At 28.0% G+C, this 63,620-nt stretch overlaps 1 protein-coding gene across 1 annotated transcript; it reads left to right on the forward strand.

The window, feature by feature from the left end:
• Positions 1 to 25,363: 25,363 nt before the first annotated feature.
• On the forward strand, positions 25,364 to 41,835 carry LOC113363027. The gene is made up of 11 exons (XM_026605518.1): positions 25,364 to 25,413; positions 35,224 to 35,274; positions 37,814 to 38,055; positions 38,332 to 38,577; positions 38,694 to 38,846; positions 38,911 to 39,087; positions 39,201 to 39,459; positions 39,579 to 40,157; positions 40,216 to 40,554; positions 40,832 to 41,073; positions 41,730 to 41,835. The coding sequence occupies exons 1-11, from the start codon at positions 25,390 to 25,392 to the stop codon at positions 41,833 to 41,835; spliced, it is 2,418 nt and encodes an 805-aa protein (XP_026461303.1). The 5' UTR covers positions 25,364 to 25,389.
• The last annotated feature ends 21,785 nt before the right edge of the window (positions 41,836 to 63,620 follow it).

Consider the following 63,620-nt stretch of genomic DNA (forward strand, 5'->3'; position numbering starts at 1 on the left):
GTGCATTATTCATTTTTTTTCAATTTGATGAAATTTTCTATAGAACTATATATTTAGAAAATCAAAAATTAAATAAAGTCATTTTTTTTAGTTTTTTGAATATAAATGTTGCATTTCTTAGTTTCTTTATTTTATCTTAGCGCTAGATTTGAAATCTTTAAACTAGATTTTGCTTCAGGTAACTATAACGTAAATAGATAATTTTTTTTTATAAAGCTTTTTTTTAATAAATTTTGCAAATGATGATCGGTTTGTCATTGTAATTAGCATTTAGAAATGAACCTTCATTAGAGAAATGAAGTAATTGCTGATTAATAAATTCTATAATATTTGTTCACACAGTGGATTGTGTTAAACAACGCCTAAACAAATATTGTTTTGCCAACTTCACTCATCATGTAATTGTGTTTGAAGAACTTCATGTAATTAAAATTAACATACATTCATTGACTACTTGTATTTTTTTTACTTTTTCGCTGGCGATATATCTCATTCTTTGAGCAGCTATAAAATCTGCCTTGCCTAAAATATTCTCCATTTTAATAACTTACTAATGATTGAACTAAAGAAATAATTACTAATCAATAAGCTTGCGTTTAGTACACGGCACAAATGTTTAATTTGTTTTATTATTTTCAAGGAACAGGGTAAAATATTCTTCTGATCAGGCATTTTTCATTAAATCAAGATTTGTACTACGATCTACGAAAATGTTTATTCATCTATGCCGATTTACTTGTTGATATCGGTATGCATACAACGTTGATGCCGGTACGCATACAACGACAGATCTCTATTCACATACGCGACGACTAATCACGATCGACCCGTATAGAAATGATATCATGGAAAGCGATGACGTACAGTTCCGGCGTAACGCATTTCCGTTGCATTTGTACGGATTCGCACCCCAGTCGCGCATAAAGAAGTTTTACTTAAAAAAAAAAAAATAAAATTATCTATAAATCTGGAGGTTTAAAATTATTGCGAAATTTTTTAAATGCTCAAACTAGGAATCAAATTAGGTGCAGTTTTTTTTAGTTTCTTATTCCAGCTGAAGATATTTTTACAATAGACAATCTTATCTGTCGTATATTTATCTACCCCATTAAGACAATCATGCTTATACGATTTCCCGTATGATACACTACTTTAAGCCGTTCTCGGAACTTTGAAACATCAACCCTATCCTGCAATAATACGCTTTCTTGCTTTGGATGCGTTTTTGGACCGGTCTTTGGGAAATCGTCTTAACGGGGTTTTACAGCGAGTATATATATATATATATAGATATATATTATATATATTATATTTACCATCGCATGTTAAATGAAAATCTTTCAATTACTAAATAAAAAACATAACAGTGAAAATACAAAAACAACATCACGCGATCGAATTTGTTGTTAACATTTGTATATTTATATGTATATTTATTTATATGTATATGTGTGTATATATATATAATTTTTTATAAACAAATTGCTAAAGCATTGTTAACAGGAAAGAAAAGTATTAGAGCATTTGAGAAAATGTATGGATTTCGCTTTCACGCCATTCAGAACACGACATAGAGAAAAAACACGGACGGGAATTTATATTATCTATACATATAGATAAATAGATAGATAAACTAGTGGGGTGCATGGCATCGTGCCTTAAGGCAAATTGCTGGAACTTCCCGTACTGTAATTAAAAAACTTGGTACGGAACCCAAACAAATTTAACAAAAATGTGTACACATTAATTAAATCTCTATAAAATATCTGATAACTTGATGTACATATGTCCCAATAAACATTTTTGACCGCAAAATGACATTTTTTTTAACTATATTTATTGAGAGCCCATAACCGCTGGACCTGCCTTCCCAAAAATTTAATCAGTTTTTCATCTTGTCAATACAAGTAAAATGTTTTTTAAATTATTCAAATCGGACGCTCCGTTCTCTTAAAAACTGAGCTACCGTTTTTGGCACTTTTTGCCCCGTATCTTTGAAACGGCTAGACCTGCCTTCGCCAAAAACTAATCAGCACGCATCCTTATCAATACGAATTGAATGTTTTTTGAATTATTCAAATCGGTTGATCGGTGTTCCCGAAATTGTCGACGAAATTTGTATCCGCACACACACATACACACACACATACATCAATTTTTATTAAGGGATGCCAAAATGTTTAAAACCTTTGAAACGTAAAGATATATTAAAATTTTCATTTACGATTTTTTGCGATTACTATAACTTACCCTACGGGAAGTTAACTAGGTGCGAGTGGCATTTTGCCTTAAGGTATATTGCTTGATATGCCCGATTTCGGAATAAAATTTTTACACACACACAACGTGCTTTTCCAAATTTGGTCAAAAGACTCAGAATGACTTACACGCACACATACACACACACGCACACATACACACAAACACATATACATCCATTTTTTCTAAGGTATGCCAAAATGTTCAGAAGGCTTTGAAACGTAAAGATATATAAAAATTTTCATTTTCAATTTTTTTGCGATTACTATAACATGCCCTACAGGAAGTTAATTAACTAGTGGTGCATGGCATCGTGTCTTAAGGCAAATTGCTGGAACTTCCAGTACTGAAAATTAAAATTAAGAAAAAACTTTGAAAAAATTGACTTTTTGAAAAATTCGATTTTTTTTATTTGATATTTGATATTCTGAACTTTTTTTTTTAGAGCAATTGCGCTGCGTAAATGTTTTAGAGAAATATCAAAGCGCGATAGCGCCGTTTCGCAGTCTATTGGTACGGAACGCATAGAAATATAAACAAAACTTGTACTTATTTTCAAAATCTTTATAAAATACCTCATAATTTGATGTGCATATGTCTAACGATCATTTTCAGCTTCTTTTTTACTTTTTTATTGGATCTCCGAAACTGCTGGACCTGCCTTTATACAAATTTAATCAGTTTTTCGTTTTGACAACACAAATAAAATGTTTTATGTATCATTCCAATCGTACGATCGGTTCTCTCAAAAACTGAATTACCATTTTTGGACCCTTTGTCCCGTCTCCTCATTAATAGGAATCGAATTGACAATAAAATAAACATTTGGATTATTCAAATTGATTGATCCATATATGGTTTTTACTGATGACAACCCAAATGGTTACCCCATCTCTATGTGATTAATTTATTGTACACACACATATGTATATATATGTATATTTATATATATATATATGTATATATATATATATATATATATATATATATATATATATATATATATGTATATAAATGTTATTGTCTAAAATGTAACTTTGTGGTTTCCAAGACAAAGTTCTTGGTCACTTCCTTATTTCCCACAAAACTTCCGCAAACATAAAAATACAGACTTTTACCATTTTACTTAAAACAATGTTCAGGAAAACAGGTTGTCAGGTAGACAGGTGGATAGGGCAAAAAATAGGAAGATAGACAGGTTAAGACAGATTGACAGGTAGGATGGTAGAAAAGTAGACATGTAGTTCAGACAGTTCGTCTGCGTATGTATGGATACTATTTGTTCCCCACGTTTTTGGGCGCACGGATGTTTAAAAAAACATTCGATTTCTATTGATAGGGAAATGTGCTGATTAGTTTTCGGCAAAGGCAGGTCCAGCCGTTACGGAGAAAAAGAAAAAAGAGTGCAGAAAATAGAAATCAAGTTTTTGAGAGTACGGAGTATCCGATTTGAATGATCCAAAAAACGTTCAATTCGTAATGACGGGGAGAAGTGGTGATTTGATTTTGGGAAAGACAGGTCCAGCCGTTTCGCACATACAGAGCTAAATGTAAAAAAAATGCGGTTTTTGAGAGAAATGATTCAGTTTATACAATTCTTATAAATATTAGACAATGTTACAGTATTTATAATCTCTTCGAAAACATTTAATATTCTTCGAATATTTCGTTTCGGTACGGGAAGTTCCAGCAATTTGCCTTAAGGCACGATGCCATGCACTACTAGTTTTAGTTCAAATTATTATGAACAATAGAATTTAAATTTATTCTTATGATATAAAATGTGTATAATTATAATCAAGTGCAAAAAAAATTATGCAAAATCGTGTTTTGTGTCGCTTCCTCGAGATGCTCGCACCATCTCCTATTAAACAATATATACATACATGAATATATACATATTTATAAACAAATTTATACAAATATAAACATTTATAGATATGTATATATATATATATATATATATATATATATATATGTTTATATGTTGCGGTCGAACGCTTTTACCAGATCAGAGATGCTCAACCGAAGGTCTTAAAACAATTTAGTAGGATTGTACGGTTCAACTTGGTACTTTGTTCAGATAATGATGTATCTTTTGTTTTGTAAGGAGAGCGTGTAAATAATTTTTTTCTACTAAACTAGACGTAATAGAAAGCAACATATCATATTAAGTAAGGTTCACACTCGATTGAAGTAAAACTTATTTGCTACTGTACAAAGTAACAAAAATACATAAAAGTAAAATGAATAATGTTTATTAGTAATATGGTAACACTCGTGATGCACACATTTATTAGTGTCAACCATTATACACATTTATACAATGATAAATTATAAATCATATATTTATAATAACATTAAAAATATGTATAATAGCTAAAAACAATAATGTAATTAAAGTCATACTTCAAATATGACATGATCGGTTTGTCATTGTAATTAGCATTTAGAAATGAACCTTCATTAGAGAAATGAAGTAATTGCTGATTAATAAATTTTATAATATTCGTTCACACAGTGGATTATGTTAAACAACGCCTGAACAAATATTGTTTTCGCAACTTTACTCATCATGGAATTGCGTTTGAAGAACTTCATGTAATTAAAATTAACATACATTCATTGACTGATGGTATTTTTTTAACTTTTTCGCTGGCGATATAAACTCATTCTTTGAACAGCTGTCATATATGTCTTGCCTAAAAATATTTTCCATTTTAATAATTTCAAAGATTTATAGAAACTACAAATAATATAGAAATAATTTCTAATCAATAAACTTACGTTTAGTACACGGCACAAATTTTTAATTTGTTTTATTATTTTCAAGAAACAGCTTAGAATATTCTTCTGATTCAGGCATTTTTCATTAATTCAGATTTGTACTCGATGTAACTTTAAAATGTTTATTTATCTATGCCGATTTCCTTGTTGATATCGATATGCATACAACGTTGATGCCGATACGCAACAACGACAGATCTCTTTTCACATACACGACGACTAATCACAATCGACTCGTGTAGAAATGATCTCTTCGAGAGCGACTAGCGAACAGTTCGGGCGTAACGCTATTTCCGTTGCATTTGTACGGATTCACACCTCAGTTGCGCCTCAAGAAGTTTTACTTAAAAAAAAAACAAAAAAGATCTTATCAAAGTACATACGGTGTTGATAATAATTCTATCTATATGATATATTAGTTTGTTTTTGAAAAATTCTAGAAGTCATTTTTTGAGATCCAGGGCTGTATTTTGGATATATTGCACTCTTATTTGTCTAGTTTAGCAAAAAAATACCAATTTTACTTGCTCTTCGTGTAACAAGAGATATTTACACTTATTTAAACAAAGTGCCAATATATTCTATATTTATTTTTGACGAGCTCTTCAGGATCCACTGTTCGCAGTACACATATGAAATTTGAATAGAAAAATTCTTAAATATATACAATAAAATAACAAATACTAAAATTGTTGTAATTTTATCTACAACTAAAGATATTAACAATTATCTGGACAAAGTGCATGACAAATTATAATAAATATAGACAAAAAGTTTTGGCGCATGGTTGTGCTTCATTGCTTTATATATATACATACATATATATATATATATATAAGTGTATATATATATATATATAAGTGTATATATATATTGTTTATATATTTATTTATTTATATCCCCCTACATGTATATAAACAATAAATTTGCAACAATTCAGCACAGTTCAAGTTGAATAGTGGTTCAGTGAACGTCCTTTACTATTTGTTTATAAACATTTGCAATTTTTTACAAGTTTGATTATTTAAACAATTTAATAATGGATCTTAAATTAGTGGTAAGATATTCTTAAAAAAAATTATTTATATTTATATAAGTCCATTTTGCATTTTTATATATAAAAAATTTAACTTAAGTTTACAAAATTTTAAGCAGGATATTTTTGATATTTTTCAATTTTTAGTAATTTTTAATAATTATAAGTATTTTTATAAAATTATAAATAAAACAGATTTTAAACTAAAAATATATTACACACATATAAAATTAATAATTTAAATAAAATTGTAAATATTTATTTGTTAATATTTAATATAAAAAAATCTATATACATTAAGACGATCATTCTTAATACGATTTTCCGCATAAAACGCCAATTTTTGACACAGGATGCACTTTGAAATATGTTGTCGTTATTCCGCATAATACGCTGTTCTTTTAATTTTTTTAGTTTTCATAATAATTGCAAAAACGTGAAATATTAAATTTTTCATAAAAAATATATATAGTTCATTTTTACTGTGATTTTACTTAACTGTAATTCCAAAAATAATAATTTTACTTGAATAAGTAAATAATACAACAACTACAACTATAACTTTTTCATACATCATTTTTACAAAAACGATTAGTTTTCAAAATTTTTGAAAGAAATTTAAAAATGTAGAGTAAAGTTTCATGAATTTTGTCTCCATTTTTACTGCAATGGAATAAGTATTACAGAAATTGTGTAAAATTTAATTAGAAACACATTTTCTATATGCACTATTTTTGTAAAATTTTAGTTTATATATTATATGCAAAAATTATACATTTATTTTCGTAAATCTCTCTAAATTTCGAAGATAATTATTTTACTCCATCTGTCCTATACATTTTTCGAAAATTTACGTAATAGTACTTAAAATAATCAAACAAATATATTTCCGTCCAATCCATTCATATTTCGGGCGGTAAAATAAGATTATTTAAGACATTCCATCTCTTTTATTCCAACTTTTGCAATAATTTATAATAAAAACTTTAAAATTTTACTTTCAAGAAAATCCATTACGAGTAAATTTATTTGCCATCGAATCGGACACACTTTTACTCGAACGAATTCAAGTGTGAACGATTAATGGTTTTTCTTAAAAAGAAGAGAAAGAGATTTTTCTTTATGGAAATTGAAAGTAAAAATTTAAATTACGAGCGAGAAATTTTCTATTTGTATGGAAACATATAATTATTATTATTAGTATGTAAATTATAAACTTTTACATCTTTTTTACAATATGGATTTAGTAATAGTAATAAAATTAGTTTCAGTTTTGTGAAATTTACTAGAAAATGAAGGATGAACCTTAAACCATAGACTATAGTCCATAAATTTTTCACGAGATTGAAGTGAGTGAAAAATCATGGACATCCACATCCAGATTTTTCACAGAATTTAAAGAACATATAAATTACTTTATGCAAACAAGCGTTTCCAATCAAATTCTACACAAAATTTTATTAAATAGTTTTTACTGTAAAGTTAATGCTTACACCCGCTTATGAACACTAAACCACACTTATGAACACTTTTATATCATATGATTTTTGATATTACCTTATTTTTTTGTTATTCACTTATGAATTATTATTATTATTATCATTCATAGCTAGGTAAAAGCTGAATATCCAAAAAATTTCAAGGTATTTTTACTAGTAGCTTTTTGTAAAATGGGTGTATGAAAAACTCATAAAATTCTACATAGAATGTTTTTAAATTTCACTATAAAATTAAAAATTTTCAAACTTACAAAAATCATACCACGTGCAAAGTAAAACATTTTAATTTTTTTAAGCACACTGCTTCAGTTTTTCTTAATTATGACACAAACTATTAATTTTGCATAAAAATATTATATAGAAAACTTATAGATAAAGAAATTTTGTACGATTTTTATTATATACTTCTACTAAAAAATTTGTCGTTTTGAATATACACATCAGTAAAAAAATGGTTTTATATAAATGCCCAAAACTAATTTTTTATACTGTACTGTACCCTAAACTTTACTGACTTTACTAGAAAGGTAAAAATTGAGTATGGTTTACTTATTTCTAATATAAATAACAAATACTAAAATTTATTAGGTTTATATGAATTATGATCCGGCGGCATAATTCATATAAACCTAGGAATTCGCGAGTGGAAAGGGTTAATACCTTGCATTATCTTGTGAGTTCAAGCCCCCATTCTATATAACCTGATATAGATAATATATAGATAAAAAGTCTGTTTCCAATTGAAAATAGCCCATTTCTGGCAATGCGGCGTGAAATGACAAAGGGAAATCTCTTATACTATTCTTCCCTGAATCGAGTTTAAGTTTAACTCAGCTTATGGACCTGCCCTAGGGCAGTACTACATATTATTTATTATTATTATGAATATGTATATATATATTTATTTATATTAATATTTTTATTTTTTCCATTTCAGTTTCTGACAATGGTTTTAACAATATGTTTATATGTGTCATACTGTGAAGCTGGGTAAGAATTTATTTACTTAACTTCTTTATTTTCTGATTAATAAATTAGTTAATTTATTAATTAATTAATTTATTTAAGACTCTTATGAAACAATAACATCTTGAAAATTTCTTTTCTCATTTTTCAGCATATCTTTTTTTAGATTTTGGAAGTTATTTTAAAAACTATAAAACAATAAAAAAATTTATACTTGAGAGTTGAAGCTTATAAAATTTTCTACTAAACTGCCTTATACATTTTCTACCTTAAATTGCATATTTTGGAGAGCAGTAAAAACTGAAATATCCTCTTAAATTTAATGGATTTTATTTTCTTCATATAAATTGGTACTAAAGACAGGAGTTGCCATAACAACGCTATGTTACGGTCTATCATACGTAGAATTAGCTTCTAAATTTTACTCAAAATAATTAAAGTTTCACTAATATTTTTTTCTATTTTCCAGCCACAAAAAAGTGGTTATCCACGTGCCATTGAAAATAAAAAAATTGAAACATACACATACAATTTACAAGACGATACATCACTACCATACAATCCATGGAGGAAAACACGAAAAGGTAAAAATCATTATAAACAAAAAAAAATCCATTCACACGTACACACTTGTACACACGTAAACACACTCTCATCTGCTTATAAATAATTATACACACTTCTTCACGCTTATACACCTACACCTTACACCGACACTTGACATACACACATTTAACAGAACACTTAAATCCGCTTATAAACACTTACATCCAGTCACGAACACTTACCTCCGGTCATGAACACTTACATCCGTTTATGAACACCTACATCCGTTTATGAACATTTACATCCGCTTATGAACACTTACATCCGTTTATGAACACTTACATCCGCTCATGAACACTTACATCCGTTTATGAACACTTACATCCGTTTATGAACACTAAAACACACTTATGAACACTTATGTTCACTTTTATATTATATGATTTTTATTATTATTATTATTATTATTTATAGAACGATGCTGATGATGGCGGCAGCCAATACGAGAACCAGGAAGAGGAAGAGGGCGAGATGGCGCCATCTGGAGAAGGCGGTGATGAAAGAGAAGAACACATTCATCATCATCACCATCACAACGAAACGCCCATGAAGCACAACAGGGGAATGATGCATCATCAGGGATACAAGACGGAACCGAGGTTGCCGGGTAAAAAATAAAATATGTCGAGTAAAAAAGTAAAATTATATGTTTGCCTGATGAGAAGTTGCTGTGTATTATTATTATATTAACAGAGTAAAAATTAAACTTCTCTTTGAAGGTTATCATCATGGTATGAGAGGACATCAGAAGAGCTTTAGGATGGAAGAAGGGCGCAGGAGATTTTTAGAAGATTCCAGGTAAACGCATTTTTTTCACATTTTTATGACAAACGATGCAGAATGACTTAAAACATAAAACTAGTATCTTCTGATGAAAACATATCATCTTCTTCAGGAAGTAACTTACTGCAATATTATGTATTATTTATTGCTACACAAAAATGTATTCTGTAACTAATTTAATTCAATTGTATTTTACTAAAATTTATTCAATTGTTTTTAGGCAAAATCCAGAATTCGAAGATTACCCTGAACAAGAAATCGAAGATGAGGAGGAAAGTATGAAGAAAAAGCGTGAGGCAAAACATTAATAAATAATTATTGAATAATTAATTATGTCCATATGTATATTATTATTAGTATTATTATTATTATAAGATTATTGTTATTTATTTTATAAGATTTTTATGTTAATTTGTTTAAAAATGTAAATGAATAGGACAGTAAATAAAAGTACCATAATTTTACCATTACATTTTTGTGTGTTTTCAATGAACTCTTTAGGACGTGCTGTTTTTTATACAAACATAAAAACTTGTAATTTATTTGTTAAAAATTATAAAATTGCAATTTCATTCTTCAATATGTATGTAACAAATAATCCAAAAACGTGTTAAAACATACACATTGTTGTCTGTAATCTTTTATGTCATAGATAAGTAAACACGATTTGTGTCACATTTCAACAGTAATCAAATGGTTTAAGATTTATATAAAATATAATATTTTAAACTAGTTGTAAGTGGTATTTTGCACAAAAACAGCATGCAACCAAAAATAAAGATATTGAATATATAATGAAATTAAAGTTTATTTAGGTTTATATGAAGATTACACCAATTACACACAATTTAGTCAGAACAATGAAACTGAATGTTATATGTATATATAATAAAATGTTCTGAAAATACATTTCACAGAAGTACAAAAATAAGTTATTTATAAAGGATATTCGTACTCGCTGGTATATAAGCCACTATTTGAACATGATTCACTCGAGTTGATTTTATCATTGAATCAAGACAAATGTAAAAACCTAATACATTAATACAATGGGTATGTTAATAATAACTTAATTCATTTAAAAACTTATTCAGTAGTTGTTTATATGTTTAACAAGCTGCTCTATCTTTGCACGATTAATAAATATAACTACAACTATATTGGAGATATAATGAAATTAAGTTTATTTAGGTTTAAATGAAGAAATTACAAATAATCTGTATACTCAGAACAACATAACCATGGAAGCAATTTATAGAAAGACAAAAATGAGTTATTTGTAAAGGACATAAGCTATAAGTTCTATAAGCCACAATTTAAGAATAATAAAATATAATATAGAATAGAATATAAAAATCTAATACTTCAATACAATGGGTATGTTATAACATATAGTTTTTTAAGTAATTATTATAATAATATAAATAATATTATAATAATATGTCTAACAAGCTGCTCTATCTTTACACGATTAGTAAATATAACTACAACTATATTGAATATTTAATGAAATTAAGTTTATTTAGGTTAAAATAAATAAAGATATTGAATATTTAATGAAATTATGTTTATTTAGGTTTATATGAAGATATTACGCACAATTTGTTTACTCAGAACAATGAAACTGAATGTTATATTGTATATATAATAAAATGTTCTGAAGACATTTCACAGAAGTACAAAAATAAGTTATTTCTGAAGGATATTTGTAATACTCATTGTATATAAACCACAATTTGAGTATGATGCACACAAATTTTATTATGATTTCATCATTGAATCAAGAGAAATATAAAAACCTAATACATCAATACAATCGGTAAGTTAATAATTACTCAATTCATTTATTTTTTGAACGTATTCATTAGTTTTTTATATGTTTATTTTCATATGTATATGATTTAATGAATAGAAGTTAAAATTTAACTATGAAAATAGTATATTTTGTTATATATAATATATATATATATATATATATATATATATATATTTTAATTACAATGTTTATTACAACTGTTAAATAGTTAACATCTAGTAATATTGATAAATAATAACATAAATTTAAATAAATAATAGAGCAAAGGATATAATTTACACGAAAATAATATCCGTGATGATTTAATATAAAATAAAAGCAAATAATAACAAAAATAAAATTAATAAATAATATAAATAAAATTTCTGAATAATAAAAAAAACAATAATAGAAATAATAAGATAATAATAATAATGATAATAATAATGTTGGCGTTTACAAATGGCTATTTATAAGATCATTGGGAATTTTTCGTTTTTTATATTTTGTTATATAAGAAGGTATTTATTTATATCAATCTATATTTAAAAGCTTATAAAAAATATAATAAAAATTACATTTCAAATTCCCCGCCATAAATCAACCCTGCTGTCATCTTCCGCAACTTCAGATCAAACTTTAGCCAATACAACAACCATAATCGTCGTCCATCTTATTTTCCTGTCAGTTGCAACAGTTTGTGTTTTGATGCCGGACGAGAAGGACGCGTATTTTCGGTTACGAGAAATAAATAGTAAAACCACGTTTTTTATAGATAAATATATAAAAATAAATGTAAATATATATATTTTATAAATGTAGTGTTTTGATTTGTTTAAAATAAGTTTTGCGGACAGTTTGTGCGAAATTGTGCAACGATGTAAAGTGATTAATTGATTCGTTAAAATGAAGTTGGTGTAGGTTTTGTTTTGAATTTGTAAATATTAAATTATAAGTTGCATGTAATATTAAACTGATATATATTTATATATAAGTATATACATTTATTTATTTAAAATCCCGGCTTAAAATTTTTTGTATTAAAAATTCCTGAACACAAATTTTATGACAGACAAAATTTATAACCACAACATTGAAAAATAATATTGACAACTTTTCAATCAAATTATCTCAGCAACGACAAATTCTAGCAAATAATGTTATTAATAATTATTTGTTGCAAATTTAACAAGCATCAAATTTGCAAAATATTATTTTCTGCTAGAACTAATGGTTTTTGAGATTTTTGCAAAAAAGAAAGAGAAAACACGATTTTTTACAAAGGAGGAAACGTAACCTTTTGTTACGTCTTTGTAACTTTTAAGCTAACTTTTTAGTATTTTTTTGGAAAAAATTAAATATTTATACTAATATATATATGTATATATTAGATATTTTTCATATAAATAAAAAATATAGTTCTTAAAAAATAATTTCCTTTTTTACAAGTATTTTAGATTGTAGATTTAGAATATTGATAGTAATTTTCTAGCACTTTATTTTATTAAATTTCACATAGTATATTCATAATTACTTTATATTTATTTTATTTAATCTGTGTGTGCAAATTCCAGTGTATAATTCGAGTTTATAAACAATATAAAAAATATCTAAAATAAAAACAATTTAAATGAAACAATTATTGTTATCAAGTACAAAAGAAATAGTTTTGGATATGGAGCGAACAACATTTATATATGTAAGTTAATTATTGATTATTGATTATATATTATTAATTATAAATATGTATGTATGTATATATAGATAGATAATTTTATTAGCTATAATTTATTTGAACAAAGTATCTACATAAAATTTGAAGTTTTTGAGTTATAAATTAAAATCTGAAAAAATGTGCTACAAAAAAAGTCATATATAGGTCCTTGAAATTTTAAAGTTTGGGGAATTTTTATTAAATAACTTTATTCTAAACATTAATAATTCTTATATACAGATTTATAGATAATTTTATAAGCTATAATTTATCTGAACATAGTATCTAGATACAATTTTAAATTTTTGAGTTATATTTCCAAATTTGAAAAAATGTCCTAACGCCTTGGTTTGACAAAAAGAAGGTTGATATAAATTTTAAAGTTTGGCAAGGTTTTAATAAATAACTTTATTCTAAACATCAATATTTGTTATATATAGATTTATAGATAATTTTATTATCTATAAGTTATCTGAACAAAGTATCCAGATACAATTTTAAATTTTTGAGTTATGATTCAAAATTTGAAAAAATGTACCCACGTTTTAGGTACAAATAGATGAATGTTTTATAACTAAAGAACTAGTTTTTGTAACTAAATACAATTTTATAAATTTTAAAATATTTATTTATATATATATATATATGTTGTTTATTATAGTACTTATTTTTTGCAGACGTTTTATACTTTTACTTATAAATAAATTCCATAAAATTTCTCATTGAGGTGAAAAAAGTATCGAATCGATTATTCAAGGTTTTTATATCGATTTATGTACTTCCTTATTGTTTATATCGGTATATATATATATATATATATATTTCCATGACCGATTTATGTATGTGCACGGATCAACCGATTTGAATGATTCAAAAAAATATTCAAAGGAAATGTTCGATTCCTATTGACGGGGTAGGAGTGCTGTTCCGAAGACACGGGGCAAAAAGAGTCAAAAATCGTAATTCAGTTATTGAGAGAACGGAGCATCCGATTTGAATGATTCAAAAAACATTTTATTACTATTCACAAATTTAAATTTTTGCGAAGGAATTTTCATTTTCAATTTTTTTTGCGAAAAAATTGAAAATACAAACATATTTACCTAAATGACTAATATGAAACACACTTGGTGTATCACTATCCTAAAATTTTTCAAAATTGTTGAATCCCTTATCAGTAGATTTTATAACATTGACATATATCAAAAGTGTGACCTACCCTTATCATTAGCCAAAGGATTTGTATGAAATTAGACTACATGCACATGTGGGACTTTTATCCAAATTGAACATTTTTGAAAAATAAAAAAAATATTTTCTCAAGAAATAAATAGGAATGTGCATTAGTATTAGTAATATATTAGTAGTATATTAATAAAAAAAATCCTAATAACCATATTAATATGATAGATTTCATGATACCATTATCCCGTGTATGTTTTCGCCAAAAAATCCAATTTGCTAATTCAGCTATGTATTTTTCCATACATGTGTGTATGTACTTGTGTTCGGATACAGTAATAATAATATGTAAATAAGTACACGATATTCCCATGTAATTTTATTCGAAACAATACTCTCGAGAAGAATTTAACAATGTTCGCGTTGAAAGTTACAACGACGTAACAAAAGTTTATGTTTTCTCACTAGGAAAAAAATCGTATTTCCGCCTCGGTTTTTTGTAAAAATCTTGTAAACCATCAGTTTGACCACAAAGTGTAAAAAAGTCGATAAAAAATTATTGACAAGATTTTTCTATAGGATGTTGTTGAAAAATTTTGATTCAAAACGTTAATAGTTTAAAAATTTAGTCTTCTACTCTTTTAATTTCTTTGCATCAATTTTGTTGGGTTGTATGGCAATTAGAAAATGTACTGATAGGCTCCATGATCCCCTAATGATGTTAGAAAACAAACAGTTTTTGAAATGTACCATTGTGGTCTTATTATACAGCCTTGGGGTACACCAACTGTTATGTTCCATGCAATATCATGTACTTACGCAGACTTATTTAGGATTTTCAAACTTGAGAACTAAAAACCTACCTTTTCTAAAAAATTCTTCTTTAAATTTATTAATAATTAAGTCTATAAAATTATGAATAGATGGCACTATTATTGAAATATAATTGGTGTTAGAAAACAACAAATTTATGAAAACTTAGGTCTTATTAAACAGCCTTGGGGTACACCAGCAGCAATGTTCTTTACAAGATTATTAATCAATTTTTAACTAAATGTTTCATATTTCTTCGTAAAAAATATTTAGAAAATTTTCAGATATAAATTCGTTTACTTAAAATTTCATAAGACTTTTCCTAGAAAAAAAATGTTTTTTGAAAATTTTCGATTATTTTATTCTACGTTTCGAGGATATAAGATGTTCCTTTCTTCATGGGTAATAATAAAAACAATTTAATTTTATACAAATCGGTTTCAAGTATAATGCATATTTTTTAAATAAACCATTATCTCAAAAAAGTAAACTATGGCATTTTTAACAATATTATTTTAAAGTAGAGGGCAAAATATGAACAACCAGCTTTAAATCGTGCTAATAGCCTCTACCGAATCAAGTGAAAAAAATACCATAACTATTGTTAATTATTTCACAACTATTCACTTTCTAGGAAAATTGAAATGTTACAACTTACCCCGTGTTTAGGGTAAATTTGGGATTACTATTGTTTTGTGTTTACCCCCAATGAGTAAGCCACACTTCTAATTTATGTGTAGATATCATACTGCTCGATATCAAGCTGGCGGGAGTTGCGATCGAGGTACTGATTTTAAAATCATTGTTGTTATCCTGCCAGGTGTCACTTTTTTGATTAAGAGGAAAGAGAATAATCAGTTCATTACTAGGTCGTACCTATCAATCAAATGTTTATATACATACATGTATACATATATATGTATACATATGTATATGTATATATAAATGTATATATGTATTTATATATATTTATAAGTGTGTTATACTATTAATAGTACGACGGGACAAGTTATTGTTTGTTCCCTCCGTACAACAAAACGAATTTTACGAAACTGAACAATGAAACCGGTTTCGATGAAAAGCTGCATCTGCCCTCGCCTCACCACTACATATATATATATATATATATATATATATATATATATTAAAAGTTTGTATTCACCTATATAAATCCTTGTATCAACTCGATGTACTTTAAAATCGCAATCAAAATTAAGTGATAATATTTTTTTAATTAAAAAAAAGGGTTAAAAAAAAAATTCGTAGTATCTAGTAATTTATATCTGAAAAATTTCTAAATATTTGTTTAGGAAGAAATATGAAAAACTTTAAATTTATTCAAACACTGATTAATAATCTTGTAAGGAACATTGCTTCTGGTGTACCCCAAGGCTGTATAATAAGACCTCGATAATATTTTTTTTTAAAAAAGCCCATAGGGTTAAAAAAACATTTAAAACATTTTTTGTTGAATGTTATTTAATGAATTCTTAGTTTTAAAATATTTAAGTAAAAGTATAAATATGCTACAATTTTTTTTTATTTGTTATCAATAGTTCTTGATAAAGGAGACATTCTATATTATCGAAACGTCTTATGAAATTTTAAGTAAAACGAATTTATATCTGAAAATTTCCTAAATATTGTTTTTTTGGAAGAATTATGAAAAACTTTGAATTTATTTACAAACCGATTAATAATTTTGTAAGGAACATTGCTGCTGGTGTACCCCAAGGCTGTATAATAAGACCTCGATAGCAGTTTTCATAAATTGTTTTTTATCTACACCAATTATGTTTTATTAATAGTTTATTCTATTTATAATTTTATTGTCCTAATAAATTATTTACATTATTGCAAAAGTTATAAGCTATAATTATAAGCAATCAATTATGACAAATCAACAAATTATAAATATACAAAAAATTTGAAAATATTAAACAAATCAATAAATTATTATTTTAACATATTCATTTAAATATTTAAATTAATATGTAATAAACAATAATAAATTGTTTATCATAAATTATTCTAATTTGTTTATTAAATTAAGTTTTTTATTCTAAAGAGGCACCGCACCAGAGTCATAAGTCAACAGATTTATTTCTGGAAGTGTCAAAAAAACTTGTCTCTGGGATTATATATATACATACATTATACATACACATGTATGTATATATACATGTGTATGCATGTATATTTATATATACAAAATGTGTTTAATTTCACTTAAGACTGCTTTATGTCAACTGATGAACACATAAAAAATACTCGTTTTTTTCTCCTAACATTGTTAATGACATGTTACTTTAAATACAGGTTTGATGACATAAACATATTTTCTTCAAAAAGAAAAAAAAATAGAGAAACACTTTATAAAGAGTTATAAAATTACAACCACGTTCTTGTGGTGAAATGCGAAAGGGATCGGCCTAAACGTTTCTTAGTTGAAACATTTTTGTTTTTTTTTACCTAAAAAATGATAATTCTAAACTATTTGCAAATTCGCAGAACATATAAAAATAATTAATTAGATTAAAGAGCTCTTCAGACTAAAAATTTAATATCCAGTTGTTAAATTTTTTTAAATTCAAGGGTCAATTCTCCGATAAAATAGAAATGCTGTAGCAATACTATGTTACGATTCTATCTTCGTATGAATTGGTAGTAAAAACTGTCAAAAAGATATGTATTTGCTGTGCGATCAGGCGTTTTACACATAAAACCTAACCTACAAAACGCACAAACGTAAAATAACAATTACATCATAATTGCATCTTTCTGATGTCTCATTGATAACACATGCGAGAAGTTAGGTTTTGTATGTAAAACGTCTGATGAACAGTAAATACATAGCACAGCGTTGCCATGACAACATTTCTATGTTATCGAAGAAGTGGCTCCTTCATCTTGAAATTCTTATGGCTATCTTGAATTCTTATGCTACAATTTTATTTATCTTTTATCGTTAGATAAGATTGTAGTCCAGTTAGAAATTAAGATTGCTAATTATGTTTTTCGGAAGTCGTTCTGAATCGTTTAACACAAAAATTTGACGAAGAATATGTGGATGTGTACAAGATAATAAGATATTTTGTAGATAATACAGTAATATGATATACACCAATAATTCTATAGGTGTATATTACAATATACACCTATAACTTTCAATATTTGAAATAATTTGTAAAAATGTGAAAAATATTTTGTTTTAATTGTTCCTGAAGAAAGGCATACACGTCATTAATATAGTCATATATATATAGTTATAAATTTCTTTTTTTTTGAAAATGCTATAAAAAACTACTGAAAATTTTTTGAAATTATTTTTTTTGTTTGAAAGTACATATAATTTTTCCGGTTAATAATGGAAAATAATTTTATTCAAGTGGACGCCAAAAATTTTAAAATGTCTGCCAAAAAATTCAAAATGGCTGCTAATAAAACGATGGTGGACCTTATATAACTTACTATTGGGGAGGCATTAATAACCAGCCTTGGGGTACGCCAGTACGTCTCTTGCAATACCTCATATATGTATATATGTATATATATATATATATAAATATATATATAATTTTGTTTATATATAAAAGGTTTAAATAAATTAGTCTTCAAAACTGGTTTCAATGAAATCTTTCAAAGTGTCACACAAGAAGTGTAATATACAGAACTTGTCTTGGAAGTTATGTAATTAATTATAATTATATACACGTCGAAAAAATATATGAGAATTTATATACATATATATATATATATATATATATATATTTCTGAACTTAAAAAAAAAAATTAATTTTTCATATCGACTTTTCGGGTATACAAACCCACAATTTTTGTTCTAATACGAGCATACGAGCCCTTTATAATTATTTACTTTTTTCTATTATAAGATTAATATTAAAGTAATTTTAAAAATTAATACATATATTTTTATTTTATTGATGGTGCAGTAGAGCATTTTTATCAATTGTTTATTTGTACAAGGCATCTTATGTATTTTTTGTACATTTTTTATATTGGTCAAAGGCAGGTTCAGCCGTTTTGAAGATACGGGTCAAAAAGTGCAAATTTGTACAAGGCATCTTATGTATTTTTTGTACATTTTTTATATTTGTCAAAGGCAGGTTCAGCCGTTTTGAAGATACGGGTCAAAAAGTGTCAAAAATGGTAATTCAGTTTTTGAGAGAACGGAGAGTCTGATTTGAATGATTAAAGTTTTAAAAATGTTAATTTTTATTGCGGGAAGTGCTGGCAATTTGCCTTATGGCGCGATGCCATGCACCACTAGTTTATATTATATTTGTCCTTAATATATAATATAATATTCTGTCCTTTATGAACTGAAGATGAGTCAAGTAAGGACTCGAAAAGTGTATGATTGAATTTTGAAAAACAGTCGCATTATGTATCTTAAAATCCTTCTGTAATGATGTATGTGAATTTACTTCTCCTAAACGATTATTCGGATTTTGATAAATCTTTCTGAAGTTTGTTAAGGGAATTTTTTAGGATATATGCGGTTATGAAAATATAGTTATATTGAAGAAATAAATGGAAAAAATTGCAAAAGACATGTCATTGTTTGATATTGATTGGCATTGAAAACAAATGAAAACTGTCATCTGCCAAATATTTCAATTTACTTATGAGCCTAGACAATATTAGAATATGTATAATAAATTCATGATCATGAATAAGAAAAATGGAATGTCTAAATTATTATTGCCAAAAAATAGCTTAAATGTGCCAGAAATTAAAACTAGTATATATATATATACTATAATATATATATATATATATATATATATATATATATATATACACATATATACATATTTATTATTCAATGTATATCTTCTTTTCACGGTGTATGAACAAATGACCCTATTGTAGTCGCATTTTAATTTAAAACTTACACATTTACGTGTATATATATACATTTATATACATCCATACATACTTACATATATACATACATACATACATATACATAATTTGTATATTTGTATATGTATAACATTTATATATGTATTGAACGGAAGTCAAAGGCACCTAACCGGAACGAAAACTGACTCTTGAATCATTCTTAATGTTCTGAAAATTACTTATATATTATAACACTATTATATACATATATACATATATACATATATACATATATATACATATATATGTATATATGTATATACAATTATATATGCCTATAGCAACAGGTGGCCAATTAAAATATTAGTGTACAAAATACATCGGTGTATGATTTTGTAAAATATGATATTTAACTAGTGGTGCATGGCATCGTGCCTTAGGGCAAATTGCTGGAACTTCCCGCACTGGAAATAATTCGAGGAAATTATCATTAGGCATCATAATTATCAATTATGAAGCAAGATATAAAAAAATGTTGAGCATTTTTTTAACAAAACTAAAACTCGTACAAAATTTTTGTTTATACAAACTTTTTTAGGCTATTTAGTCAGCTACAAACTTTCTAAATACAGTTTTTAGCTGATGATAGTAGTTTACTTATTCATAATCATGAATTTATTATACATATTCTAATATTATCTAGGCTCATAAGCAAATTGAAATTTTTGGCTGATGAAAGTTTTCATTTGTTTTCAATGTCAAACAATGACTCAAATATTTCCAATGACATGTCGTTTTTTACAATTTTTTCCATTAATTTCTGCAATATTACTATATTTTTATAATCACATACATCCTAAAAAATTTCCTTAACAAACTCCAGAAAGATTTATCAAAATCCGAATAATCGTTTAGGAGGAGTAAATTTACATACATCATTACAGAAGGATTTTAAGATACATAATGCGACTGTTTTTCAAAATTCAATCATATACTTTTCGAGTCCTTATTTGACTCATCTTCAGTTCATAAAGGACAGAATTAATATAATATTACATATCAAGGATAATGTTAAGGCAAATTGCTAGAACTTCCCGCACTAGAAATAAATATTCAAGGAAATTATCATTATGCATCATAATTATCAATTATGAAGCAAAATATAAAAAATGTTGAGCAATTTTAAACGCAATTTTTTAACAAAACTGAAACTCGTACAAAATTTTTATCTATATAAAATTTTTAGACAATTTTGTCAGCTACAAATTTTCTAAATACAGTTTTTAGCTAAAAGTCGTATTTTTGTAGTTATGATTCAAAATATATAAAAATGCCCCAACCCATTTTAAGCTTGATAATAAAATTGCATAAGCACTCTTAAGTATAAAACAAGGTGCAATTTCAAAGTTATTTATATTGAATGGGATCAAACAGTAAAATTGACTTTATATATATATATATATATATATATTTATATAAATTTGCAACAAGAAACTGAAATTGCAGAAATATAATAAGATGACTAAAATCTCTAGAACGTGGTAACGACTAAACCTAACGGGTTATTTATTATGACTCGAATAGGCCTAGATTCAACAGATATATCTATAATTATATTATATATGTATACATATATATAAATATGTATATACATATTTATTTATATATCCCGACATACACACATATGAAACACACACAAAACAAACACTAATGCAAGTGCAAATTGAAAAAAAATTTTTTATAGTTCTAGTCATAATTAATAAGCTATTATTTATAGCTATAATTTGTATTTGGAGAACTTATAGCTGATAAAATTATCCACAAAGTTTATCTATGCAAAAATTTTGTACGAATTTTGCTGTTGCTACAAAATTGCACTTTAAAACTATAAAGGGTCCGTCAAATAACTTTTTAACTTCCCGTAAGGTAAATTAAGAAATCGTCCAAATATCGAAAATTTTTGCATATCTTCACGTTTCAGAGCTTTTTGAACATTTTGGTATACCTTATAAAAAATTGATGTGTGTGTATTTGTGGATACAATTTTTTGTCGACACCGGTCAACCGATTTGAATGATTCATAAAGCAATCGATTCCTTTTGATTAAGAGACGTGCTGATTAGTTTTTAGCAAAAGTTGGTCCAGAAGTTTTGGAGATACGGAGCAAAGAGTGGAGAAAATAGAAATCGAGTTTTTGAGAGAACGGTACATCCGACTTGAATGATTCAAAAAACATTCAATTTGTAATGATGGGGAGAAGTGGTGATTAGTTTTCGGCCTAAAAAATATAAATGTCACATAGTTGTTATGCCAACCGTTGGTATGGTAACATTTCTATTTTATCAAAGAATCAGCTCCTAAATCTCAATTGTATTTAATTATTTACACATATTGGACGGCTTTTGAAAACTTGCTTTAAAGCAAAATGCCACTTACACCAAGTTATCTGTATTATATTTATTTTATACATTTTAGTTTATTCAATTCCTTCCAGCTCTCTTACTAAATCCTCCTTTCGTGTACCCAATAATTTGTTCAGAGAGATAATTCAAGATCGTTACGATTTTTTTTTTGGTTTTTTTGGTTTTTCTCCTTATTTCTTCTCTTCGATATTTTTTCGTGCATTCTCTGTTGCGTGTTTAGCTCCCGGCTTTTGTAGAGGTTATTTCACACGAAACGAAATATAATAAAAACTAGTGGTGCATGGTATCGTGCCTAAAGGCAAAAGTTTTACTTAAAAAAAGTTAGATTTTTGAAAAACTATTATATAAATTTGACACAAAACAACTTTTTTTTGAATAAAAATTTTTTATTGAAAAAAAATGTTTTCTTTATTTTGACATATTTTGGAAATTCTGAACTTTTTTTCAAAGCAATCGTACTGCTTTAACTGCACAGAGACGAAATGTCAAAGCGCGTAAGCGCTTCGTCGCCGTCTAACGGATAAGCATTGGTACTGAACCCATAGGAATGTAAACAAAATTTATACTTATTGTTAAAATCTCTATAAAATATCTGATAATTTGATGTGCATATGTCTAATGATCATTTTTGATCGCCAAATGGCTTTTTTTAATACTTTTTTTACTAGATCTCCGAAACCGCTAGACCTGCCTTCATGAAAATTTGATCAGCTCTTTATCTTGTTTGAATTATTCAAATCGGACGCTCCGTTCTCTTAAAAACTGAGTTACCGTTTTTGGCACTTTTTGCCCCATATCTTCGGAACGGCTAGACCTGCCTTTGCCAAAAACTAATCAGCACGTCTCCTTATCAATACGAATCGAATGTTTTTTTAATTATTCAAATCGCTTCATCCGTGTTCCCGAAATTGTCGACGAAAATTTGTATCCGAAAACACATACACACACGCACACACACACATACATCAATTTTTTCTAAGGTATGCCAAAACATTCAGAAACCTCTGAAACGTAAAGATAAATAATTTTTTTTTTTGCGATTACTATAACTTACTCTACGGAAAGTTAACTAATGGTGCATGGTATCGTGCCTAAAGGCAAATTTCTGGAACTTTCTGTACCGAAATTTATTTTTTAACTTTCCGAAGGGTAAGGATTCGAATATGTAATTCTCTAAACTAAATAGACTCTAAAATATCTATGCAGCGTGATTGCTTTCAAGATCAAAATTCAAGAAATAAAAAGAAATTCAAATTTTTCAAAAAAGTCCATTTTGTTCAAAAATTCTCTAAAATCTATTTTTATCAAAATTTTGAAAAAAAATTATATTTGTTTTAAAAAATTAAATTTTTGATGCAGTAAGTTCCAGCACGATGCCATGCACCACTAGTTTAATTATATATTTCTTCAAAACCTTATATTATTATCGTTTACAGTGTGAAATAATCCTTTAAATCAAATTAAGAAAAAAGGCGAAACGAAAGCAAATTATTAAATTACTGGGTGTCTTCCATGTTGTATCCTTCTTCGTTTGTGCTGGATAGATTTTTATTTTTTTCTGTTGAATCTTGAGGGAAAAATAAGATTTTTTGACGTGTTCGTGATTGTAAAATGTGTAATTATAATATATATAATAATAGTAATAATAAATGTTGTCTGCTCGATGGCAGGTCCATGGTGTGAGAGCCATCACAAATAAATGATTTCCTTGCCTTTTGTTGTCTATCATTCCCATTACCACCATTCCTTTCTTTTTCTTTCCGAACTTGTGCTTCCATGCTTCCTGATTCTGCGCTTCAGCTTTCAGTTCCCTGTATTTTTTCTTCTCACGTAAGTCGTCAACCATCTGCATTCTTCTTCATTTGTTATCTTGTCTGTCCACTTTATCTTCTGCACCGCATTTCTAAAATCTCCAGGTAGTTCTTGTCGGCGTTTCTCAGAGTCTATGTCTCTGATCCGTACAGAGCTATGCTCCAGACATAGCACTTTATTAGTCTTTTATATAAAAAGACTTCTTAAGCGAGCATGGGGCTTATCCCTATGCAGCATAGGGATTTTTTTTTCAAAATGCAGGGAGCTGTGGAAAGTGGCGTATTATGCGAGATATTGTTTAAAACATGATTCTCTTAATGGGGTTCTACTGCCCATTAATAATAATACATATAATGTACACAATTGGGTAGAAGAACTGATGACACTGATGATGAAACAAAATTTGATGTTGTAACTTATGGAGTAAGATCTGGTTTGATGTTAAACATACATACATACACACACATATATATATATATATATATATATATATAAATTTATATAAAAGATACTAGATGCACATGTGCATTTATGCAGCTTGCACATAAATTTTAATGATGGGAACTTTTTGAGCAATATCTAACAAAGCGTGACTTGATATATACTTATATACATACATACATATATACATACATATACATACATATGTATGTATGTATGTATCATACATACATACATAATGTATGTATGTATGTATGTATAAATTCATTTTATATTAAAATATATCATTTATATAATTTTGTATTGAATAAAAAAAACAGTTCTAATTATTTTTTACAGATCCTGCAGCAGTTTTTTTCACCATGAAACTTTTTTTCAAACAAAAAACTTAAACAAGCTGCAACATGAAGGAGAAGAAAATATTTGAGGTCAGTTTAGTTATATTTCTATACATGTATATTTATACACTCAAAATTATAATAAATCAAAATAATTTAAAAAAAACTAGTTGTATGTGATTAAATATTATATTATATTATAAGTTTTAATAAACAACAACACATAACTAATTTAATAACTAAGTTGGTGACAATACCAGAGATCCATAAATCTAGACCTTTTTTTAATTAAGATTTGCCACAACTGCTTTGGACGCAACAAAAAACTTAATTCTAATATTTTTGTAAATTTAGTAATAACTCTTAAGTTGATTAACCATTTTTAGATGCCTATTTACTGCTAGTGGACATTGCTCTGGTAAAGTTGATGATCAAGGTCCTAAAATTCTCTTGAGTTCCGATATCAGAAATCCAAAAATCTAGACCTTTCTTTAATTAAGATTTGCCACAACTGCTTTGGACGCAACTTAATTCTAATATTTTTGTAAATTTAGTAATAACTCTGGAGTTGGTTAGCCAATTTAGATGTCTATTTACTGCTAGTGGATATTGCTCTGGTAAAGTTGATGATCAAGATCCTAAAATTCTCTTGAGTTGGTTAACCATTTTTAGATGTCTGTTTATTGCTATTGGATATTGCCCTGGTAAAGTTGATGATCAAGGTCCTAAAATTCTCTTGAATTTGTTAGCCATTTCTAGATGTCTATTAACTGCTAGTGGACAATGCCCTGGTAAAGTTGATAATCAAGATCCAAAAATTCTCTTGAGTTGGTTAGCTATTTAGTTGATGATTAAGGTTCCAAAATTCTCTTGAGTTGGTTAGCCATTTTTAGATGTCTATTTACTGCTATTGGATATTGCCCTGGTAAATTTGATGATCAAGGTCCTAAAATTTTCTTGAGTTGGTTAGCCATTTTTAGATGTCTACTGCTAGTGGACATTGCTCTGGTGAAGTTGATGATCAAGGTCCTAAAATTCTCTTAAGTCGTTTAGCCATTTTTAGATGTCTATTTACTGCTAGTGGACATTGCCCTGGTAAAGTTGATGATCAAGGTTCCAAAATTTCTATACCAATACTAAAGCTCGTACATGACATCTAAAGTTCTTGATTTTACCATTTGTTCTAAAGAAGTAAGTAGACATCTTTGAATCTGCACCTTGTAACAAATATTTACTGCAAATGCGTTAGATGAGATAAAATATGTATTTAAGGATACTTATGTTCTTGTCAGTTTTTAAGTGGCCACTATAGTTGGATTTCGAAGGCTCGGTCTTTTCATCATCATTTATTCATCATCGTCATCAATGGTGATAACATCAGGATTGACAACCGCCTTCATTTGCAAAGTATGAAACATCATATGTTTGTCATATTTATAAATCGAAGTAAACGTTCTATTACAAATTTGACATTTGTGATTAATTTGTTCATTATGAGTTTGCATATGGCACTCGAAGTACATGACGTTGGTGAATGTCTTCAGACAAACGTGACAAGTGTATTGTTTCGGATCAGTTGAAGAAGTTTGCAGAATTTCTGTGGATGAGGTGCAGTTTCCTTGCTGGTTTAGGATTTTTATATGTTCCTTGAACTCTTCGTCCTCTACAAAAAGCGTCTTGCAACGTTGGCATTCAAAGTACTTTCTTTTTTTTACGTTACTTTTATTGTTAGGTGTACGTTTGCGCTTTTTCGGTGGCGCGGAAGTGGTTGATATGGAAATTACGGATTGGGTATTATCGTTGTCAACAGAATAGTTAACATTCTGGTTTAAATTCGTAACATTGGTTTCAATGGTGACGGTTAAATGATTTGTCTGTCTACTTGAGCCTGAAGACCGGATATTGAAGAAGCTTATTTGATTATTTTGTCCAACGTTTTCAATAGATATCGAATTATCGACTTCTCTCGTCTGGCTAACACTAGAACTTCTAGATCTACAATTTTCTGGTTGATAGCACTGACTGATACTTGATAACGTTTGATTATTGGTTGAAGGCAGGTTGTTCAAACAGTTTGTTTCATTAATTTGTCCAGCGTCTTCAATAGGTATCAAATTTTCGACATCTATCGGCTGATCAACACTAGAACTTCTGGATCTACAATTTTCTGGTTGATTACATTGACTGGTACTTAATAACGTATTTGTTGAAGGCAGGTTGTTGCAACAGTTTGTTTGATGTCCAGCGTCTTCAATAGATATAAAATTTTCGACATCTATTGGCTGATCTATACTAACGACATCTATCGGCTGATCAACACTAGAACTTCTAGATCTACAATTTTCTGGTTGACAATACTGACTGGTACTTGATAACGTCTGATTATTTGTTGAAGCCAGATTGTTGAAATAGTTTGTTTGATTAACTTGTCCAGCGTTTTCAATAGATATCGAATTTTCGAAGTCAGTATTATCATGGTTTATATTATCAAAAATTCTTGCTTGGTTTTGCTCGGTAGGACTAATAACTGCATTGCTGTCAAATCTATCTATTTCTGCCTTGCCTGGCTGTCCAAAGTTTGTGACATTGCAAAGTTTGATGCGTTAAAACCAAGATCCTCACTTTGTTGATTCTGAAGGAATTCGTTGCGCGAGCTTCCTGAGTTTTGAGCACTGCGTTTTTGGTTTTCCAAAGTTTTCCTTTGTTCTGAACCATTTTTACTTTCATTGATATTGTTTTCCCCATTGCTTTAAAATTTTACACATTTCGCTCATATCAGAAGTTGATATGTCATCCTTTAATATAAATAAAATTTCTAGTAAATCCTTAATAGTTTCTTTATCCATACTAGTTGCTGAAAACAGCGATTTGATAGCATCAAAAACATGTTTAAATATTGGATTTGATCCAAGATGTGGATTTGGAGTGTGAAAAGCAGCAGTAATTAAATCATACATTTTGCTATATACTTGATCAGTATATCTAAAGTAATTTCTTGAAATTTCAAGCTGATTTTCCTGGTTGTCTGCACTCTGATAACCAATTGAAAAATTACTGCTGACAGTTCTTGTTATTTCACTAGAATAATTTTGGGATACTTGTAAAATATTACGATTTTCAATATCTTGATCAATTGATGAATTTTGGTTTGGTAATTGTGGTAAAAGCAGTTGTCTATGAAGTAAAAGAGTGACTGCATTTGGTCTACTCATATATTTGCCAGAAGTTTCATTCTTGAAGATTATACGATCGTTCAGAAATATAAGCTCCTTTATCAGGAATTTTCTGACCTCCTCTTTTGTCCATTTGGTACGTTTTATGAACCGGAACCTAATAACGAGCATTCTTATTGCGAAATGCAAGATTCTAACCGATATTGGCAAACGAGCTAGATTAGATATCTTGTTCTCATTGGTTGATAGATTTTTCTTGACAATCCTACTAAGCAGGTTGTTGAAATAGTTTGTTCGATAAACTTGTCCAGTGTTTTCAATAGATATCCAATTTTTGACTTCCATGGGCTGGTCAAGACTAGAACTTCTAGATCTACAATTTTCTCGTTGATTGCATTGACTGGTACTTGATAACGTCTGATTATTTGTTGAAAGCAGGTCATTGAAGCAGTTCGTTTGATTAACTTGTCTATAGATTTCAATAGATATTAAATTTTCGACATCTATGGGCTGGTCAACACTACATCTTCTAGATCTACAATTTTCTGATTGATTGCATTGACTGGTACTTGGTAACGTATGATTATTTGTTGAAGGCAGGTCGTTAAAACAGTTTGTTTGAGTAACTTGTCCAGTGCTTTCAATAGATATTGAATTTTCGACATCTATGGGCTGGTCAACACTACATCTTCTAGATCTACAATTTTCTGGTTGATTGCGCTGACTGGTACTTGATAACATTTGATCATTTGTTGAAGACAGGCCGTTAAAACAATTTGTTTGATTAATTTGTCCAGTGTTGTCAACAGATATCAAATTTTCGACATCTATCGGCTGGTCAAGACTAGAACTTCTAGATCTACAATTTTCTGGTTGATAGCATTGACTGGTACTTAACGTCTGATTAATTATCGAAAGTGGGTCGTTAAAGCAGTTAGTTTGATTAACTTGTTCATCGTTTTCAATAGATATTAAATTTTCGACATCTATGGGCTGGTCAACACTACATCTCCTAGATCTACAATTTTCTGGTTGATAACATTGACTGGTACTTGGTAACGTATGATTATTTGTTGAAGACAGGTCGTTAAAACTGTTTGTTTGATTAAGCTGTCCAGCGTTTTCAATAGATATCAAATTTTCGACATCTATCGGCTCGTCAAGACTAGAACTTCTAGATCTACAATTTTCTGGTTGGTAGCACTGACTGGTACTAGATAACGTCTGATTATTTGTCGAAAGCAGGTCGTTGAAACAGTTTGTTTGATTAACTTGACCAGTGTTTTCAACAGATATCAACTTTTCGACATCTATCGGCTGATCAAGACTAGAAGTTCCACATCTACAATTTTCTGGTTGATTGCATTGACAGTTACTTGGTAACGTCTTATTATTTGCTGAAAGCAGGTCATTGAAGCAGTTCGTTTGATTAACTTGTCTATCGATTTCAATAGATATTAAATTTTCGACATGTATGGGCTGGTCAACACTACATCTTCTAGATCTACAATTTTCTGGTTGATTGCATTGACTGGTACTTGGTAACGTCTGATTATTTGTTGAAAGCAGGTCATTGAAGCAGTTTGTTTTATTAACTTGTCCAGCGATTTCAATAGATATTAAATTGTCGACATCTATGGGCTGGTCAACACTACATCTTCTAGATCTACAATTTTCTGGTTGATAGCATTGACTGGTATTTGGTAACGTCTGATTATTTGTTGAAGGGAGGTCGTTAAAACTGTTTGTTTGATTAACTTGTCCAGTGTTTTCATCAAATATCAAATTTTCGACATATATCGGCTCGTCAAGACTAGAACTTCTAGATCTACAATTTTCTGGTTGGTAGCACTGACTGGTACTAGATAACGTCTGATTATTTGTCGAAAGCAGGTTGTTGAAACAGTTTGTTTGATTAACTTGTCCAGTGTTTTCAACAGATATTAAATTTTCGACTTCCATGGGCTGGCCAACACTAGAACTTCTAGACCTACAATTTTCTGGTTGATAGCATTGACCGGTTTTTGGTAACGTCTGATTATTTGTTAAAGGCTGGTTGTTTAAAAAGTTTGTTTGAATAACTTGTCCAGTGTTTTCAACAGAAATCAAATTTTCAACATTTATTGGTTGGTCAAGACTAGAACTTTTAGATCTGCAATTTGCTGGTTGATAGCATGGACTAGTACTTGGTAACGTATGACTACTTGATGAAGGCTGGACGTTGGAAAAGTTTGATATATCAACTTTCTTGGTGTTATCAATTGTCAGCTTTTCGACTTTTTGCGACTGTCCAACACAAAAAGTTTTACGTTCCCAATACTCTGATGGATAGCACTGACTGGTACTTGATAACATTTGATTATTTGTTAAAGGCAGCTCGTTAAAACAGTTTGTTTGATTAACTTGTCCAGCGTTTTCAATAGGTATCAAGTTTTCGACTTCCATGGGCTGGTCAAGAGTAGAACTTTTAGATCTACAAATATCTGGTTGATAGCGTTGACTGGTACTTGTTAACGTCTGACTACTTCTTGAAGGTTGGACGTTGAAACAGTTTGTTTGATCAGCTCGTCCAGTGTTTCTCAAAATTTGGAATTTTTGAAATTGACCAACACCAGAATGTCTGACTAGTGAGCCCTGATTGTATTTGTGATCTTTGTTAATTAATTTCTCAAGGCTGACGACTGAAATTTGTGGTTTTTGTTTCTGCGGTGGCGGATCCATATTTGGTATCAAATTCTTATCAGAAATCAATTTTTGTTCTGTAGAATTTTGTATATTTGATGCTTCTGTTATGGTATTGATGCTTGGTATATCAACCATTGGCATTAAGTTGGGGTTTGGCATTAGAGTTAGCGGATTTTGACACATTTGCTGTCTATTTGGTGCATTAGACATAATTTTTGAATCATTACCAATAGGAATAATTCGTTTATGTCTTAAATGTTTCACTTTATTTAAATTTGATGATCTCGCGAGAAGTCGTTCACGATTTACCAATAACAGTTGTTTCTGGATTTCTACATTGGTTAAAATTTTCGAATTGGATGAATCTATTATATTCGAATTATTATCTTGGGACACGTTGACATTGCGTGGGATGGATTGATGTTCTTGTTCAGTAGATGCACAATGTACATTAAATTGTTTATTTGAATCCTGATTGTCTGCAATGGGAATAATTCTAGTTCGAATTTCATGGTTTTTATGGTTCAAATTTATTGGTGTTGTGTAAACTTGATCGTGATTTACCACAAAGGGTTGGTCCTGGATTTCTAGTTTGGATGATTCTTGTAAGTTAGAGGAATATGTGGTGTTCTGACTTTTTGGAATTGATTTCTCAGGAGATTCACAAGGTGTATTGGATGGTTGGTCTAAATTTTGGTTTATGTATTTTTGACGTGATACAAAATTTTGTTTGATATATTTTTGTGCTGAGTTATCATTTTGTTCATTTCCAACATCTTGATCATCTATAGATGAATTGTCATCATCCATCATGTGAGCATTCAAATTGTTAGATTCTGGTGGATTTTTTATACAATTCTTTGCTTCCCAATATTGCACAGATATAGCTGCAGATGAAGTTGGATAATGCCTTGCACTAATCACATATTTTTTAGCACGAAAAGCAGTCGTCGAATTATTATTGATTTTATTTGTACCAGATGTTGATGTGGATGCAGATATTTTTTCAGTTTTCTTGTTCGATAAGACATTGTAAAACAAATTCAAATCAGGTGATTTTTGCAGAACGTTGTTTGGTTTAGGCGGCGTTAAATTTGTGCCAGAGATCTGGTCTCTAGCATAGTCTGGATTGCTCCAAAAAGAAGGATTATGCAGAGTCACAAATTTACTTGTGAAACTTCCTATATAATGATTCTCCTTATTTTGTACAACATCAATTTCTTTTTCCTCTGATTTTTCTCTATCAGTGGTTTCAATTACAATTTGTTTCTGGTCCTGATTTTGTTGGAACATCTCGCTATTGCAGGATGGCACAAATATACCTCGATTGTCTAAATCCAAATTGTCAACTTCAGAATCATATAATCTCCTCTTTTTGGGTTCAACTTTAACTTTCGGTTTGCATGGTATTTTGTGAGATTTTATGTGAGCATTTAAGGATCTCTTTAAATCAAACTCCTGATCACAAATTTGGCATTTGTATTTTGGTTTTTTACGTCCTGTCTTTCTTGGTATCTTTTTAGACATCCGAACCACCTCAGCATCATCACTGTTTTCAGTAATTGGTGATTTACGTTTTGTGGAGCGAGTTTTTGGATTTGGAGAAGTGTTGACGCAAGGATGAGGTACTATATCAACAACTTCATCCTGTGTGAAAACATTATCCTCTAAGGAGCTATTTTGGCAAGTAGCAAGATTGTGGTCTGCACCATCTGGAAAAAATAAATAAATTAAAATATAAAAAAACAATACTTATTGACAACAAACCTTGGGTATCATTGCATTTGACTTCTTTGGATTTCGTGAACATGTCTTTTGCAATTACGTTTGGATTAAGTGTTCTATTGTAATAATCATTATCTTCTTCAAAGATGAAGTCAAAAGGATCGACTGGATCCAACGCACAAACATCCACGTCCGAATCTTCATCCAGCAAAGTCTGGTCGCCTTGATTAATAACTTCTAATGCACCATCTTCCAAGTTATTGCCTTGATTAATAACTTCTGATCCCTCATTTTCCAAGTGCTCTTGGTTTAATTGCTTTTGCTGACCAATCAATTTATTGTTACAAAATTGCTGATTGTCGTTTTGGTTGATCAAATTCTGATGCTTGTCTATGTCAGGCAATTGTTGGACAACCATCTCTTGGTCCTGGTTGGTCAAGGGAATATTCTCGTCGATCAACTTTTGCTTAGGTGGAACTTGATGAACAAAGTCTTGGTTTACCAAATTCTGGTCGATTGGAGGTTGCTCGTCCAAGTTGTGTGCGATAAACTTAAATTGTATGAAATCCTCATCGTCTGGTTCGTCATCCTGCAGATTATTGTTGATGTCTTCTAAGCTGATCTTGCGCGGCTTACTTTTTCTTCGGTTTCTCTTGGGCATGGTGATCTGTACAAAAATACGAATGTAATGCAAATTTCGGGATTAACTCGCAGAAAAAAAAATCTGGGATGAATCGATAGATTCTAAAAAATTTCAAGATTTCAAAAACTATCAGTATTTAAAAAAAGAGTGCGCGTAAGATTCACACGCGATTGAAGTAAAACTTATTTGCTACTGCATAAGATGGCATTTAAGTAAAAATAAATACATCATATAACAATTGTGAAGAATGTTTATTAGTAATATGGTAACACTCGTGATGCACATATTTATTAGTGTCAACCATTATACACATTTATATAATGATAAATCATAAATTTTATATTTATAATAGCATTAAAAATATGTATAATATTTAAAAACATAAATATAATTAAAGTCATTCTTCAAATATGACATGATCGGTTTGTCATTGTAATTATAGCATTTAGAAACAAACCGCCATTAGAGAAGTGAAGTAATTGCTGATTAAAAATTCTATAATATTAGTTCACAAACTTCAAAGATTTATAGAAACTACGAATAATATAGAAATAATTTCTTATCAATAAACTTATAAGTTTAGTACACGGCCCAAATGTTTAATTTGTTTTATTATTTTTAAGGAACAAGGTAAAATATTTCAAGTAAATAATAAATCAAGATTTGTACTACGATGTAACTTTAAAATGTTTATTTATCTATACCGATTTCCTTGTTAATATCGATGCGCATACAACGTTGATGCCGGTACGCATACAACGACAGATCTCTATTCACATACACGACGACTAATCACAATCGACCCGTATAGAAATGATCTCATCGAGAGCGAATGACGAACAGTTCGGGCGTAACGCTATTTCCGTTGCATTTGTACGGATTTGCACCCTGGTCGCGCCTAAAGAAGTTTTACTTCAAAAATCATAATTTTCAAAACACTAGTTATATCTCTTGTAACTTTTAAACCATTCGATTAATATGAATGATGCATTTGGCAAAATTATTTAAAATTAAATTATCTACAATACTGTCTAATAATAAAACACCTTACAACAACTCGGTATACTTTAAAATCGCATTGATAAATGACATTCAAAACCTAAAACAATCGATAAAGACAGCCTTCACGATTTATTTAAATTTGACATAATTGTCCCTATACCGCGTAATACTATTTCTCGCTTAAGACGCGTTCCTGGGAAATCGTCTTGACGGGGTTTGCTGTCAAATCGAAAATCAAAATAAAATTTGACGTATAGACTTCTGATTTTTTCACAAAATTAGGCATTTAAAATTTGCTAAATTTATTAAATATTTTGCAAACTTTGAATTGCCAAAATATACAAATTTGTTATAAATTTAAATTTTTCAAAAAAACGACAAACAATTTTTTCAAACTACATAATTTTACTCACCTCGTTTGTTCTTCCCGAAATTTCTTCACACGAACAAACTTTCCAAAATCTTCACAAACTTTAACTATTTGTTTAAACAAATTTATTTGTTTATTTATAAACAATTCAAAATTTTTGTTCACTATTTCAATTCGCAAAATTGAATTCAGGAAAATTCTTTACCTGTATTCAAATGTTTCGATGCGAACGTTTGCTAGGATATTTTTTTTTTACAAAATAAAAGATTTATATTAATTTTGATTCATTTTTTTTATTTTAGGTTTTTTCAAAAAGCTCCAAGATGACACAAATCGAAAATATTGCACCGAAGGTAATAATAGATTGATTTTTATGCATTTTAGTAGATATTTATTGAGTATCCTGAATTTTCACCTTCCTACCACAAACCACTATATTTAGTAAAAATCATTTTAGTAGTCTAAATATATTTCACTTAAATGTAACTTAATTTTAATACAGATTCTTGAGTTTATGGAAATTTATATTTATATTTATTAAGGGTTGTCAACTACCACCACTTTTTTTTAAATTTTGGGACAAACTTTCTTTAATCTTTAATTTTAATAATGCGGAACATACAATTCTTTTTACTTCAAAATACTATTTATTTTTATCAAGGGTTGTCTACCCTCAACATTTTTTTCAAAATTTTGGGACCAATTTTCTTTATTTTAGTTTTCTATATAAATTGAATAATACATGGAACTCTTTATACTTCAAAAAACTATTTATTTGCTTTAATTGATTTAAGTGTTGGCCACCCCTAACTTTTTTTTAAATTTTGGTACCAATTTTCTTTCATCTTTAATCTTTATAATTCGGATTGAAAAATACTAAATTTTTACCTTCCTTACACCAATCTCTATTTTCTACTAGTCATAGTAATAGAATCATTTTTCACCACTTATTCAATAGAATGTTTATTATTCAAGTCAAGAATGTTTTTTTTACTAAATTTTAATTCAAGATTCTCTTGAGTATTAATTTCACTAAAAAAAAATGGGTTGTCTACCTCTATTATGCCACTGTAATTGTCAACTACCACCACTTTTTTTAAATTTTGGTACCAATTTTCTTTTATCCTTAAATTTTATAATGCGGAATTGAAAAATGCTACATTTTTACCCTCCTTACACAAATATCTATTTTAAACGGTTATTTTAGTAATAGAATCATTTTTCACCACAACTTTTTAGTCAATGAATGTTTTTTTTACTAAATTTTAATTCAAGATTCTCTTGAGTATTAATTTTACTCAAAAAAATCAAATTGTCCACCCCAATTTTCTTTTTAGTCATTTTAGTAATAGAGTTACTAAAGTTAATTCTAACACCAGCTGATGCTTTATTTTACTAAATTTCAATTCAATATTCTCTTGAGTATTAATTTTACTCAAAACAAAAAAAATATATATCAAGGGTTGCCCACCCCTATTATCCCATTGTACAAATATTTACCGATGCGCATAAACAGTACATCTTTATATAGTTTATGATAGGCATGCAAAAATAAAAATTTCAGCAAAACAAATATAGATAAATTTTCAAATCTGAAGATACAACAGTTTTTTAGCAAAATTGCCTGTAAAACAAAAAAACAATTTACCTGTAAAATTTTCCACAAAGTTTTTGATATAAATTTAATTCAAAAATGAATGTTTGGATTTTGATTTGTAATTCAAAAATTAATAAATCAACCCTTTGCATTCGCGAATTGCGAGATTTATATGTATCTTGCCACCGGAGCGGCGGCATCCGAGTGGAAAGGGTTAATGAAAAACGAAGTGATGGTAGATCAAAGCCTTAAATCTTTAAATTTGTCAAATAATTTGAATGAAATCAGTTTCAGATTAGTTTGGTACGTTAATATACAGAAATATTTATATGTGGTATGCATTGCAATGGGTAAACTATTCATATATTCTGTGTTAGCTTTCTCTTTTACTCACTTCTACGTTCGAAATCAGCAAGTTTTATAGTGGCATCATATCTTCTAGAAATATTTTTTAGGGCTAAACAACGTTTGCCGGGTCAGCTAGTATATATACATTATACCAAAATCCTTGAATATCTAAATGTGCCAAATCAATTTAAATAAAATAAGTTTCAGATTATTGGCACTTGCAATTACTATTAATATAATGAAACATTTATATGTGGCATGCTTTGCAGTGAGCAAACCATTTATATTTTGTGTTACCTCTCCCTTTTACTTATATACAACACACTTCTATATTCGCAATCAGTAAATTTTCTAGTTAAGATCTTCTAGAAATATTTTTTATGGCTAAACAACGTTTGCCGTATCAGCTAGTATATATATTATACCAAAAACCTTGAATATCTTAATGTGCCAAATCAATTTAAATAAAATAAGTTTCAGATTAATTTGGCACTTGTAATGACTATTAATATACTGAAACATTATATGTGGCATGCTTTGCAGCGAGTAAACTATTCATACTTTGTGTTAGCTTCCTCTTTTTCATATATACCACACACTTATATATTCGCAATCAGCAAATTTTCTAATAAACATCTTCTAGAGATTTTTTTATGGCTAACAACGTTTGCCGGGTCAGCTAGTATAATATTTTCAAGCTCCCATTTTAACGAACTCTTCAGGCTACAGTAATTATAGTAGATAGGTGTAAATTTGCTAAAATACTCTTAAATATATAAATTATTATGACTAAATTTGCAGATGCAGTATATTTTATGTATTTACCAAATCATACATGATTTATTTGTTTATTAATTTGATATATTACAAATAATAAAATTATTTTCAATATTAATTTATCTATGTATATATTTATTTATCTATCTATCTATTTATCTTTTCCTCAGATGGACCTTTCCTCCCTGGTGAGCTCTTCAAAATCCCCTCGAAGGCGCCATGCTGGTGGTTCTCTCAGTGGGTCTCTTTGTGGAGGTTCTCAGAATCTGGTACCTGGTTCGACTACAGGAGGTTCCTTAACAAATTCCCACGGAGGTTCTGCACCCAGACTGTATTCCACAGGTTCCAAAAGCACAAGTGAATTGGAAGGATTGAGAAACGCTCTGCAAGATAGGGATGCTGTGATACATAAGTGAGTAAAGGAGAAGATTATTTTGGTTAGGTTAAGGCAAAATAGAAGTTGGAGGTAGAAAGTGGGATTAGATAAGTTTTAGATTGTTGAAATATCTATGAATTCTTCTTAGATGATTTTTGGCTTACTGTTGCCAAAATGTTGTGATTCATTTTTAAAATTAGGACATATCTTCTTATCTATCTATTATTGCTATATGACTTTCCTTAGATAACTTTTAGACAACTCAACCACCATCATCTTCCCCTAATATTTACACCAATTTTTCTATTCCAGTCTAAGAGCCCAATTAGGAGTCCACTATCCCCCAACCTCGTCCCTACATTCTTCAGGAAATCACAAGAAGCAGCATAAGAACGACTCAATTAATCTGCTGAATCAGCAGAGATCCAATTTGCAGATGAGTGATGCTGAAAGAGTGATCGCCAAAAGACGATTGGCCACTTTAAAATTGGAGGCTGATAGGAAAAAGGACGCAATTGGGGAACTGAAGAAGGCTTTGAGGAAATTGGATGTTACAGAGTAAATATGAATTGAAATTATTAGGATAGATACATTTTGTTGGTGTATAGTAAGAAGTACACCAGCCTATAGCAACAAAATATCCATTAAGCAACATCTTTTTTTTACCATTTTAGCAACATTGATGTCCGGATCAAGCAGGCAGAGTTAGAATACGCCCTGGGCAGGGAAGAATTAGACTTGTTATCCATTTCTGAAGAATTGAGGTCTCTCCAGGGACGTATTGAACAAGCTCAAGGGTCTCCTGAGCAGAAAAGAACAATATTCAGGTATGTACCTGTATAATAAGTACACTAGGACAAATTAACTTATTGTATTGTGTTTCCTTTTTAGTTGGCTAAAAACTGGCGTCCAATTATCTTTGGTGGCAGTTACTGTATCTTGTGATCCTTCGAGACCAAGATGGGGTGTCACTTTTAATAATAACAATAATAATAATAAAGATGGGACCAATTTTGGATTGTATATAGATTGGGCTGCCGAAGGAGAACCTTTAAGGAAAGGAGATAGGTAAATGATTGATTGATGAAAATGGCTACTTTTGGTCCATTTTGCACTGAAATAAAAATTTATATGTGGGTGTGACTGTGCGTGCAGTGTCTTAATTCCTTTTCCTATTTTAGATTATTAGAAGTCAATGGTAAAATCTTAGGAGCATCCAGAAATCTCTCCCAATCCTCGACTTTGGATGAACTCTCAAGACTTTTGGCAGTGTCTTATGATCCAGCAGAAATTGTAGTCTTGAGACCGAGAAGGAGTCACAGTCAAAATTTGGACAGTAATTATAGTACTACACTGACTAGTTCTTCAAATAGTGCTAATCGTAGACTTAAAGCTGATAATTTGAGGTTGACCCATCGGATATGCTATTTGGAAGAACAGGTAAGGAGAAAAAGGAAAATTCTACAGCTCTTGGCTAAATATCAATTCTTATTTATTATGTGGCCACTTGCCTTGAGGCAAGATGCCATATACACCTGGTTATTGTTACTTTTTTCCAGGTACGTGAACTCCAAGCCAAAGATCAGCACATAACATCAATAAATGTAACAGACAGTTTGAATCCTGCAAATTCCTTGGACCGTAAACCAAATTTGAAGGAAGCAAAGGACAATCCTGCACCACAAAATAATGAGATTGCAAAAGAATTGAGTAACCAGGATGGAAATCCAGGAGGAAATGTGGAAACTGTAGAACTTATCATTGGAAACAAACCTGGAGATGATATAAATTATAACAAATCTAATTTTAACAACACTTTTATTGAACCAAGTTCAATAGATCCTCATGGTATCAATTTTGTCCAAACCAATCAACAAGTTAGTCCAATTTCTAATGATCCCACTAATTATCCTAATTACAAAAACATCAATCCAATGCCAACCAATGATCCAAAACCAACTTACCAAAGATCCTTAATTACCAATAATGAACCAGCAAAACCAAACACAGACTTCACTCCAAAACCATTGTCTAATGGTTTTGAAGTTCCTGAAACTGTAGAAGTCTTCCGAAGGGGTTCACAAGTTGCAACTTTGCTGAGAGGAAAAATTGTTAAACAACATCACCCAATGGACGAGGTAGGGAAATAGATACAAACAAAAATTTAGAAATTCACTAAATATCTTATGTTTTTAGACTTTTCCTCCTGATTGGAGAAAATCCACCATGGACAGCAGATCCATAAATTCAGAGTCTAGAAGTGAGTCAAGGTGCTCCTCGAATTCTGTGGACAAAAATAACACTTTCACAAAGAACTACGCGCGAGAAACTCAATTTTTGAGTCAGGAGGAACGTATTAACCGCCTCAAGAACGAAAGTCTGATGAATTCAAGCCAGAGTTTGAATAAAACTGATGTTAATGGTGACCAGATGAATGGTGAAGTTGTTAATGGTGATGTTTGTGAGAATGGTGTCAAATTGGGGGCAGATATGCAGTATGATGGGAGCAGGATGACGAATCCTAGGACGCCTCCGGTAATATTGTAAAAAAATCGTAAATGCATCATTAATATTAATTAAATGGTTTAGAGGTTACAAGAGATGTAATAAATAGATGCATCAGCATGAGTGTTCATACAATAACTATTTTTATTTGAGATTTTAAGGTATACCAAGTTGCTGCAGGTCAATATTTTGTTAGGCTGTATTGTAGATAATTTAATTTTATACAAATCTCCCGAAAGCAACATTCATATTAATCGAATGGTTCAAAAGTTACAAGAGATATAATAAACATCTATCCTTTACCCAGGTTCGTCCAGAGCGACCAGAAGTGAAGCGCCGTTCCAGGACAAAGCAGTTGTTTCACTATTCATCAGCCAGGAGCGCTGATGAACCGATTTCCATTCCCATCAATTCGATCGATAATCGGAAGATTATTGATATGAGATTCGATAAGGCGGAAAGAGCCGAAGTCTTAAGCAATGGGGCCGAGGCGACTTCGATGGACCATCGGTGGGACGAGAGGAGCTCCAAGAGTTTGGAATTCGAGAGGTAAAGGATATATATATACACACACACACACATATATATATATATATATATATATATATGTATATGTATATATATATATATGTAGCGACCTGTCAACACACGTCGCATCTCAACTTGACTGATGTATATTATTTTGGGCTCATCATAGTGTCAGCGCAAAAACAAAAGTTTATTTGTCAGTTCAGATCTCTCTATTGTTTCTCCCTAGTCTAATTGCCAAAATTATAATTCTTGAAACACTTTTCTTTTTAATTGTAAATACGCAAATACTAACTACATTTTATAAATGATCAATATGATTACACATAGTGTTGTCAATATTTAATCATAAAATAAAATACATCAAATATCAACAACCTTATTTCTACAGTTTTGGTATTACATATGGACCACGCTTTTCCATATATATATATATATATATTATATATATATATATATATATAAAATATAATGGGTAGTACTGCTCTAAGGCAGGTCTATAAGCTGGGCTAAACTCGAACTCGATTTAGGGAAGAAGTAGTGTTAGAATTTTTCCCATTTCCATTTCACACCGCAGTGCCCAAGATGGGCTTATTTTCAATTAATATATATATATATATATATATATATATATATATTATTATTATTATTATTATTTATTATTATTTTTAATATAGATGTTCAGCAAATAGTCTAAGACCTACACCTCCAAAAAAGCCTTTAAGATTATCTCTTCATCGAGCCAGGAGTTTACAAACTGTACAAAGTCCAGGTAACAGATAAATATATAAATATATATACAAATAATATATATATATATTAGGGTGGTCCTTAAAATGGTCATTTTCGAATTTCCTTGCTCCCAGGGGCTCAAACGGTTCCAAATTGATAAAAAACAATTCTCTGAAAGTTTTAGCTCTTAATATTAACGTTTAGATAGAGCGCAGTTCAATCAAAGTTTGTATGGAAAGAGCATGGAAAAAATTTTGAAAATTTAAAAAAAATGTTTTAGGTATTACTTAGCGACAAATGAATGAGTTTTATTCATTCATTTGTTCGGTAAAATACATCTAAAAAACATGTTTTAAATTTTTGAAAATTTTTCCATGCTATTTCCATACAAAACTTTGATTGAATTGCGCTCTATCTAAACGTTAATATCAAGAGCTAAAACTTTCAGAGAATTGTTTTTTATCTATTTGGAACCATTTGAGCCCCTGGGAGCAAGGAAATTCGAAAATGACCATTTTAAGAACCACCCTAATATATATATATATATATATATATATATATATATATATACATTTATATTTGTTTTTTAGTTGTGCCCGATCAGCAGAATTCAGTAACAACAGACCTATACAGCAAAGTTGACTCCAAAAGGCCTTCAAAAAGGACCCACAATTTAGCCAAGAGAGTTCTGCATCAGCACATACTATAAGCAGTGTTAGAATTTATGTATAAATATATACTAGAGATGCAATGAAGGGAAGAATAATGTTACGACACACATTTTGGATTTTAAGAATCTTGTACTGATGGTTCTGTATGATACCATCGAGTATCAGATTGGTTTTCGATTTAGCAGCAAGTATTTATGTACCAAGTGGACATTTCTGTTAGTGATCATATTGGAGAAGTATCCAAATCTATAAAATTTACAATGATATTATGGTAATATGATAAGTAAGATAGCAATTGTTTGCTGAGTACTTATACAATAATTTTTGCATAAAAGGTGTAACATTTGTAGACAAACAGCGCCATTCTTATACAATACACAAAATAACACTCTCAGACAAATAATAACACTCTCAGACAATCTACAACACACTCAGACCACCTGCTGCACTTTTGGACAATCTAGAACACCCTCAGACAAATTACAACACTCTCTGATAATCTACAATTACTTTTAGATTATTTACAAGACTCTCAATCAACCTGCAATACTCTCGATCAATCTATAACACTCCCAAATTATCTTACAACACTCTCAGACAAACTACAACACTTCTAGACATTCTACAACACTATCAGACAATCTATAACACTCCCAGACCATCCTACAACACTTTTGGATAATGTACAACACTGTCATACAACCTACTACATTCAAAGACAATATACAACACTATTAGACAATCTAGAACACCCTCAGACAAATTACAACACTCTCAGACATTGTACAATTACTTTTAAATTATTTACAACACTCTCAATCAACCTACAATACTCTAGATCAATCTATAACACTCTTGGACAACATACAACACTCACAGACACCTAAAAACACTCTTGGACAGCCTACAATACTCTTTTACCATATACAAAACTTTTTTACCATCTACATCTACAACTCTCAGACATTCTACAACCCTTTCACAAAATCTACAATTACTTTTAGACAATCTACAACAATCTCATACAATCTACAATACTCTCAGATAAACTACAATCAATTTTATACTATTTACAACAATCTCAATCAACCTGTAATACTCTCGATCAGTCTATAACACTCCCAGACCATCTTACAACACTCTTGGACAACATGCAACACTATCGGTCAAATTACAACACTCTTAGACAATCTACAATTAATTTTACGCTATTTTCAACACTCTGGGACAACCTGCAACACTCTCAGTTAATTTATAGCACTTTTAGACAATCTACAACACTCCCAGACTAAGTACAACACTATCGGATAAGCTACAATGCTCTTAGGACTTCTAAAACACTCTCAGACAATCTACAATACACCCAGATCACCTGAGGCACTTTTGGACAACTTACAGCACTCTGAAATAATCTACAGCACTAAAAGATAATCTACCACACTTTCAGACTATCTATAACAATCTCATACAATTTGCAACACTCTCAGACCATCTACAACACTCTTATACAACCTACAGCACTACACCTACAACATTCCCAGGCATTGTACAATACTCTTGGACAAAATACAACATTATCGGACAAGCTGCAGCATTCTTAAACCATCTACAACACTCTTGGACAACCTACAACTCTCTCAGGCAATTAACAGCACTTTTAGACAATGTATAACACTCCCAGACCATCTACAACACTCTCGGATAAGCTACAACACTCTTAGAACTTCTACAATACTCTCAGACAATCTACAATACTCTCAAACAAATTACAACACTCTCAAACAATCTACAACATACCCAGACCACATACAACACTCTTGGACAACTTATAACACTCTCATACAATATACAACACTCTCAGGCGATCTACAAATAATTTTATACTATTTACAACACTCTCGGACAAAATACAACACTATCGAACAAGCTACAACACTCTTACACGATCTACAACCCTCTTGGACAACCTACAACACTCTCAGACAATTTACAGCTCTTTTAGACAATGTACAACACTCTCAGACCATCTACAACACTCTCAGATAAACTACAACGCTCTTAGAACTTCTACAAAAATCTCAGACAATCTACAACATTTCCAGACCATCTACAACATTCCTGGCACATCTTAGAACACTGTCAGACCATCTGTAACATTACTCGACAACCTACAACACTGTCACACAATCTACAACACTCTTAGACAATTTACTACACTTCCACACCATATACAACACTCTTAGATATTAGATATCTATCCATGGATTTTTAAATAAAGTTTTTGCCATTTTAATCTAATGAAATATTCAAAGATATCTATCCACGGATTTTTAAACAAAGTTTTTGTTGCTTTATTTTTATCAAATATGCAAAGACAACCTACAAAACTCTCAGGCAATGTACAACATCCCCTGCCCATCTACAACACTCTCGAATAAGCTACAACACTCCTGGACACTCTCAGACAATCTACAACATTTCCAGACCATCTACAACCCTCTTGTACATCCTACAACACTGTCATATAATTTGAAATACACTCAGGCAATCCACAACACCCTCAGACAATCTGCAACACTCTTAGATCATGTGCAAACAATAATCATGTATAAAAGAGTATTTAAAATGTTAATTGTAGCAAGATATCAATTGCTGCGAACAATTATACAGCATGTTTTAATAACCAAATCAAATATTTGTGAACAATAGTTGTCCTATTGCTAAAATGGGCTTGAGAGTACCTTCTCCTGGTGGTGTAATATAAGTACGTCTGCAATTTGATAGCACAATTCCATCTTTGATAATTCCAATGCCCATGTGCAACTCTCTCGGACAATCTACAACAATCTCAGACAATCTAAAACACTTCCTGGTTAAGTGGTTAATAGTCATGGACAATCTATAATACTGTCAGACAATCTATAACAATGTCAGACAATCTATAACACTGTCGGACAATCTACAACACTTTTAAACCATCTACAACATTCTCAGACAACCTACAATACTAATACGATTGTCCTTTGCTCTTGCTATTAAATTTCTTAAACATCATGAATACCTATTTTTATATATACATAACATATATATATATATATATATATATATATATATATATAAGATATATATATATATATATATATATATATATAAGATATATATATATATATATATATATATATATATATATATATATATAATCTTATAATTATTCTTCTTATGTAGAGTTTAAAACTCGACTGACTATATATATAGGATTATAGATTTAGATAAAATATTTATAACAAATGATCTTTGCAAATTATTTTTATATATTAGATATTAATAATGTAATTAAGTGCAATTATATTAATGTGCAAATACTAGAAATATGAAATTATATATATATATATATATATATATATATATATATATAATTAATGTTTATATTTATAATTATTTATATTATAATAAATGAATATCATTTATGAATAAGCTTTTTATTTTATAAATAATCAGTTCTGTTTTCAACTATAACGAGCTTAACTAATAATCACAGATGTTACTCAAGATAATAATAAACATACACTTACATATTTTTCCTTCAATATTTCTTGTCAAAAAGTCTTGGATATATATCTTACTATACTATAATAGTAATATTTAAAAACAATAATGTAATTAAAGTCATACTTCAAATATGACATGATCGGTTTGTCATTGTAATTAGCATTTAGAAATGAACCTTCGTTTGAGAAATAAAGTAATTGCTGATTAATAAATTTTATAATATTTGTTTAAATATTGTTTTCGCAACTTCACTCATCATATAAGTGTGTTTGAAGAACTTCATGTAATTAAAATTAACATACATTCATTGACTGAAGGTATTTTTTTACTTTTCGCTGGCAATATAATCTCATTCTTTAAACAGCTGTAATATCTGCAATGCCTAAAAAATATTTTCCATTTTATTGATTTCAAAGATTTATAGAAACTACGAATAATATAGAAATAATTTCTAATCAATAAACTTACATTTAGTACACGACACAAATGTTTAAAAAATAAAATTTTACTCCAGGGGCTGGTGATGGTGATAGTGGAACTTTATTATTATCATTCGATTCCATGGATCCTTATTAATTTCAAGCGGAGGAGCAACAAAAGGTAAAATTTTGTCCAGGAGACCAGAAAATGGCCATTTACAGGTTTCTTCTAAGTACTATTAATATAATATATTTTTTAATAATACTACTATATTAAATTGTAGATAAATTAATCATCTTAAATTTCATCAAATATTAAATTTAGATTTATTAATTAGTTTTAGATTTATAAAGCATATGAAAAATGTCCTTTTATTTTCTTTAAGTGGAAATTCAAAAATTTATTTAAATGTAATTTTGAAATACTAAAAGCAGTTTTACAAAATAATAATATAAGTATACTTTATATTATATATATAAATTGCAGATAATTTTATTATCTTTAACTTAATCAAAGATTAAATTTAAATTTATTAATTGGTTTTGGATTTATAAAGTCAACAGTAAAAAATATTTTGAACTTCATACTTTTTTTTGAACTTCAAACGCAAAAGTTATAAATTCAATTCTAAAATAGCAAAACGAATTTTACAATATATTATTATTATTAATTGTAATATTAGGATAAATTGCAGATAACTTAATTATCTTTTAATCTAGTTAGTAATATTTTGACTCAGAAATCAGTTAGTGACTCAGAAATCATTTAAAGATCTTTATCAGTCAACTAACTATTTTAAAAAATAAGATTAATTTCATATATTTTTATTATATTATTATTATTTTATTCATTATTACTTATCTTTAACTTTATTAGTTTAATAATAATTTAAGATCTTTGCTCTAAAATATAAAAAAGTGACTCAGAAATCAATTTAAGATCTTTAAATAGTCAGTCGACTGACTATTTTGAAAAATAAAATTAATTTCATATATTTTTATTATATTATTATTATTTTAATTTATTAAAATGAAGATAACATACTTATCTTTATAACTTTATTAGTTTAGGATAAATTCAAATACTATCAATAATTTTTATTTTATTCAACAAATTTAAAAAAAAAAATCCAAAATTATCAAACTATATATTTATATAAATGTATTTAAATATTTAATAGTATATTTAAAATGTAATAATTATTAAATTTTAAATTTCCCGCCTTAAATAAAGATAAAGTTAGCAACAAAAATATAAATACCTAAAAGTATCTTTTAGATAAAAATGTTATGCATCTATGTGTTTATTTAGAATCTAGATAACCTATGTATGAAATAAAATATATTATAAAAAACGTGTTATTAATATAAACTTTTAAAATGTTAAATTACAAGTAAACTAGTAAAAGTTATAGATAATTAATTTATCTAACAAGTATCTGGATGTATGTTGTAGATAGTTTAAAATATAAAAAAATGTCTAGGCACTAAATTGAGACGAGAAAAGTAGTAAATTGCAATTGGATGAAATTATAGGTAATTTTATTATCTAAATATTTACCAAAATCAATTATTATCTAACTTAGATAATTTCTTTGTATTGAAGCAAAATATAAAACTCACATTTTGTATATTCGAAGAATATTTTGATACAATTGCATAACATTTTTGAAACAATTAAATTGGAACACTAAATTGGATGAAATTATAGGTAATTTTATTATCTAAATATTTAAGAAAAATCAATTACTATCTAACTTAGATAAATTCTTAATAATGAAGTAAAGAATAAAACTCCATCTTATATGTTCAAAGAAAATTTTGAAACAATTAAATTGGAACACTAAATTAAAGTTGAATGAAATTATAGGTAATTATATTATCTAAATATTAATCAAAATCAATTATTATCTAACTTAGATAATTTCTTTATAATGAAGCAAAACAAACAACTCTCATCTTGTATGTTCGACGAAAATTTTGAAGCAATTACATAAAATTTTTGAAACAATTAAATTGGAAGACTAAATTAAAGTTGGATGAAATTATAGGTAATTTTATTATCTAAATATTTACCAAAAACAGTTTTTATCTAACTTAGATAATTTCTTTATATTGAAGCAAAACAAACAACTCAACTCTTGTATGTTCAAAGAAAATTTTGATACAATTAAATTGAAACACTAAATTAAAGTTGGATGAAATCATAGGTAATTTTATTATCTAAATATTTACCAAAACAATTTTTATCTAACTTAGATAATTTCTTTATAATAAAGCAAAAGATAAAACTCAAGCCTTGTATGTTCGAAGAAAATTTTGATACAAGTACATACAATTTTTGAAACAATTAAATTGGAACACTAAATTAAAGTTGGATGAAATTATAGGTAATTTTATTATCTAAATATTTACCAAAATCAATTTTTATCTAACTTAGATAATTTCTGTATATTGAAACAAAACAAACAACTCAAGTCTTGTGCGTTCGAAGAAAATTTTTGAAACAATTTTAAATGCATGAAAATTGTGTTACAAATTTACAACATTAGATAAAGATGTAGATAATTTGGTTATCTAAAAACTATCTAAACACAAATTTTAGACACTTTTAATATTTTGCGAGGTACAACAAAAAATATAGAAAAATGTCCCAGTTTGCAAAACAGTTAATTTTGAATATTATTAATTTATTATAAATATTATATGAAAATATTTTTAAATATAAAATTATTTTACTGTAGTTTAATTAATAAAAAAAATAATGTAATTAAATTATTATAAATATTATGTAAAAATATATAAAAATGCTTTACAGTAGTTTAATTAATAAAAAAAATATTGTGAAATACCTGTACAAGTCCTGAATTTTTATAATATTATTTTATATTATATTTCTAATTTTCATCTATCTATTTTTTCGATTACAAGACCCTCAGTGTACCTACTTTCTTGCACAAAGACTCCAAATTGACCCCAAAACATTCAATTGTTCCTCTTAAGCAAAAAAGTCCAAAAAATTTGGTACAAAACCTAAAAAAAGTAAGATTTAATAAAAATCAACACCCCAAAAAACACAATTTAACAATTTCAAAATAACAATTTAATTGTTACTAAAATTGTTTATATATGATTTTTGTAAATTGTATTTGAAGTAAAAATTTTTGTATTTTTGTTTTGTAACGATTTTGATAGATTTTTTATTAATTTTTAATGAGTTTTATTAATTAATTGTTATTATTTAATTATACAGTGTCGAGTTGTGTCAGAGACAACGTGGGGAATTTTAAGGCTCGAAAAAATAAGGTGAGTGCTTAAAATTTTTATTTATTGTCAAAATAAAATTTATTTGTCAAAGTAAATTTTATTTGTCAAAATGAATTATATATTTTTAGAACAAACAAATTGTTTATAATAAAAAAATTTTGAATAATATTTGGTATGTATTAAATTATGTTGTACGGGACATTTTTTTAAAAAACTAATTGGCAAATTTGATTTTGGTCTTAAGAAGACTTGAAGACCATAAAAATGTCTATGTTTTCTTCTAATATTATGATTTTGCAAAGACTCTCTTGGTTTTATAAAAAAAGCCTTTAATATATTATATAAAAGCCTTAAGATAATTTCAAATTTAGCATAAACATTTTTTATAATTTGCCTTATAAATTAAAAACTTATTCATAAATTTGAATATGGTCTTTGAAAGACTAAAAGATAATTGAATTATCTATACTTTCTCTATATATGATTATCTTGTAAAGACTCTGTTAGTGCTTTGAAAAAGCCTTTAAATAGCTTCAAGATAATTTCTAATTTAGCTTAGGCATTTTTTAATATTTCACGTTACAAGTTAAAACCTTGTTATAAATTTGGTCTTTGAAAGACTTAAAGATAACTAAATTGTCTACATTTTCTTCTAATATTATGATCTTGTAAATGCTATCTTAATGCTTCAAAAAAGCCTTCTAATATGTTACAAGCTTCTAGCTTTTTTTGGTCTAATATCATACTTTCTAAATATGATTATCTTGTAAAGACTCTGTTAGTGCTTTAAAAAAGTCTTTAAATAGCTTCAAGATGGTTTTTTACTAGACATAGACATTTATCTTATATTTCTTGTTACAAGTTAAAAACTTGTTTATAAATTTAAAATTTGATCTATAAAAGACATAAAGATAACTAAAGATCTACATTTTCTTTTTATTATCTTGTGAATGCTATCTTAATTCTTAAAAAAAAAACTTTGAATATGTTACAAACTTGAATAATAAAAACAGAAATTTTTATATTTCTGAATATAACTAAAAAACTTGTTTAAAAATTAAAATCTGGTCTATGAAAGACTTAAAGATAATTAAATTATCTAAACTTTCTCTAAATATGATTATCTTGAACGAACTCTGATAGTGCTTTAAAAAGGCCTTTAAATATGCTACAAGATGTTTACTAATCAGACATTTTTTTATTTTTTAAGTTCTGCATAAAAAAAAACTATCTGATAAAATAAAATTTGGTCTTTATAAGACTTAATTAAATTGTATACATTTTCTTTAAATATTATCTTTTAAATGCTCTTTTAATGCTTCAAAAAAGTCTTTAAATATGCTCAAGATATTTTCTAGTCCAACAAGAATGTTTTTTATATTTTGTTCCATAAAAAAACTAATAAAAACATTTAAATTTATCTTAGAAAGACTTAAAGATAAATAAATTATCTATTATCTTTCTTACAACAAAATATTGTAAACATGCTTTTAGGATTTTAAAATTGTGTTTATAAACACATTTTTATACTTCGCAAGTATAAAATTTGCTACAGTAACCAGTTACCAAAGTTAACTTACAGCTACCTGAATTATCTATGAATTTATTCTTTTACTTAAATTAATATTAGTACTCAAATTCATATTTTCATCTTCAAATACATTTCAAATCAATCAAGTTCAATTTTATCATATATTTGTTTGTAACTTTTGGTAATATAAAAATTATCTAAAAAATCTTTATCTATTATGTAAAATAAAAGATTATTTGTAGCTAATTTATCTATAAATAATAATTATCACTTGAAACTATTATTTTGTCTTTATTATGCAAGTCAGTTTCTTTCAAAGCTTATGAGGATATTTTTCCATATTTTCTTTTATAATTTTTAAAATATAAAAATTATATAAAAACAGCATTAAGATAACTCATAGCTAAGAAAATTATCTACAATACTCCCAAATATTAATATACACTAAAGTTACTTTTACAGTCTTAAAAGGCATTTAAACCTATAATCTTTTTGACACTTTTCATTTCGGAACTTCTAAGATATATAAATCAGGTAAACAATATTTATCAGATAGAAATTATCTCTTTATACTTATTTATCTATGAATTATCTACAATTTAATACTATAATTATAAAATTTTGTTTTATCATAAAATTATACTTAAAACTAATCAAGCTCAAACCAGAAGATTTTTTTCATATTATATAACTTCTTAAATATTAAATAAAAACTGTAAATAGATAATTTATAGCTAACTAAATTATCTAGAATAAATTATCTTTAATAATTGTCTGAAATAACTAGTTAAAATTTAAAATAAATATTAATAAAACATCTTTAAATAGTAAACAAATGTACTTTTATATAAAACTCTACAACGTTAATTCAACAACTATTTTAGTTTATAACTAATACTGATATAGTTTTTATTTATTTAAATAAATAAATAAATAAATAATTTGAGCTTATGTTAATGATATAATAATTTTGATTTTGAATAGCATTTTATGCTTAAATTTAAAACATTTAAATTTTTAATTAATTTAAACATTTTAATTAATATTTGTGAGCATACTTACAATTATTTATAAATAAATTAAATTTTCATACCTATTTATAAATTTTAAAGCTTACTTTTTCTTCAAGCTCGATTTTCTTGTAGAACAACTTATCTGAAACAAAAAATATAAATATTAGTCTAAAATATATCATAAATTATGTAAAAAGAATAAAGCTTCATTTAAAATTGATATATATGTAGCTCGATGTAAAGAATATAGTTTTGTTAAAATTAAATTATACTTTGGGTATCCATATAGAGATATTGTGCTTTAAAGCTTTCATCGTGATTTATCATAAGTCTTCAAGAAAAAAATTGATTCAAAAATGATATATATATGTTGCATGCTGTAAAGAATATATTTTTGTTTAAATTAAATTGTACTTTAGGTATTCATATAGAGATTTTGTGCTTTAAAGCTTTTATCGTGAATTGATTTACCATTCAGAGTTTCAAAAGAAAATTTGATTCAAAATTGATATATATGCTGCACGATGTGAAGAATATATTTTTGTTTAAATTAAATTATACTTTGGGTATCCGTTTAGAGATTTTGTGCTTTAAAGCTTTCCATCTTGAACTAATTTATCATGTTTTCAAAAGATTATTTTGTTCAAAATTGATATATATGCTGCACGATGTAAAAAATATATTTTTGTTGAAATTAAATTATATTTTGAGTGTCCATATAGAGATTTTGTGCTTTGAAGCTTTCATCGTGAATTGATTTATCATCAGTCTTCAGAAGAAAACTGATATCTACGTTGCATGCTGCAAAAATATATTTTTGTTGTAATTAAATTGTACTTTGAGTACCCATATACAGACTTTGTGCTTTAAAATTTCAGCTTGAATTGATTTATCATAAGTCTTCAAAAGAAAACTGATATCTACGTTGCATGCTGTAAAGAATATAATTTTGTTTAAATTTAATTATATATAGAGTATCCGTGTAGAGATTTTGTGCTTTAAAGCTCTCTTCATGATTTTTTATCATAAGTCTTTAAAATAAAAGAAAATATTTAAGGAATATTATTTTTAATAATAATATTCCTGTTGTATTATATTTACAAAATTTTAGATTGTTTAGATGACTTATATTTATTTTATTACTAAATTTAGCAAAAGTTTCAAAACAAATCTCTATTTTAATGACAACACTATTTTATTGTTAAAAACTAATATATGATGCAAATATTTATATTTTTACCAATAAACTTCCAACAATCTTGAATTCTAAACAATTTTTCTCAAAACATTTTTATGATCCTTCAATATAAAATCAAATCCAGACTCACCATAAATCTACAATCCACTACAAACACAAGTAGAGATTAATATGAATAATTACACCCACTATATATGCAAATTCATCTATAAAATATGCAAAAACATGTCAATTTGTATGCAAATATAATAGAGTCAAATTGTATTTTTATATCATACTCGCCATTTTGAAACACAACATCTTCATCAACCAACTTTGTAAAGTCTATAAAATAACATTTTAGCACAAATGTAAACTATGTAGAAGTTTGGAAATAGATGTAAAATGCTTTGGCAAACATTTTTTTAGTATTTTGAACGCAAATTATATTTTTAATCGCGAAATAAGTGTAAAAAACTATTTTTTGGTATCCTCCATCTTTGTTTTTATTTTGCGACCAAAGGCGAACCAACCCGAAGTAAAAGTGACAGCCAGTTAGCACCAACCACCAGGACACGAAAAAAAAAATTTAATTCAAAAAATAATTAAATAAATTAAAATATTTTAATTTAACCAAAATAAATACAATTATTTGCGTAACAAATTAATAAATACATGTTTTTTAACATATTTAAGTACATTTACACGTTTATAATTTTTCCTAAATGCAAAGTCCTTGTAAGGGAATGACGGAACAGACCTCTTAACTTGATTTACAAAAAAATTAAATAAATTTAAGTATATTAATTTAACCATACAAATACAATACTAGGCTATCATAATTTAATAAAAACGTATTTTTTACAAGTTTACATAAGTTTTTTATCATAATTTCTAATTTTATGACAATGGACTGACAGAACAGATCTGTTAAAAACGCGGCATTGTTCACGTTATCAAAGAAAAAATCTGTTACAACTTTTAATGGCAAAACGTGCCTCCACACTTGATAGATTATTTCTGATAATTATACAATTAAAGCTAACAATCTATGATAAAAAATGGTGTACAAGTTTATCTTTGAGTTGATTGTGATTTTTAAAATTAGTGCCCGAAGTAATGGAAATAGATATGGCTTAGTTTCTTAAAGACACTCTATGACCTTAAGGTAGGAGACAAAGTAATTTTGAATTTAGTTGTATAAATATTTGTCAACTAGTTTTGTCAAATGTTTTCGCAAAATCCTATAAGAGGTATTTATTTGCTGTCGAAATTGCCAAAGGATTTTTAGGTTAATAAAAGTACTTTCAGACAATTACGTTGTAGATCAATGGTTCTCAAAGTGGTCCACATGGACCCTTAGGGGTTCCTACAAAAACTACTAAACTAAACTAAATCTACAAAATGTTTTAAGTATTTATTTGCAAATGAATTCGACAAAGGATTTTTAGGTTATTAAAAGTACTTTCAGACAATTTTGTTGTATATCAGTGGTTCTCAAAGTGCTCCACCTGGACCCTTAGGGGTTCCTGTGGCCCTAGGGGTCTACAGAACGTAATAAATAAGTATTTATTTGTAAATTAATTTTGCAAAGGATTTTTAGGTTAATAAAAGTACTTTCAGACAATTTCGTTGTAAATCAGTGATTCTCAAAGTGGACCACATGGACCCTTAGGGGTTCCAGTGGCCTTAGGGGTCTACAAAATGTAATAAACAAGTATTTATTTGTACATGATATATGCAAAGGATTTTTAGGTTATTAAATGTACTTTCAGACAATTACTTTGTAGATCAGTGGTTCCCAAAGTGATTCACATGGACCCTTAGCGGTTTCTGTGGCCCTAGGGGTCTAAAAAATGTAATAAGTAAGTATTTATTTGCAAATGAAATCTGCAAATGATTTTTTAGGTTAATAAAAGTACTTTCACACAATTACGTTGTAGTTCAGTGACGCCCAAAGTGGCCCACATAGACCCCCAGAGGTCCCTGTGGTCCCCTGTCCCAGGGGTCTTTAAAGTGTAATAAAAAAGTATTTATTTGCAAATGATTTAGGCAAAGGATTTTTAGGTTAATGGCAGTACTTTTAGACAATTATGTTTTAGATCAGTGATTCTCAAAGTGGTCCACGTGGACCCAAAGGGGTCAATGACAATTTAGGGTCCACAACTGGAAATGGGGTAACATAATAAAGTCATATACAATATTTATAAATTGACCTAGGAAGTAAAAAAATCTTCATATTTCTAAAGATTTATAAAAAAAAAATCAATTCAGGGTCCACGACACAAAATAGTTTGGGAACCTTTATATGATAATTTGGATTTGAGCAAAACTTAAAAAAAATACTTTAAATACTCAAACATTAAAAAATTACCCTAAATTTTCAAGTAAAAAAATCTTCACATTTCTAAAGATATATAAAAAAAATCAATTCAGGGGTCCATGACCAATTCCAAGGGTCCACAACACAAAATAGTTTGAAAACCAATGTATATAGATAATTTAAATTAGACCAAAACTTTAAAATTTACTCTAAATACTCATCATAAATTTTCAAGTAACAAAATCTTCATATTTCTAAAAATTTATAAAAAAAAATCAATTCAGGGGTCCATGGCTAAGTCCAAGGGTCCACGACACCCATAGTTTGGGAACCTATGAAATTTTTAAATAATTTAAAATTGACCAGACCTTTAAAATTTACACAAAATACTTATCATCAAGAGTTAGACTTCTAATCACATTTTCTTTTACAACTTTTAAAAATATTAAAATTATCTAAAATCTTCATTTAGATAACCTGTAGCTAATGAAATTATCTACAATTGTCCTAAATATAAAAATAATCTAAAGTTTCTTTTACTGTTTTAAATAGCTTTTAAACTTGTACTATTTTTACTTGTAAACTTTTTATAGTCAAATCAAAAATAAAAATTTTTCATATCTTGAAAAAAAGCAATTTTTTTTGAAAAAAAAAGGAAAAAAGGATGTATGTGTGTGTGCGTATGTATGTATGCATGTATGAGTGTTCGCATACAATTTTTCGTCTATGATTTCGAAAGCACGGATCAACCGATTTGAATGATTCATTCATGATAATAGATAATTTGATTCATTTATCAATTATCTTTATAAATTGGTTTTAATTGCTTCAGACAATTTTTATCCAAAACATAAAAAAATTAAATTTTTATCTTATTATTTAGACTTATAATCACATTTTAGATACATTGTTGTAAATCCATGGATTAAAAGATTTTTAAAAATTTAAATTACGAAGATAATTATAACAATTAATAATAATTAATCAGCATTTTAATTACAGAATATCGCTAGACTGAAAGAGGCTAAAGATACTTTTAGCTAATTATTAACAATTGTTACACACATATACAGTTCAAAACCCCGTTAAGACGATTTTCAAGGAAGCGAACTAAAAACGCGTCCTATGCGGGTAAGCTCATTCTGCGATATATACACAATATGTTTAAAAGTGCAGGAACCGTCTTAAAGTGGCGTTTTATGCAAGAAATTGTATTAAGCATGATCGTCTTAACTAAAAACGCGTCTTATGCGGGTAAGCTCATTTTGCGAGATATGCACAATAAGTTTCAAAGTGCAGGAACTGTCTTGAAGTAGCGTATTATGCAAGAAATCGTATTAAGCATGATCGTAATAACTAAAAACGCGTCTTATGCGGGTAAGCTTATTTTGCGAGATATACACAATAAGTTTCAATGTATAGGAACCCATTTAAAGTGGCGTATTAAGCATGATCGTCTTAACAGGGTTCTACTGCTTGTATATAAAAACAATTGTTACAAAATAATTGCTAACTCAGTTATTCTTGTTCATTTGAATTTATTATAATAATTATTACATAATGCAAAATTAAAAGAATGCATTGTTGTGTTATCTAGAAACATGTGTATGTATATATGTATATGTATATATGTATGTATGTATATATTTACGTATATATGTATGTATGTATATATGTATGTGTGTATGTAGAGGTGAGATAAAAATGCAACTAAATGCAACAGAATGCATATTTTTTATAAAAATATAACTCATTGGAATACTTCGACATTTTTGCTGTGATAAGCATTGATAAAACTTATGAAAATATATATATATATATATATATATATATATATATCAAGCAGGGGTGTACTTGGTTATATAATTCACTGTTGAAATAACCAGAAAAATAAAAAAGCATAAGAAAATTCCGGCTGCTCTTGGCTACTTACTAAAATCACTTTTAAGCTTCGACTTTATAAAATAAAAGTATGATAGTAATTTTTGCATATGAAATCGATATATTTTGAAAATTCTGATAAAATTATCTTTTTGAAAACTTCACAAAAAAACCCTTTTAGTCTTTTAAAAGCGCTTTTATACTAAAATCGTAAAGTTTTTGATTTTGTTTTGAAAATTAAGGTCAAAAATAAATACACGTGATATGTACTTGACTCCTTCTTCCCCCAGGTGATTTTTCGTGATTTTTCTATCAAAGCCTCTCCTTTCCTTGAAAGCCACACTCGATTAATGGGCGCCCCTTCATAGAAAAATAATTTATCGAGAACCTTTCTCAATATTCGAACGAATTTTCCGAATTTACGAAAAAATCGTAAAGCTTTTGATTTTTATTTTGAAAATTCAGGTCAAAAATAAATACACATGATATCTACTAGACTCCTTCCTCCCCCACGTGATTTTTTGTTATTTCTCTATCAAATATCACCCCCCCACCTCTTAAAAGTCTCACTTGATTAATGGGCTTTTTTTTGAAAATTCAAGTCAAAAATAGCCCGCTTCATTGAAAAATAATTTATCGAAAATCTTTTTTTTTCATACACATTTATATACATATTTTTGTTAACGAAAATAGATAAAAAGCCCTTGAAATTAACACTTAACCCTTTAAACATTTTGACACATTTATGCACACTCGCAGGCTTTTTTATACGTTTATACACACTTACACGCATTTATATATATATATATATATATATATATATATATATATATATACTAAAACACTATTATAGACACATAACACATTTGCAATACACATTTATACACACTTAAACACACCATAACGAATATATACACACTTACAAACACTTTAACGCACTTTTACACACTTTTACACACTTTTACACACTTCTGCACATTTATACACACTTTTACTGCACATTTATACACACTTTTACTGCACATTTTCAGACATTCATACACATATACACATTCAATGCAAAAATTGACTTTTTTTAAAATAATTGTTTTTATATTTCTATTTCTATTTTTATTATTATATTTTCCCAATATCATAACATGGCAAAACAAAGCTAAAACTCCTTTTAGCATTTAAAATACTTTTTAAATTTAGATTTTACAAAATAATAGTAAGTGAACTTTTTTCATATTTATCGAAATATCTCAAAAAATATTAAGAATATTCGCATACTTCCTTCGACAACATTGTTGAAAACTAATTTATCTAGAACTTTTCCGAATACATAAACACGTTAAAAGCCCTTTTAGTATTTTAAAAACGCTTTTAAACGTGCTTTTACGCACTCCAGCCCTGAGCAAGACGACACTAACCGCCGGCCTTATAGATAAGTGCATATACATACATATGTACATATACATAACGTGTATATGTACATGCATACATACATCCTGTTTGTGTGTATGTACATACATACGTACTTCCTGTATGTATATATGTATCTATGTACATGTGTATTTGTATTTCGCTACCACATGTGTTCCATACAAGTCGGCGCGTCAGTCTGAAATTTTTGCCTCTTCAAGTATAAGCTTCAGTTTTATTAAATTTATTTAAATAAATTTAATTACACTGATTAATTAATTAGCAACAATTTAATTAGAAAAAATATTCAAGTACCATATATATACTACTGGACGCTGGACATTTAAGTGTAGTGTGTTTTATACAAAAATTGTGTTTTATACAATTTTAATTTTTTAGTTGAGTGTTTAATAAATTATTTATTAATTAATATAGGAAGAGGATTTGTTTGAAAAATTTAGGTAATTATTTTAAATTTTTATTATTTTTTATTCATTCATACATCGTGTGTTGTCATTTCATAATTTGTTTAAACAAATGTTTTCATGCATTCATTTATTATATCTCTTGTAACTTTTATACCACTCGTTTGATATAGATGATGTGCTAAAAAAATTGTGTAAAATCATATATTTTATAAGTTTCTTTAACATTATTAAACTCTACAGCAACCCGGTGTACTTTAAAACTACAAAATTAATTTAGTGCATTTATTTCTAATATTATTCACAGATCTTAAGCATTCGTTTAATATGAATGATGTCCCAAAATTTTTTTTAAAATTAAATAATTTATACATTATTGTCTCGTTATACTCTAAATTTGTACTCAAAACAAGAAAATTAGTATGAGTTGAAATTCTTGAGACTTGGTAACTCTTGACTCTTGTAACTTTTGAACCATTCGATTAATATGAATGGGGTTTTGGGAGAAAATTGTTTAAAATTAAATAATCTACATTATTGTCTAATATTATAAGTCCTTATAGCAACTCGTTATACTCTAAAATTGTACTCGAAACAAGAAAATTAGTAAAAGTTAAAATTCTTGAGACTTGATTATGAATTTACATGCACATTTATTTGTTACATCTCTTGTACCTTTTAAACCATTCGATTAATATGAATGAGGTTTGAGAGAAAATTGTTGATAATTGAATAATCTATGTATGTTATTAACAACAAAAGTCCGTAGATCAACTCGGTATACTTCAAAATCTCGTTTGAAACTCTCAGTGTCGACTTCAGACTAATTTGTGATTATTTATTTATTATACATCTTGCAACTTTTCAACCATTCGATTAATATGAATGGGGTTTGAGAGAAAATTGTTCAAAATTAAATAATCTACAAAAATTTCTAATATGAAGTTTTTATTTCTAATATGAATCAAAATTTCTATGTTTAAAATAAATTTAGAAATTTCGAATTATTTAAAAAATTGACCCAAGTTTTTGATGTTTTTATTTGAAATTTAATCTCTAGTTAAAGTGTTTGGGTTACAATTCATTATATTACCTGAATGTGTATAAACATTTTCGTAACGTTAGGAATTTTTTTTGAAAAATAATACTCTATCTTTTGTAACATTATATATATAATGTACAGATGTTTTTATTATAATTAAGATAACGAAAAGAATATCTTAATGAACTTTAACCCCCAGACGTTACGTGTAACTTTATATATATATATAATATATATATATATATATATATACTTTTATCTCCTGTAAATTTTTTATATACTAAAAACCTAGTTCCATGATTTTAAAAATAGACCAACACAGTTTCCTGATATCTATTTTTATTTTCTCGTTAACGAAAATAGATAAAAGCCCTTAAAAACATTTTTAAACATTATGGCACATTTATAATCAACTATATAAATTTATATATATTTATATACACACTTTATTTCTATACACACTTAAAACTCTTATATACGCTAGAACACATTCATACACACCTAAACACATTAATTCATGCTTGTACACACATTTATAAGTATTTATATGCACTTAGAACACATTTATATACTCTAAAAACATTTATACATACCTATGTACATCTTTACATACACACTTACACACACTTGAACACATTTATACATACTTCTACACATAAACACACTTCTTCACATAAACACACTTCTTCACATAAACACACTTCTTCACACAAACACACTTCTTCACACAAACACACTTCTACACACAAACACAATTCTTCACACACTTCTTCAAACACTTCTACATACTTTTACGCACTTTTACACACTTTTACACACTTTTACACACTTTTACGCACTTTTACACAATTTTACATACTTCTACACACTTAAGCACATTTACAAACCCTGAAACACATTTATATATACTTAAACACATTTATTCACATTTGTACACATTTATACACACTCGCACACACTTCTACACACACACTTCAACACACTTCTACACACTTCTACACACTTCTACACACTTCTACACACTTCTACACTCTTCTACACTCTTCTACACATTTATACACACTTCTACACATTTATACACACTTTTATTGCACATTTTCAGACATTCATACATATTTACACATTCAATGCAAAATTGATGTTTCTTTTTAAAATTAACTTAATATACACACTTCTACACACTTCTACACACTTTTACAGCACATTTTCAGACATTTATACACATTTACACATTCAATGCAAAAATTGATGTTCCTTTTTGAAATAATTATGTTTTATATGTTTATATTTCTATTAAATTATTTTTATCTCTATGATTATTAATATGTCGCTGTTTGGTCAATTTTTAATGGGGAATATAAATAATAATAGTAATAATCATTTTTTTTAAAATAATTGGTTTTATATAAAGTAGGTTCCAAATAATTTAACAGTTCGCCTCTGTTTTTTATGGTTTGAAACCATTTTAAGATTATATGCATATCGTCACGTTTGAGAAATATAATATATACATTTGTATATATATACATATTCAGGGTCACTTTTTCCAAAAAAATCCTGTGCTAAATATAGGGTACACGTTGAATTCTCAGAAAGGATGTTTCATAAATATTAAAGATAAATATATATATATATATATATATATATATATATATATAACCTGTATTAAGTTACGTTACTAATTTTCATGTGATAACAAATCCGAAAACATTTCAAAATCTGTTATCAAACTCTTTGTTGACTTTAGCAATAAGTAAATATTGTGACACAAAAACAATGGAAAATATAATTAGAATTAATCTAGAAAAATATTTTTTCAATGACCTGTCATAATATTTATTCGTGAGACATATGTTCCGATTAATCACTTCATCCATCATCAATGATGATTTCGATGAGAATGAAGCCATATAAATATATGTATACTTGCGAATGTATGAGTGAGTGTGCACATCTGTGTATAATGTGTGCTAAGTGTATAAATGTGTGTACACTTACACATTTCAAGTGTGTTATAGACGGTGTATAAGCGCGTACAAGTGTGTAATAATGTATTAGAACGGTGTATTAGTGTGTATCAATGTGTATTAGTGTGTATAAATGTGCGCCAAAAGTGTATAAATGTGTATAAGTGTATTTGAAATGTGTATAAAGGCGTATAAGTATAACGTGTATAAGTGTGTAGTGTGTAATAATGTGTATCAGTGTGCAGTAAGTGTGTATAAGTACGTGTAAATGTGTATAATTGTGTATAAATGTGTATAATTGTGTATAAATGTCTACAAGAGTGTTTTAATGTATGTATATTATAGTTTAAGTGTCTCTAGATTGTTAAAAAATATCTATACGAGTATATAAGTGTTTAAAAATTTGTATTATTAAGTGGTTATACATAAAAAAAAAACATATAAATATAAGAATTTCGCGAATGTATGAGGTGGTGCTTATGTGTGTATAAATGTGTGCCAAAGGTGTAAAAATAAAGAGTATTCAAATGTATATAATTGTGTAGAAGTGTATAATAATGTATAAATGTGTATAAGTGCGTGTATGTAGTTATTTAAAGTATTTGCCTATAAATGTGTATAATATTTTTATAAGTGTGTGTAATTTAAATGTATATAAATGTTTAAGTGTCTCTAGATTTGTATAAAATGTATAACATGTGCCAAATTTTGTGTAAGTGTTTATAAAATATATAATATATATATATATATATGGTGTGTATAAATGAGTATAAGTATGTTTGAAATTGTAAAAAAAACTCCAAAAATATAAAACAACAAAAGATTTTTATCTTAATTTGTTTACCAAAGATAAACTTCACTTAATTGAAATATGTCAATGATATATATTATAATAGAACTTAAAAAAATTAAAAGTAAATCAACAAGTACGGTGTATTTTTTAAACTGTATTTTTTGGTCTTTGACATTATTTTTACACTATTTTGAGAACCATGTGAAAAGTGAATTATATTGTTTGCCAAGAATGTCTCAAATAATTTACTGCCAATTTGTTTGTGTGCTACGTAAATGATTTGCAAAATTTCACAAATGCACTTTCTCTACAGATAAATAAATAAATATATATATATATATTGAATCTATACATATATATATATATATATATAT

This window comes from Ctenocephalides felis, unplaced genomic scaffold (genome assembly GCF_003426905.1).
Source record: "Ctenocephalides felis isolate EL2017-DRISC unplaced genomic scaffold, ASM342690v1 CF-g0.4_SCAFFOLD_00845, whole genome shotgun sequence".
NCBI lineage: Eukaryota > Metazoa > Arthropoda > Insecta > Siphonaptera > Pulicidae > Ctenocephalides > Ctenocephalides felis.

Bases quoted from the DNA above. Each gene is read 5' to 3' on its own strand.
- LOC113363027 (XM_026605518.1), top strand. From the start codon at position 25,390: ATGAAGGAGAAGAAAATATTTGAG. The intron at 38,847-38,910 runs GTATGTACCTGT...TTTCCTTTTTAG, and splicing joins CAGAAAAGAACAATATTCAG to TTGGCTAAAAACTGGCGTCC. The intron at 39,088-39,200 runs GTAAATGATTGA...TTCCTATTTTAG, and splicing joins CCTTTAAGGAAAGGAGATAG to ATTATTAGAAGTCAATGGTA.